Consider the following 72089-nt stretch of genomic DNA (forward strand, 5'->3'; position numbering starts at 1 on the left):
CACACACACACACACACACACACACACACACACACACACACACACACACACACACACACACACACACACACACACACACACAAAACTGTAATTTTTTTTGTGTTTTTGTATTTATCAGTGAGAGTGAGGAAGGCATGGGACATCATATACATTTTCTATCTTTAACCAGAGTTGCTGTGCTTCATCTGGTTTGGAGTCATCCAGTACTGTGAAGATATTAACTTTTAATCCAAAGAGTATGAAAGCACAGTCTGAAAATGCAAAAGTGTGAACATTAAAAACATGAAACTGTTTTTTATTGTTATTGTATACTGTATATGCTCTAAGCAGCTGCAGTCCCTGGTGTTGTGAGCTTCCATTGCCTGCACAATGCGACTACACAGTGAGTCCGGTTTGTTATCCTCACCATGCTTGAGAGCACAGACACTCCAAAAATCAAAACTTAAGAAAACTTTTGGGCAACTAGTTGATCACTTCTACAGCCTCTCTGCTTCTATATAGTACCTGTACATCATGACTACACAGTGGGTCCAGTTTGTTCCCCTCCCCATGCTTGAGAGCCCAGACACTCCAAAAATATAAAGTTAAGAAAACATTTGGGCTACCAGTTGATCCCTTCCACAGCCTCTCTGCTTCAATCCAGGTGTGTATAACAGCTATTTTCAACTCAACTCCCCTGAATGTTGTCTTTTAATCTTTTCAGTAGCACTTGCTACTGCTTTGTTAAGCAAATGGGTATGTGCCGTTTGGCTGAGTTCTGCATCGGTACTGACAGCTGCACTGTACCCCCCCATGACTTCCAAAGTTATTCTTGTCTTTTTTTCTCTCTTCCCCACCATAGTGTTTAAACTAGGGTGTATATAAGCTTATTTTAACTCCCCCTCCCCATATTGTTAGTTAGACTCCTCTTTCCTTGTTAAATTTCTGTCTAGTAGAGTATCTACCCAGTCTAAATTCTCCTAATTTCTGCCTGCTGCTTTTGGCTTTTGCATTTCTCCTAATTTCTGCCTGCTCCTTTTGACTATAGGACTCACTCATACTTTACTTACCTATCCTCCTGATCCCACTCAGCCACTACATCGCATCTGAGATCCCTCTAATTATAACTTCTGTTAAGCTCTTTGAATTATTCTATTGGTTACTTATCCAATAGGGCTCCACTGATTGTTTTTGCAGCAGTTCAGCATAGATTGTCTCTGCCTGCTCCATTCACCCTTCAGGCACACTCCACTCCCCTACCATGCCCCCAATTCCCACCTGCACCCACTACTTCCACATTTATCACTAACTCCTCCCACTCCATCTTTCATCCAATCATGCACCACCTCTCCCACACACTCACAAACCTAACTTAAAGTGATTAACTCCATCAATACAATGTCTGTCACCAACGTTTCCTTAGCCTAATACTGCCCATTGAACTCCTTAGCACCCTTACTTACCTTACACAACTCCCTTACACCTCATACACCCTACTACTGCACTATACCTCTAACTACCAACATACTACATCATCCTTCTTCTCCTCTATAACCCATGAACTCTACCCATCAAACATAACCGTCTTATATAAACATAAAGTACTACCTATCATACCCTCTTCTAACTTACCATATCCTCCACTCCCTAATGAATACTCTACCTATCTCCTCTCAAACTCCCCCTCAGAATTAAACTTTATCACCCTCATACTAGATCATATCTCCCTCTCTCTTTCTGGCAACATTCACCCCAATCCCAGGCCAACCTACCCCCCATCCATCACCCCCTCGCACCCCTAAGAGCATTTGCATTACCACAATTAAGGCCTAAAGTCTCCATAGTAAAATTCCTCACCTACATGCCTGGCTTATCCACAACCAGCCAGACATAGTTGCCATCTTAGAAACTTGGCTGAAATTACACACAAAAAATAATGAAATCCTGCCACCTGGCTATCACATGATTTGTAATGGTAGGCCCAAAAAAAAAGGAGGTGGTGCAGCCATAATCTACTCTTCCACATACTCTGTTACCCCATACAATACTCCCACTCCAAAATTTGCCAACTTTGAATTAACCATAGCTCTTATAAAAGCGAACAAACACAAGTCCGTATGCATGGCTGCTCCTTACATCCGTCCAGGTAATAACATCCCAGTACTAGAAGACATTCTGTCCTGATTCTCCTCTAACATTAAAAATGAAACCTTCATCCTAGGTGACGTAAACATTAACTAGGCCACCATTAGCTCTCAGTCTCCTACCCAGTTAATCGACCTCTTTAACTTCATCTAGCTAATAAACTCCCCCACCAGGCCAAACAAATATGCAACCTCCGGCTCCATCATTGACTGGGTCTTAGTATCTCATCCAAATCTAATCTCAAATTCAGGAATCCTTCCTGAGCCCCTCAGTGACCATCTACCAGCCTTTGCTGGCCAGTACCCCTTCCCCTTTCATAAACAACATCACTACATTCAAACCCGAAACCTGTCCAACTTCAACCCACGAACATTTTCAGACTGCCTAAATCTAACTGACTGGACACCTTTAAGAACTCTGCCCTTTGACAATGCCATCAACTACTTTAATGAAACGTTTCTGTACCTAGTCAGTGACCTTGCTCCTCTCAGGACCAAAAGAGTTAAAGCTATAACTTCTTCCTGGCTATCTAAGGAAACTAAACAGATCATGCTCCTAAGAGACAAAAAGTGGAAACAATACCAAAGAAATAAGCAACCTGATACCCTATTAGAATTTAAACAACTCCGCAACTCCATAAAAAACTAATAACCAGATACTGCAAAACAATTACTCTAAGCTTCAATCTGAACATACTAACAACCCTAGAAAATTCTGGAATACTATCTCCTCCCTCCTTCACCCCTGCAGTAAAGACAACCCATGCCCAAACCCTAATCGCTCTGATCAAGAAACAGCCTCTCTATTTAACACCTTCTTTGTGGAATGTATAACCAAACCTACTGCCAGCTTCCCCAGCTCCCCTCCAATACCCCCCATGCCTTCCCGTTTGATCTCAAAATACATACTTTTTCCTTCAGCCTCAATCCTGTGGCCACACACATAATAAAAACTCCTCCTCCAACTGAAACCATGGTCCAATGCACCAGATAATTTGCCTGCATCCTTCCTCAAACTATCTGCCAAGGGCATAGCCTTCCCAATCTCCATCATAAGAAATAGTTCCATCCAAGAATCTTATGTTCCCTCACTTTAGAGATAAGCATTCATCATCCCACTCCATAAAGCCGGCAAAAATACTGACACAATAAATTTCCATCCTATTTCCATACTTTTCCCACTTTCAAAAGTCCTGGAAAAATGTATTCACTCACAACTGATGCCTTATCTAACACAAAACAACCTGCTAACCCCCACACAACATGGATTCTGTCCTGGACACAGTACCATCACTGCACTCCTCTCCTTCTTCAAGTCCATTAAGCATGCTTGTAACTCCGGCAAAATTGTATCAACCCTATTCCTAGACCTGTCCAAAGCCTTCCACACTGTCTCCCACCCTATACTCCTATCACAACTCTCCTCCCTCAATCTCTCCCCTTCCACCATAGATTGGCTCACCAGCTACCTCTCTAAAAGACAACAAGCTGTTAAAGGGAAACATTCCACCTCTTCCTTTCTATACACCCCTACTGAGGTACTCCAAGGTTTTGTCCTTGGCCCCTTACTTTTCAACATATTCATCAACAACTTTCATCACTCCATCAGCAATCATCAGCTCAGCTGACACCCCTTCCAACCTTCTGCAGATAACCCAGTCAGCTTTCTCAAATACTGAAACCTGGATGCAAAACAACCATCTAGCCCTTAATGCCAATAAAACCAAATTAATGATTTTTTCCCCATATAAACACTCTCCATTGATAAAAAACTTCTTCAAGATCATAAGCTAGAATAACATCTCCATTGAAATTGTCCCTCACACCAAACTGCTCATCGTCATTATTGACGAACATCTAAAATTTGATATCCACATCCAAACTAACATCAAAAAAAAAAAACACCAAAAATGTGGACTCCTATATAGACATAACCGTTATCTCACCCCCTTCATCAGAAAGACCCTTGCTTCCACATACCTTCTCCCCTCCCTAATGTATGGTGGTCCTCTGTTCTCAGATCTTCAGCTTGGCCTTCAATCTATATTAGAAGCCTGCTACAATAAAATCTGCAAATTCGCCATCAACTCTCAGAACTCATCCCATCACTGCATTTCCCTCGACTCACTGCAGTGGCTTGAGCTTCCCAACTATATGAACCTCTATAAACTCACCACTGCCCATAAGCTCATATTTAATCCATCCTCCCATCCCTCTGAGGAGTGTTACGTGCATATGCTGAGCAGTCATTATTAATTAAATCATGTTACTTTTTTGCAGAGGAGTATTCTGTGCAAATACATGAGCAAATCATGAGCAATTACTAAGTATTTTTTAGCTCAGTATAAATCTCAGTATATATTTTTTGTTGGTGTGCATCTTTGGTGGCATTCAACTTTTTTGGCACCAATCAACAATGCACCTTGTACATATACACCAAACAAAGTGAAAGTACCCTTGACATAATTAAGTTGTACACATGCAGTGCTAAGGTTAACATGATAGTTTTGCATGGCGATATGTGGAGAGGGTTGAATTAACATGTGACTTTTCACTGTAAGTATGTTAAACATTCTACAAAGGGGGTCATAGTTGTAGCATTGTGCATAGACTGAAGATCATGGGAGATCTATGCCTGGCATACATGGCATTGTCAGACCCCACTCTGATGGACCTCCTGCATATCCACAAAACAAACAATACCAGAATTACTAATTCTAAAGACTTAAACCTTGCCTGTGATATAAATAGGACCTGCTGGAGAGATAGGCATGTATCCCAGAGCCAAAAACAATAAGCAGTATTCACGATGGATGACTCCAACCAGCAAAATTGAACAAATTAAACAAGTTTATTCCAAACGCACACAGAGACACTTGTATTGCATGTATCCCAGAGACTACCCCATCTATGAAACAGAATCACCATCTATGATCTTCCCTAATCCAATTCAAGTGCAACTTGGACAATTGGATGGGAAACTGAAAATGCATCCCTGGTTTGGCACCTATGTCTCTGATGCAAACAGGTAAGCTGTAAATGGTTCATCTCCCAGGCCCATGCTTACACTTATCTAGGGTATCAGAACTCATCAGAGATTTGGGATGCATGGCTAGGCTTAAAAAGGTCCTTGTGGTCATTAGCCTAGTAAAACACCTGTGAACATATAAGATTGTGCACTCTGCTATAATATTCTTTGTGTAGTATTGCACTGCAAACTGGTGTGATATATACTTCTCAACTGTACAAATTTTTGCAGAATGTCTAGATTTTTGTCTCATATTTTTGGTCTGTTCCTCATAAAAGTTTGTGTTTTTCACTGGGATGATGTAAAGGTTAAAGTTGCTAAATAATGACATGCATTTGAGATTCAGACTTCATATCCTTCAGAAAATACATGCTAACACAAATCCTGTTATTCTACCAACTTTCTAAGATTATAAAAGCATGAGCATTTGTCCATCCAATATGTCAGGCTTTGTCCAGATTTCTTGTGCTAACAGGTTGAGAGGTAAGGTGTGGTAAAAAGGCATACCATGGAGACAGAAATGAAGCATCGTACAGACTTTGTATGCTGTGAGAAATTTCTGCTTTGTATTCTTATCTGCAAATATTTTGTAAATTCTCCATCTGTGATGGTGCTGTGTTTGCAAACCTGGGTTGAGCTTGAAATAGGGCCATATGGATCACCACTCTACACTAGTCAATAAGTACAACTAAATACAAATAAATAAGTAAAATTCAGTGCCACCTTAAAACTCATTACGACCAACTGCGCCTCCAAGCGTTTTTGTAGTCAACTCCTACTGACACCTCTAGGCATCAAATATTGCTTGTTCATATTTGCATTAATAATTCCAAAACCATGCTACAAAGGTATTAGAAGATTTCATCTTAAAGCATACACAATGGCAAACAACATTGACCTCTGTCTAATGCAATAAAAGATATATTGAATATTATTTTTATGCTGTTTATTTGTATTGTAATAATTTTCACATTTCTCTAAATATCTCAACATTCAGATACCACAGAGAGAACTGCATAGCCTCATGTGAAAGCTCAAAGCTGTCAGAAAAAAATCTTCTGGCAGTATGTGTCTTGTGTGAATTGTTAATGAGATGTCATAAGCAGTTTATACATACAAAATTAATATTCACTGCCTTTATTTTGGCTTATAAAATCCATTTTAAAGCATTGAGCTGAACAAATACCACTAATGTAAAGATTCATTTATCCTGAATACTTTGCCATTTATAGTTTTCTAGTAACACTTATAGTTCCAGAGATATGAATATTTGTTTGAACTGTAAGGTGATAACTTCATTTTTTTAAAGGCCCAGACCACACCCACTGTTCATCATCATTTGTTCATCAGTATTTTCCCTTCACCTGCAACATCATAAGATAAACTCTTGTTCTGTATGGGAACAACATAACATATAACTTAACATGTAACATATAACATAAGATAAAGTACAGCACAACATAACATAAAGTAATGCAACATAATATAATATACAGTACATTGTCATTAATACTGACAGTCTGCTTCAGTTTGCTTGAAATTACTAGCTAAAGCAACTTTCTCAAACTTATTTCTTTTCTCTGATTTATACCAGTTTTCCAGCTTTAATTTAAATCCCATCCCATCCTCATATTGATATTATCTCTAATTAATACATTCCATTGTCCCATAATGCTGCTGAGGTAGGTTTTAGCAAGTTCTTTGACAGGTTTTTATAGATCATGACAAAACAAGGGATGTGGGATAATGAGATGATGTTCTTCTTCTTCTTTCGGCTTTTCCCAGTTAGGGGTTGCCACAGCGGATCACCTGTCTGCTCATGATTGGCAGTGGAGTTTTACAGTGTCGAGTTGCCAGCCCGGTGCCCAACCTTCCACAGAAGGCACACACACACTCACACCTAGGGCCAATTTAGAGTGTCCAATCCACCTGCAGCATGTCTTTGGGATGTGGGAGGAAACCGGAGCATCCGGAGGAAACCCACGCGACCAAAGGGAGGACATGCAGACTCCGCACAGAAGGCACCCCAGCCGTGGATAGAACCAGAGAACCTCTTGCTGTGAGGCGGCAACATTAACTGCTGCACCACCGTGGCCGCCAGGATAATGAGATGATAACGACTGATAATGTGAGGACAGTGGTAAAGGCACTAAGGGATAACAAGGTACAGGGCCACCATGATGACAGCCCACTAAGAGTCTTCAACAGAGGTATTGAGAGAGAACTTTTTAACATGTGTTATCCAAGGCATTGTTCTAGGGAAATAAAATCAACCAGTAGGGGTATCCTTCTACAAAGGTGAAGTATGGTGTAGCCAGGTTACCTGACTTTTGTACTGCCAAAACACTGATGATAGTTCTGAAGTAAAGAATCACAAGATTTGTGGAGTGGAGGGAAATGCTTAGCAAATGCCAGCAAGGTTTTAGAACAGTAACATCATATCAGCTAAACAGATCCATGACTGGGCTACTGGGTAGGTGGGCAGGTGCAATCCAGGAAAGATAAAGCATCTGGAATTCTGCAAGGGGTATGACTCATTTCCCTGTTGGAGATTTCTGTAAACTAAACTGGTTAGGAGTGTGGTAAAGTAGTTGAGTGCCTGGACCACACCAGTAGAGATAAGGTGGCTAATGATGATAAATAATGTTCCACAAGGACAAACTTCTATTTAAGTGTGCTCATGAAGGTACAAGATGGATGTGCTTCTAAATTTGACATTGTATTTGTGGCAAATAGAAACATGAGCCTTTATGCATGAGTTGAAGGATTTCAAGCCCTGCATAAGGTATAACACTGCTGGTGATTCCCTGCTGGGTGAGAAAGTAAAGCTATATTTTTTTGTCTTTGACTAATAGAGCTGCTTTGTGTGCTACCTGCTCTGTTTTGTTTTCTGTTTTAAGAAATACTTGCCTGGGTGGTTTTATTCTGTATGAGAGACAAACACTTAAATTATCTAGGTTCATATGTCATGTTTTTTCATTGGGCAATTTGATTTGTATCCTAAGTGATACTTAAATACAAGGTGAAATTCTGGGCCTTTGTCTGAAAGATTTCAAGCCTGCATATGGAATAGCACTGCTGGTGATTCCCTGCTGGGTGAGAAAGTAAACCTATATTTTTTGTCTTTGACTGATAGAGCTGCTTTCTCTGTTACCTGCTCCATTTTGTTTTCTGTTTTAAGAAATCTTTGCCTGGTGGTTTTATTCTGTGTGAGAGGCAAACACTTAAATTATCTAGGTTCATATTTCACATGATTTTTCATTGGTTAATTTGAATTGTCTCTTAAGTGATACTTAAATACAAAGTGAAATTCTGGACCTTTGTCTGAAGGATTTCAAGCCTACATATGGTATAGCACTGCTGGTGATTCCCTGCTGGGTGACAAAGTAAACCTATATTTTTTGTCTTTGACTGATAAAGCTGCTTTCTGTCTTACCTACTCCATTTTGTTTTCTGTTTTAAGAAATCTTTGCCTGGTGGTTTTGTTCTGTGTCAGAGACAGACACACATTATCTAGGCTCATATTTCATGCATTTTTTCATTGGTTAATTTGAATTGTCTTCTGAGTGATACTTAAATACATAGTGAAATTCTGGGCCTTTGTCTTTGTCTGAAGGATTTCAAGCCTGCATAAGGTAAAGCACTACTGGAGATTCCCTGCTAAGGTGCTAGGGTTTCCCACCCATCCTCCTGTTTGTCAGTCTTCTTTTTAAACCTGGTGATTTTAAGCTTCCTACCTCTCCTCCCTTTCTACACTGCTGATATCTTGAATTTTTTTATTTGAATTGTTTGCCTTTGCTTGTGTTTATATCGAAAAAGTTCATTTTGCCTCTTATTCTATGTTGTACTGATTTACTTCATCTGTATCCATTATCTATCTAACTGTTGGATAAAGTAGTGTGTTTTTACACTCTAGCAAGCACTTGTTTTGTCATCAAGGTCAGTGGATTTTCCTTCTAGTTCACTGGGAAATAACCTGTTCTATCCAGGTTGAGGAAACACTTCAGATTTCTGCAAGTAGTTTTATTGGCTGGAGAGTTTACTAATCAGCTTATTTTGTTTTTAGTGCCTTTATAAATTCTGTACAATTGAGTGGCTTTTGGCTCATTTGTACAAAGCAAAGTACTTTTATTAAATAATCACAGTTTTATGAGCTGTTTAAGGTACACTGCTATATCCATATCTTTGTTTGTTTGCGATAGCACTTCATTCTGGTCAATCTCGTATTGTGCTTTTATATTAGGAGGACTGGGATTATTCATCTAGTGGCTATAGGTGTTTACCTGGTCTTTCTGAGCTGGGAAACCACAAAAGGGCTCTAAGTATTTTTTCTTTGCACTTCTGTTATATGCTGTGACTGTACCTCATTAGTTATAAAAAACTGAACTGTACTGTTTGCTGCTGCTTTGCACTGTATTTTACTGCTGCATTTGTTGCGTTTTGGCTATATTTCACACCCATTGCTGCTTTTGCTTAATTTACGAAAAGCTCTGTTTTATTTTCTTGCAACTATGCTGCTTTTTACACTGTTGCTTATTTAATTAAAAAAAGTTCTGTTTTTTTTCTGTTGAACTTTTGTTGGCAATAGTATAGATTGGATTCAGACCGTCTGAATTCAGTTCTGTTTGTAGAAGCCTCCTTGTACCCTCATGGCAGAAGCATACAGTAGGACTATCTCACTGAAGGTTACTGGTTTAGGGCTCAATCTGAGCTACTTCATTGGTGAAGGGCTGTTTGAGCTTTTGCATGGGGTTCTTTGTCCTAGCTGCTTTGCTCTTGCTTGCGCCTAGACCACCGTCACACACTATCACACAGAGGGGGTAACTCTTGGTAGTTATAGACACAAAAGCATCAATAGACAATAGAAGTATTTTCCTTTAGAAGCAGCTGCTATCTAGCATAGCAGGTCTTGAATAGCTCTCAGCTGTTCAGTGAACTACCCAGCAAAGACTTTACCTCTTACCTCTCAACATCAGCTGCTACAGATCCTCTCTTTTATAGACCTCCTACTGAACACCCCATAGGTTATTCCCCCTAAAATAGCTCCCTGCCTGATGCCCCCATCTTTTTCTCCTTATCTGCTGAGACACCAGATTCAAACCTTGCATTATGGACTGTCAGTGCCCTTCTGTTTCTTCTGCCAGCCTGGTGGGCATTTTTTTTTGAGCCAGTGCAGCATCTGCCTCATGTACACTGATAACCCCTTTCTCCTAAATCACTCAAGTACTATTTGCAAGAGATGCTCCTATACTGAGAATCTGGAATCACTGTGCTCTCGCACCCAGAATAGCAACACTATACAGGTTGTCGGCTCACACACCACACTCCTATTTATAATATGCACCCAACACAAAAACCTTCATATATAGAGGTATTCTCCAGAAACCAACCTAAACACTAGAGACCTTCACAACACAAACATGCTACACCTAACACAACACCCAAAGCACCCAATACACATAAAAACACTAGCACTTGTGTCTCACCAAATAAGCCCTTAAAGCAATGCACAACTATTCCAAATGTTTTAGTTATAGGTGACTCTATAGTGAGACATACAGATGTCCCACTCACCAGGTTGAACAAGGAGAAGGTTACGGTCAACTGCCTGTCTGGTGCAAGGATTCACTAGATCACACATGCACTCAAGTCTCTCAACAACAAGTACGGTTATGACTCCATCATAGTTCATGTTGGTGTGAACGATTTGAGACATACCTTTCTGGACTATATGAAGAGAGACATGATTGAGGTATCTGAATATGTGTCCCAGGTGGGTATGTCCCTAGCTTTGAACAGTATTTTACCCTCGCCTAGGATGACCACAATATAAACAAAAAATGATTGACTTCAGTAATTGGCTTAGTTTCTGGTGTCATTCTAAGGGGATCCAGTTCCTGTCAGCCTGGGGCAACATGGAGGATAGACCTTGCTGCTTTGCCAGAGATTTTCTTCACCTGGCACCTCTAGGCTTTCGGTTGCTGTCTAAGGCATTTGCCTCCCCCATAATGGCTTTTTTAGGCAAGGTCACAACAATAAAATTCCTAACATGAAAATATCAAACACAAAGAAACTACGGGTCATGCTGCTAAACGCTAGGAGTTTAAATCAGAAATTGCACTGTCTGGAAGCACTCCTGTCCCCGGAAGATATTGACACCTGTACAGTCACAAAAATCTGTCTCAAGCCTGCGGAAAGTACCCGGCCTTGCAATGCTACAATGCCTTCCACACTTTCAGACCACAAATTGAAGGTGTGAGAACCAAAGAAGGTGGAGTATCTATCTTCATTAAAGATAATTACACCTCTAGAATGGTTAGGCAAGAAAACTCTATGGAGCTATTCCAAGTCCAAATTACTGTGGGTAAGACTCCCATTCAAGTCATCATCAGTTACATATTCCCTTCAATGAACCGAGATGCCCAAGCAGCTTATTTAGACCTACTTCGAACAATTAAGGTACAACCTAACAACTTAGTCATGAGTGACTTCAACTATCCTTCCATTAATTGAGAAGCTTATATGAGCCCAAACTCACTTACACAAAAGTTCTTGGACTTTGTTAACTCAAATGCCCTGGAACAAATAGTGCCCACCCCACTAGGGTCTCCAATATTCTATACCTGGTCTTCACCAATATGAGTGACCAATGCAAGCCCTCAAGTATAGGGCCCACACTGGTTAAATCTTACCATAAATCAGTTATTTTCAAAGTAGCAATAGCTCCTGAACTCCCCAAAAGAGAAGTCAGGCTAAAAAAACTTCACCGATGCTAACTATACCCTTCTAAGGGAAGGTATAATTGACTTCCAAGCTCCAGTTTCCACATATGGCATTGACGGCTATACTAATACAATGATGCCTTGTATAAACATCTACACATACGTATAGACACAACAATGCCAGGTAGGATTAAAGCAAGATCCTCAAGAAAAAAACAAACCATCCTGGCGAATGTCTAACATTAAAAAATTATGCAAAAAAAAAACACTGTAAACTCAGAACTGAAACAAAAGCAGTTGACAGACTCCACTAGCAGCAAACTAGGTTAAGGAACAAACCTAGAAGGTTGAATTGTCACATAAAATCCTTTATTTGCTGAAAATAAAAAATCAGGTTAGCGCTTTTGTTTAAACCATATGTTAAACTTCATCGGACAGTTGGTAATTTTGAAATCACTTCCTATATAGACTTCCTGTAACATTGATTGGTGAATCAACTCATGAATATTAATAACATTTAAATACTTCATCTCATGAATATAAAACACACACTCTAGAATGCACCTGCCTGCCACTCTATTGCTATCAAGCTAATAGTGAACGGTAAATCGAATTCTTAAGTATATATATATATATATATATATATATATATATATATATATATCTACACACACACACACACACACACACACACACACACACACACACACACACACACACACACACACAGAGTAAAAGACCACTACCAGAACATTTTTATATAATAACATACTTCTAAAAAGTATATGTTCTATACTCAATAAAAACAAACTATACATAGTTCTGAATGACTTCACGTCTGATTAAAGAAGTGTTGCTTATGTCACTACACCAATATCAAATGTGCACTCTTTTTTATATGTAAAAATAAATGCATATAAATATATATTAAATAAGTTAAATATTGAATAAATATGTAAAAGTGTAAAAATAAATATATGTATAAAACAATTATACAATAATATTATAATTTTTAATTTTTTATAAGAATTATAAATTATACAGTAAGTAGAAGAAACTTCTGTCTAAAAATAAAAAAGTGAGATCCCAGAACTAGAACAGCACCCTCTTCAGCCTAAACAAGCAAATAAGACTACTCATAAAATCCTCAAAGAGCAACTATGAGAAATATTTAGCAACCATAACCAAGGATAACCATAAGGCTTTCTTCAGCTACATCTGCAACCTGAATGGTAGGACTCAAATGTGTGCTGAACTAATTGTGGATGGCATCACAAACAGAGACCATGCAGAAATTGCAAATCTGCTAGCAGACAGGTTTGGTGAAAATTTCACCCCCAGTCCACCCAAGCATACCACAAACAATGTCTTCATCATCTCCTCCTCCCTGCATCAATGCCCTCTCCAAGGCTAAGAACACAGCCTCTGTGGGACCAGTTGGCATTCTGGGTTGTGTTCTCAATGTTTTAAAACAAGAGCTAGCTACTCCATTAGACACTGTTCAAATACAGCCCGAGTACTGGCTTTGTCCCCACTGTATGTAAAATAGTGACTGTTATCTCCTTTCACAAGGGCAGCTCGGCAGCAAACCTGGTTAACTATAGACCCATAAATTTAACCAGCCTCATCTGCAAGACAATGGAACAAATCATCATGGACCTCATAAATAAGGATATAGGTGACTTCCAAACCCTGGATCCATCTCAGTTCAGTTTTGTCAAGGGCAGATTATGCCTGCTAAACCTGGTGGACTTCTTCTAGTACATGACCAGAGCCATAGACCGGGGCAAAGCCATGCACACAGCCTATTTTGACTTGGCCAAGGCCTTCAACACTTTCCCACATTCGGGCATCATTGACAAACTAAACCAGTTAAATATCAACCCCTATGTTGTCAGGTGGGTTGCAAACTGGCTCACAGATCAACAACACTCAGTCAAAGTGAGAGACATTACCTCTACCAGCAGACCTGTCACCAGCGGTGTCCCACAAGGGTCAGTGCTGGGCCCCCCTCTTGTTTGGCATATACTTCTCAGAAGTCCACACCAAAACAGAGGGGCTGTGGCTAACCTAGATTGTGGATGACTGCAAATTGGGTGCTATCATTGAATCCCCTAATGATGTCAGCGTACTTCAAAAGGGGCTTACACAGACCAATGATTGGTGCCAAAGCCGTGGTCTTAAACTAAATGATAAAAATGCATCATCATTCCCTTCGGTAAAAACAATGTCCCTACTGATTATAAAATAAATAATAATAACTTAAACACCAATTCAGTAGTGAGAGACCTGAGAACACAAGTTGACTGTTACCTCAACTTTGAGCACCATGTATCTTCTGTGGTGAGGAAGGCATTCTACATTGCTCACCTGATTAGCAAAGGCATCACCTCAAGAGCAAAAGAGGTTATAACTCCCCTGTACTCATCCTTCATCAGGCCTATTATTGAATATAATGCTTCCATTGGTATGTACAGTACCAGACACCTGCAGCAACTTGAAAGATCTCAGAGATTTCTAACTAAGGAAATTCAGGGTCTCCAGCACAAGTCTTATACGGACAGACTGAAGTCACTGTCACTGCACTCAGTAGCATACAGACTACTTATAGGCAACTTATGTCTGGTTTACAGGGCTATATCTGACCCAAATCTAATGGAAATGATGCACATTTCTAAGTCAAATGGGAGTAGAGTTACCGATTCCAGGGACTTCGTCTAGCCTGCGACATAAAAAGGACCTGCTGGAGAGACAGATATCTGTCAGAGGTTGACACTCCTCTAGAATAGGCTTTCAATCCATATCAAGCAGAGCACCTCTATGACCCTGTTTAAACACAACCTGGATGACTAGATGGGAAACTATAAATTTCTGCTGGGGATTACCCCGACTTCTCTCCTGGACATGGGTACTCCTTGATAGAAAAACCTTGGGCATAGACAATATCTCTCATCTAGTATTATATTGGGATTTAACAGCTAGACTTGTAAAGGCCCTTAGTTCAATAGCCTAGGAACATCCTGTGAACCCATGAACTTATAGGGTGCATGCAGAAGAAATTGCTGTATGGTCACTGAATAGTGCTGGACTGCTGAATCATCACAAGTCATCAATGAGGACAAAGGAATTAGCCTCGAATAAAACTCTAATGATGACTGAGTTAACATTTGTATGGTGAATAAAACAGGGTGGTCATCTGATTTGATCAGTGAGGAGGATTCAACAATGGATGTGGAACAAAAAGGGTTTGAGTTGGTGAGGACAAGATCAAGTATACCAGTGCCTTCAGCAGGGGAGGCTACTATTTGTTCAAAGGAGTTTGTACTCTTAAAGTCAATGATGCATCAGCCATATTTTCTTGTAGAAGTCTAAGTATGCCAGTTTATGGAGCAGTAAAGTCCCCTAGAAGGATGGTCTGTGGGCCAATGAAAAATTACTCTGATTTACTGAAATATGTTTTGTGATGTGTTAGTGTCATGGATGGGGTACTGCAGTTGGCCAGGATGTGCTATGAGGCATTGTTTACAGGTTCTAAGATACAAATGAGTTTGGGTGTTTGTGCTGGTTGAGTAGTGTATTGGTGCTAGTTTCAGATAATGACAGATATTCTACAACCAGTGTTACTGCTATCTACACTTCTTTTCCTGAAATAGAAGCAGCAGAAAAGCTAGGTAAGAACGGAGTGATGACACTTAAATGGAACCCGTTTTCAGTGATTACATTAATATTCATATTTTTTTAGAGTTAAGATATCCCTGACAGAGGAACTTCTATTTTCCTAATTTTTTATTTAGGTTAGCTGTGTCAAGGAACTAGAGAATGGAACGTAGTGTAAGACACAAATGAGGAAATCCCTACAATTACACTTTTTAAGCTTAAAAAAACAAACCACACAGGTGTACTGTAGCAATGCAAAAATAAAAAAATGCCACCCCTTAGATGTCCTTATCACAACAAGGAGTGGTGTTTTTTTTTTTTTTTTTTTGTTATTTTTACACTTTTTAATCACTGAATCAAAGATTGCCAAATGTCTGATATCATGTGTGCTTCAGGAAGAAAGTGTTTTTTCTCTGGATTCTCTCATAATAAGATTTATTAAATTAGCTATAAGTTGTAGCTTTGATCACAAAATTATAAAAAAAAAAAGTAGTAGCTCCATTGCTATACATGCTGAAAAGAGTTGAGAAAATGAAAAAAAAAATTAAATAATGGGGGCCATTATTATGGAAAACGTGGAAGCATTTACTAACTTAATGTCCAAAGGTGAGCTATATATAAATGTTACCAAAGAAACTCGAGGTATAATTGATTCTGGTAGCTGAAGATGCATTGTCTGAAAGAACGCTGGTTGAAATTCAGACAGTTAACAGTCAATTGGAAGAGTTTATCATTAAAGCTTCAAGGAGAGGTAATGAAGCTGTCAAAAAACTGGACAACCATGCAGACATCAATTTTACTCAGCAGAAATAGAAAGTAGTGATAAAAAAATGAATTAGTGTGGAAGTTAAGCTAGCTATGTTTGAATTTATGTAGGCTAAACGATAGGACAGGGCCAGGAGAAAGAGTCATCTTCATGAGGGTGGGTTGGTGGTCTGGACTGGATTACTTATAGACTGCACCAGTGCATAAAGAGCACATTGAGTTTTTATGGCCAGAGCTAGTGGCAGCATCTAGCAAATGTGGCACCTTTTGGTGCATTTTGGAACTTTGCATTAAAAGACCGAATCATATCTCTGCTCTGGAATTAAGGCAAAGTTGATCAAATAGCAGAAAACAGAATCTTATTTGACAATAAGTTTTCAGTTCGGATGTGTTGAATGTGCCCAGCTCATGGCAGTTTTGCAAGAAGGCTGTGAAAGAAACCAAAATTCAGGATGTTATGCTTAACCCTTATGAAGATATTCTTTCCACAGGGGCAAATATATTTTTAAACACATTAATCTTTGAATTATATATAGCGGTTTAAGTTGATTTACATGTTATTCTATGCTGCAGGGCAATGAAGACAGTGGGAAGGGTGAGCAATGGAGATATAAACAGTAGAGATCAGTGGCGCAAAACCATTTCCAGTCACATAATACAAAATGTAGCAAAGGCAAAATGTAGCTCTAGCAGTGGGTGCTATTAGTGATATGATTCTTCACATTGGGATTAAACATTTTTGTGACATTACTTCATTGGTTTTATTTTATTACTTTTTGTCTTTTATATTTATCTATTCTGATCATTACCGGATGAGTGTTTCATGGCATATGAGAATTGACAAGTTCTGAGTTTCTTAGTAACACTTGTATTCCAAGCAACATGCATGTGATACAAAACAAAATAACTGGTGTTTTTCTTTCTTTAAATTCTAGTGTATATTTTTGCAGTAATGTTGTTATTAGTAGAAAGTTAATTGTTTTTTTAAGGCTACCTTAGTAGACTGAATTTTTTTTCCATTTATTTATCTTCCCATGTCCAAGCTGGGGTTGTTAATTATGCAGAGTTATGTCATCTCCATGAAAACCCAGCAACACAAAACGACAAAAAACACTGAAATAACTGCTAGAATCTAAACAGAAAATGACCAGAACCAGTTCACAACTGTTTTATTACAGGAATTAAGCACTTTCATGTGTATATAACATACACTTCTTCAGAATAAAAAACATTCACAAAAATTCAGTTTAAAATAACCCACCAATAAAATCACATAACCCATCAACATACCTACCAATTCTAATCTTAAAGGCTACTTGCTCATGTTATAAAATACATAAAAGTCTATACAAATATATACTAAGAAAAAACCTAACCTAATGTTTCCCTAATGTGTATAACATAATAACAAATGAAATATAGTGAGATATAACCCGCGGTGGTGGTGCTGCGGTAGCGTTGTCGCCTCACAATAAGACGCTGTCCGGTTCGATTCTCAGCTAAAGCATCTTCTGTGTGGAGACATGCGTGAATGGGCATACCTTCATCAAGCCTGGAAAGCCGGTATGTAGCAATCAACTGCCAATCATTAGCGGACTGGAGTTCTGCTGTGGTGACCGCTAACCAGGAAAAGCCGAAAGACACAAACAAAATATAGTGAGATATAAGTCTTAAAACACAAGCTATGGATAAAGACTCATTCAAACCTGGGGGTGAGTGGCATTTAATTTCAGTTGCCAGCGCAACTCTCTCCATTCTACCATGTCATGTCACGGTCCCCCAAGTAAATTCTGCTGTATGGTGTCAATACCAAAAAAATATATATATATGGTCTGGATGTTTTTCTACATGACAATGCAATGCATTAGTAGTTCTCCTCTGCTTGGTCTCATAAATGTGTTCAGAAATGCGTTCTTCAAAACTACAAATGGTTTTCTCAACATGAAATGGCCCACAAAATATTTTACCAACCCAATAATACCCCTATACTCTCAAAACTCTTAATCCCATATAATAATCTGAACTCCTTACGTTCTTCTAACAAACTCCTTGCTAGCCTAGCAAAGTCTAATAATACAGCTGGTGACTCTCTGTTTACTAATACAGCAGGAAAAAACTGGAACCTGTTACCCAATGAACTAACACTAATTACATCCTTGCCACTCTTTAAACAAAAACTCAAACAATACCTCCAAATGCACTGGCTATGCCCTTGTAGTAACCCTGACTAACAACCATCTTCACCCCTGTTTCTTCCTCTTCTAACCAAAGTTCCAAACATTTAAATACTTAATCTTGTATTATGACTGACACTATTTAAACTCTAATCAACTTATTGCTTATATCCTTGAACCTGTTGTGAACTATTGTACATAACTCTTACTGTATTATAACTGTTTTAGCTTTCTTAAGCAATATTATGTTCACTGTTACTTTTCTTAATGTGTTCTGATCTCTGAAATGTAAAATCTTCCTGTTTTATTTGGTTATTATAACTGTTTTAGCTTTCTTAAGCAATATTATGTTCACTGTTACTTTTCTTAATGTGTTCTGATCTCTGAAATGTAAAAACTTCCTGTTTTATCTGGTTTATTAAGCCTGTATTTACCATGTAACAATATTTTTATACTTTGTATATTTTTGTTTATCTGTGTGGAGCTTTTCTCCCCGGGCCTCTACTGAAAATGGATCTATATCCAACTAGACTAGCCCGGTCAACAAATGTAAAATAAATAAATAAAACTAAATAAAAACATAAAACGGAGCATATAGAGAACCAAGAGGAAGGGGCGGCCTCTTTAAATGCAGAGAGGCGCAGGAACCAGAACAGGAACCATTATGGGAACAACAAACAGAATTTTCACCAACAGAATTGGAACCAGCACACATGGAACAGAGGGCGAGCCAGAGAGAGATACGAGAGGTGGAATTCATATTATCAGCATCCACAGAACTATTAGATAACTTTGGAACAGCAGGTACTGTGCATGAGGCATTGCCTAACATTCTAACTAATGCCAATAGTGACTACAAAGTATATAACTTTACAGATATTACATTCAATGAAAATATAGTGAGTCTGTTGAGTAAAGGGCTCACTTTTGTCCCAACAACACATGCTAGAATTGAAACTTTAATGGTGGATTTAAAACTGTTCTTAAGAAAGCTCAATTTCAAACTGTTGTTAAATGGTGTCGGCAACAATCACATTAGTAATATTCTAAGGAGAAGTAGCATTTTTAACCTTGTGTTATCTACACCCCTTGTTATTTTTGAGAAGCTATGTGAATTTAATTTCAGAAAATTGCTAAGGGGTAAAAATGTTCACGAGTGAAACTAATTTGACTATTTCTGAACAACGCTTACTAGAAGAACTTATGCAAAACAAAATGATTAGAGTCATGAAGCCAGATAAAGGGAGAGAGATAGTGATTATGAATAAAGGGGATTATCTTAACAAAAGTTTGAACATGTACTAGATGAAGATTTTTATGAGAAAATATCTTTGAACTATATTAATTCATGTTATTCTAGAATTAGATTTATTGTGCTAGACATGTTGGAACAAGAAGAAATTTCTAGAGAAGTGTATGAATTCTTAGAAGTTAAATATACTGTGGTCCCCCCCCCCCCTTTTGGGATCCCAAAAATACATAAATGTTTGTGGGACCCTCCTATGAGACCTATTGTGAGTGCTAGAACTTCTATCACTCACCCCATGGCTGTATTCATAGACAAAAAAGTAAAAATGTTGTTATCTGGTTACCCCCATGTAATGAAAGATTATTGTGATTTTTGAGATAAATTGAGAAAAATTAAATACAGTACTAGTTTAGCATTTGTTATTATAGATATAGTAAATTTGTTTAATGTTATCCCACAAGATGTTGGAAAATAAATTTTTCATGATTTTATTCAGGAATCTGGTCATTTTAACACTAACAAAATGAATGTGCTTGATGCATTGTTAGACATGGTTTTGAAATATAATTTTATTCATCTGGATGGGCAATTTTTTCAACAAAAGAAGAGGGGTTGCTATGGGGCCAAGCTGCGCCCCAGTGTTTGCGAACATAGTATTACTTCAATGGGAAAAGCAGTTTATATTTAACAACAAAAATGTTCCACCTTATTATTTATATGTGAGGTTTTTGGATGATATTTTTATTGCTTGGGATGCTAGTAAAGTAGACACTGATAACCAAAAATAAGGCACTGGAAGGTTCACCAGAATAAAATCCACTGTTTTATTGATCGCACACGATATTACAAAACGTAAAGCACATCCAGAACGCATTAACTGTATCACCATGCTTTCATCACAAAAACCTCTTCAGATGAGCATACCAACCTCTGAAACCCCTTTATATACAAGAAACATCCCCAATTAATCAATTAACAAACTGTTATACTTTTAAAAACACAGTGCAAAAAAACTATATACACAAACAATGAAACACAATAAGTACAGAAGTGCATAGAAAATCATTTGTTGGTCAAGCAGGAATCTTGTAAAAAACATACATTATTTACAGTTTGTAAAAACTTGTAAACAAAAAATAAATATTTAAAAATATAAAATCCTTGTAAAACCATAAAACACTGCTGTGTAGGTTATACAAAATGTTAAACAGCACCATCTGCTGGACAGTCACATAATAAGGATTTACGACTGGAAACAGACTGCCTTGCTTGGATTACTTTTGAATACTTAGTAATGCTGTACAATTATATATTTTCGATTATTACTTTTTGTTTTGTTTTGACTTAAGACGAGTTTACATTCGCTACTTCTACTACTATTGTCTGATCTGATTAATATACAGTGATAAACTAGAAATATATGGACTGAAAATCTTCCACACAGAGAAGTTTCTTACACTGTTTTATAATTAAAGTTTAGCTGACCTAAGCTTTAAGACTGGCTTCAACGAAACCATCTCATTCAAACCAGGATACCTAGTAGCTTCAAGAACTAGTTGCCAGTACAGTTCCCTGTATTCTAGGCATGTTTCCCAAGGGCCACCCCTAGGATCAATGGGCAATATTTCTATTACATAAAAATAAAAATTAGCTCCTGCACAGTTCAAAGTATGTTTATACAGATAATTGTTACTGTTCCTACATTCTTGACTTTAATTTTCTCTCAGTTTTGCCTATATAGAATGCTTCACATTTGTCACACAAGGCTAAATAAATAATACCATTACTATTGCAATTAGCAAAACCATTTGTCTTAATAAGTCTGTCTCTACATTTCAGATGAACCATCTCTCCAACTTTGACATAAGGGAGAGATGGTACTGTACTGTATTGGCAACTAGTTTGTGAAGCTACTAAGTATCCTGGTTTGAATGAGATGGTTTTGTTGAAGCCAGTCTTAAAGCTTAGGTCAGTTAAACTTTAATTATGTGACTGTCCAGCAGTGGTGCTGTTTAACATTTTGTATGACCTACGCATCTGTCTCACAGCAAGAGGTTCTCCTGTTCGATTCTCGGCTGGAGCACCTTCTATGTGGAGTCTGCATGTCCTCCCCGCGGTTGAGCAGCGTTCGATAGACATGCGTGAATGGGCGTGCCTTCGTTGAAGGTTGGGCATTAGGCTGGCACCTCGACACCGTAAAAATCGACTGCCAATCATTAGTGGATTGGGGTTTCGCTGTGGCGACCCCTAACCGGGAAAAGCCAAAAGAAAAACAATGACCTACACAACAGTGTTTTATATGCGATTTTACAAGGGTTTTATATTTTTAAATATTTATTTTGTTTTTACAAACTGTAAATAATGTATGTTTTTTACAAGATTCTTGCTTGACCAACAAATGATTTTCTATGCACTTCTGTACTTATTGTGTTTCATTGTTTGTGTATATAGTTTTTTTGCACTGTGTTTTTAAAAGTATACCAGTTTGTTAATTGATTAATTGGGGATGTTTCTTGTATATAAAGGGGTTTCAGAAGTTGGTATGCTCATCTGAAGAAGTTTTTGTGATGAAAACGCGGTGATACAGTTAATGCATTCTGGATGTGGTTTACGTTTTTTAATATCGTGTGCGATCAATAAAACAGTGGATTTTATTCTGTTGAACCTTCCAGTGTCTTATTTTTGGTTATCAGTTTAGTTTTGGCACTTTTTTTGTTTATTTAAAGTAGACACTGATAGATTTTTTTGGAATATTTACATTCCACTACCTCTTACTTAACGTTAACATACCATTATAGTACAGTAAGTATTAACTATTTGGATGTGTTTATTTACAAGGATTACATGAATAAAAGTGTACAGAGCACAGTGTTTAGGAAAGCAACATACTCTAACAGCCTTTTGCACTACAGTAGTTGTCACCCAACGCACCAAAAGAGGGGAATCATTAAGGGGCAGCCTGTATGATTTCTAGTGAAGAAATATTTTTCAAGGAATGTGTAAATGTGAAAGGGATGTTTACAACTAGAGGTTATCCCCCAGATTTTGTTGATTTAATATGGAGGGAAGTCCTTCAGAAGAGACAGCAGAAGGAGGTGATTCCCATTTTGTTAGATAACAAAACTTTGGTTTATCAGAGAGAAACAAATGGTAAGTATAACTGTTCATTCATTTCCACTTTCCCTGAAGAATATGGTTACATTCAGAATATTATTAACCAAAATTGGCTTATTTTTCAAGCATTTGAAGGGATATTTGACATTTTGGGAACCAAACCAATATTTGTCGCTAGAAAAGCCAAATGCATCAAGAACATGTTAGAATCAGATGACAGGATGTATACTACCATTAGTGAAAGGACTTGGGGTGCTTATAAATGTGGTGCGTGCAATTTGTGCCAGTACATTTTAGGGAAACATGAGGTGCTTATTAATGGTATGAAAGTAAAGACACACTTTTTTTGTAATTGTAAATCAGTGTGAGTGATTTATGTGGCTTTATGTAAAATGTGCCCAAGTTTTTATGTTGGGAAAACCATTTATAGTTTTAAAGAATGCATTTATGAACACATTTATGGCATCAAGCAGAGGAGAACTACTAATGCATTGCATTGTCATCTAGAAAAACATCCAGACCATGTTTTTTTTATTTTTTGGTATCAGCACTATACAGTGGAATTTACTGGGGGGACCGTGGCGTGACATGGTAGAATGGAAGGAGTTGCATTGTCAACTGAAATTAAACGCCACCTCACCCCCAGGTTTGAATGAGTGTTTATCCATAGCTTGTGTTTTAAGACTTATGTCTCACTATATTTAATTTGTTATTATGTTGTACACATTAGGGAAGTATTAGGTTAGGTTTTTTCTTAGTATATATTTGTATAGACTTTTATGTATTTTATAACATGAGCAAGTAGCCTTTAAGATTAGAATTGGTAGGTGTATTGATGGGTCATGTGATTTTATTGGTGGGCTATTTAAACTGAATTTTTGTGAATGTTTTTTATTCTGAAGAAGTGTTTGTTATATACACACGAAAGTGCTTAATTCCTGTAATAAAACAGTTGTGAACTGGTTCTGGTCATTTTCTGTTTGGATTCCAGCAGTTACATCTCTCCATGAGCTCATACACAGCCCAGTGTATGTATAGCTGTGTATCCTTAATCAGCTGTGGTTACCAGGTCACCTCCCAAAGCTGATGAATGAAGTTATTTGAGAAGTGGGGGGCCAGACAGCCCCCAGAGCTGTACACAGAGGTATTACCTTGTAAGTTGCAAATACCCTACTCCCCCTATTCTCAAACTGTCTGTGAAAGACTGTGCAATGTAATGTGGAACTAAGGAGTGTCTCTGCCCTCTTCTTTTCTGGCAATGCTTGCTATTCCTGGCCTCAAGCCCACCACAGCAGTCATTCTCTACTCTAATCCTCATAGGATACTGAGAGAGGCCCATTGACTCCAGCAAGCTGCCAATCCTTCTCATGGAAGAGAAATGAACAGGCAACTCTGCATCATTCCTGTCCTCCACATGACAGCTTTACTGGATGCCAAAAGATCTCACTATGCTGGATTTACCTGGATCATAGGCAGGGATATATTCCTCAATGCCAGTGTGATAATGTAAATGCAATATGAGTGGATATAACTGTACATCTCTTCTATGTAATGTAGTATCTCTAAGGTTATACATTACTTTGATTTAGGAGAGACCATGTAGGACTACTGGTGTGTGACTGGAGGTGAGAATATAAGTAGAAACTAAAGGCAGGCAGCTCAGAGACATGGAAGCTGGCATATTCAAAAGTGATTTAGATGCTGACCCACACAAGAAGAAAGGCTTGGCAATGAAAAGTGCGAGAGAAAGTGTGAAGCACCCTGATGGTTTTTAGTAAGGGAACCTAAGATACGAGGAGTAAGGATATGTAAAAACCTGTTCTGAAATTGTCTGGCAGCCATGGTTGGCTATCTCAGATCATGAGCAACCTCTCTTTCTATAATAGTTATGGGGTATCCAAATCTGAGCTGTAGGAAAAGCAACTGGTTGCCTTGGCTGTATAATTAATTTAGCTTAGGCATGCAAGATTTTTCACTTCTGCTACAATGAATCTCCTTGATTTAAAGTAACATGAAATGATACTTAATGTCATAGTGTAACATAACTGGCCCTGTGTAAGGCAACTGATTAGTTTGCCCATGGAAGTGGGCTTCTTTTGGCAAAAGGGGTTAGATAATGATGAAGGGGATCCCCTTTATTGTATAGTGTATAAATAAATGAGCCTAGACCCTTGTGGATTTTAAATATAACTGTAGAGAAGATGGCTTCCTGCAAGGGCTGAATGTTAAGAAGTAAAGCACTGTGTAAGAGATGAGAAGTCACAACAAGCCTGGTAAATTGTAAATACAGATAATGGAAAGTTTTCCACTCAAGGTACTAGAATAAACAGTAAATTGTAAATACAGATAATGGAAAGTTTTCCACTCAAGGTACTAGAATAAACAGTAAATTGTAAATACAGATAATGGAAAGTTTTCCACTCAAGGTACTAGAATAAACAGTAAATTGTAAATACAGATAATGGAAAGTTTTCCACTCAAGGTACTAGAATAAACAGTAAATTGTAAATAAAGATAATGGAAAGTTTTCCACTCAAAGTACTAGAATAAACAGTAAATTGTAAATACAGATAATGGAAAGTTTTCCACTCAAGGTACTAGAATAAACAGTAAATTGTAAATACAGATAATGGAAAGTTTTCCACTCAAGGTACTAGAATAAACAGTAAATTGTAAATAAAGATAATGGAAAGTTTTCCACTCAAGGTACTAGAATAAACAGTAAATTGTAAATACAGATAATGGAAAGTTTTCCACTCAAGGTACTAGAATAAACAGTAAATTGTAAATAAAGATAATGGAAAGTTTTCCACTCAAGGTACTAGAATAAACAGTAAATTGTAAATAAAGATAATGGAAAGTTTTCCACTCAAGGTACTAGAATAAACATAGATAATGACAGCAAGAAGTTTAGAACATTTTTAAATTTTCTCTTATTCAGTCATGTGTTAAAACTGTAAAAAGTGCAGCATGTAAATTCTATACAACAGGTGATAATGTAAAAAATGTAACTGGCTAACTATGTAAAGTGAGAACAATTTATTGCGCTAGTACTTCTGGGCCAACACAGAAAGGCATTTAGTACAGAGACTGTATGCAATGACAGAGAATATATTATATGTAGGGACTGTTGACTGGGATGTGGTGATTGTTATGTTTGATACGTTTTTGCTAGCCTGAGTCCTAAAATGATCTTAGCAGGGCAGTGCACATCTATATGCCTCACAGGTCTGGTCATCTTGAATAAATCTTGATGGGTAATTGTTTCCATGACAAATATTGTAGAACTAACAAAAAATATAATTATTATACTACTATTATGGAGTTCAGAGGCCAGCATCTGGCAGGTTAAAGGGCTTTCTCAAGTGTACATGCGGGTCAAGGGTGTAGTGTCAGGTAAAAGTGGTGGAGCTTAGGTTTCTTATGGGGGTCTATATCACTTTGTCAAATGGCAGATCATCAGATCAGCATTTGTCAAACTCCTAATTATTGAAGCCTTTAATCGCCAAATGGCAACATTTTTCATAGGGTAAACCAATGTTAGGACACCCTAACAACAATGAAAAAATAATAAAACCCTGGAGGGGGGCTTCGTCCACACACACTCCCCCTACCCCCATACCAGCTCCAAGATCACACTACAGTGGGGAAAAGGGCAAATTCTAGATGATGGCCAACCACTGGTTTGCTCTAGGAAACTTTTCATTAAATACTCCATTTGACGATTAGCAGCTTCGATAATTAGGGGTTCGACAAATGGCAGTTCGATGATCTGTCATTCGACAAATTGATATAGAACCTTCTTAGGGTCATGGGCGATGTCAATGTTCTTCAAGGTAATGTGGTTTTAGAGGCAGTGGAGGTACATGTAATGCATAATAATAAACAATAAGGATTTAAATATGCATCTGGCATAGGATATGGTAGGTGAGTTAAGTTCTTTGAAAATTATGGGATGTTTACCAAAAGACTTTTTCAGAAGATGACATTGGGAATGAATTTATTCTGTTATTATTATTGTACCGGTATGATATTTATTTTGTTTGATTGAATTAACTAAATTTCTCGATCATTTAGTAACCCGTGACCTGGAGATCATAACCTTCTTGTGTCTACAAGGAGTTAATGGATTTTACTGCAGTCGATACCGCTGCATCACTAATAAGGGGAAGGGGATTACCAAGGGCAACAGAAAGACTACTAGGAATGACCGTTATAACAGGATAACAGTACAGGCACACTTATTTCCGTACTAAGTACTGGGAAGAAGTAGGGGGTTGGGGTGTAAGTCATGTATTGATGGCATGGAACTCGATTTGATGTAATGCACTACATACATTAGTTAAATCCGATTTAGTTTCATAGGTAAGTACTAGGCTAGCTGCCCTTGTGAGCCATTTAAGCCTAGGTAATTTCCCTTTAAAAGGTGAGAATCAAATCCTGTACCTTGTGTCTCTGAGGTAAATACCTTAACCATTATGTCAACTATCACCATAATAATTTAATCTTTAAATAAACTATATGGGTTTGTTCTTACATCTGGTTGAAACAGTGTCAGATCTAGACTAGACAGTGCCCACTGAAGAGGTTGAGAATTATGCCACCTACTGAGCATGAATGAAAGTCTGTTTATCTAGCTGTGGGTCAAAGGTATAGAACCTCTATGATTTATGTGATGCCATATTTTTGAAATAGAATTTCTTGTTAGCTGTTCGTTTTTACTAACCCCCCCCCCATATGTGTGTGTTATAGGTGTATGTTAGTCCGCAGCTACAAGCTGGTTATTATCCTGATCTCTCTCTCTCTTTCTCTCTCACACACACACATGCACACACACACACACACACACACACACACACACACACACACACACACACACACACACACACACACACACACACACACACACACACACACACACACACACACACACACACACACACAATAACAAACACTGCTACTGATAAGCTAGGTTAGATCCTGGGCAGAGTGCTGGTTTATCATAATATGCACAAACGCTCCCTCATTCACTGTCATACATCATACACACAACTACAGGCAAATTGGAGAAACACCATTTTACCTACAGCATATCACTGGGATGTTGGAAGAAATCAGAGCATCAAGAGTAAACCGCAAGGACACAGGGATGCAGAGCCATTGCTAGAGTGGGGTAGAGGGGCTGTCACGCTGGGCATAAGGTGTTAAGCGGCGTGATCGGCAGATGCCGATTGGTCAGTAGCACAGTACTGGTATTCAGGAATGACTACTACTGATACTGCATTTGTGTTTAGGGCTGGAGTGTGTCAGTGCTTTGTGTGTGGCATTTAGCTGTTGCAAGCTGCTTGTTACATTAAGCAGTTTGTTACAGAAGCATTTGTTTCTTGGTCCTCAAGTGTGAGATGACTAAGCTGCTCTCATACTAACTCCAAGATCGCACAATCCCTAGGGAAAGGGAATATTCCCCTACCCAGGAATTATCAGTCTCATACACCTGTCGGCCATCTGTCTTCATTGACCAAATGGTGTCGACCATACAGATGTCAGTGCAGGTATGAATTTGACCAAGTGCCCTGCACCCATATTTGTATGTTGTAGATGACTAACTATTTAGTTCATCAAATGGACTGAATAGCAACACAAATGATCAGTCATATGATTTAAAAACTATTAGTATGTGGGAGGCTGCAGTAAAGTGGGGAGTGGGAAGTTGTCTTTTCCTGGCTGTCGTGAAATCTCCTAGTTGGTACAGACATGTAGCAAAACACACTTGGCAGCTTATGTGTGGACTGCTGTTGTTTTTTGGTAGGCTGTGTTTCAGTCACTTTGTATCTGAACACTTTTTTATTATGTGTCATATGCATTTGTACATATAAGTGTGTAAGAAATGGTCAAAAACAAATCTTTGAGTACAAAGTACTCAAAAAAAACCCACTTTAAAAATCAACATTTCAAAAAGAAAAAAAGACAAATTCAAAAGAATTTTTTGTTCCCCCCTGCTACTTAAGTATACCAACTCCAAAAAGAGCAAATTCCCATTCCTCACTGCACCATGATCTCACACATGAAAAGATTATCAATTTGTGATTTTTTTCTCATTCAGTCATTTTTGCCAGCCCTTTCAAAGTTCAAACAATCAGAAAATGAACATATATTTCACAGAGGATACTGCTGCTATGGAACAGACTCCCTTTCCACATAGAACAAAAATCATCCCTGCCCATTTTCAAGCTCAACTTACATCTGTGGAGGAGAAACAGCAAATTTACCCTAGGACTGCCCCCTGTACTACTAATGGACAGATGCAGCTCCTAAATGCTTTATCCCATGCATGGGTTCCCTCAGATTACCTATGGTATGATCCCAGTTAGTCTCATTAGGGGTACTATAAAAGTATTGACTATGGGATGGGTAAGGTCAGTCTATATCCAAATGAGATGGGTTATTTCTAGCACAAAAAGGGAAACTGGCTAGGCTTAAAATGGCCTGCAAGGGCAGCTAGCCGAGTACCTACGTATTAATCTGTTAGAATACATGAATTACATGCACACACACTTGCACACACACATACATAGACAGGTAGCTTTAGTTATAACAACGAATAGTTACTGAAGCTAACTATCCATTTTGAAACTCATGTTTATTTACAACAAATAAAGTTAAATAAAAGGAACATGCAGCTCATACCAAACAATTCAGTCTGCAGTCAAAATTAATTTTCTTTTCATGTTCCTACTATGCAAGCTTTTTATATTTCAAATGAAAAACAATATTTCTTTGTATTTAGATACTCAGATGCAATATTTTGTTATAAACACTAGACACTGTTCTTGTACACTCACTGGCAAAATAAATGAACAACTCTTACAGAGACCTCACAACAATAGAAGAGCTGTCATTATAGTTTCACAGAGATTGACATATTTTCTTCTTTCTCACAGGCATAGAAACTCATGGTGACTTCTCCTCTAAAAGTTTTAAGCTCCCTTACCTCAGTGGGATACCCTCTGGACTGACTTCCTTATTTATACACAGTTCCTTGTAGTGTCACTCCAGGACCCTCTTCAGATCCAAAAGTCAGGAATCTCCTTTGCATTAGGAGGCTGGGCTTTAAATTTCCCTGTATGCAGTTGTCCATCATTAGCTTTAACCTCCTTGCTTGTTTCTGGGTTAGTATCCTTTAACGGGTCATCTACCTATATTCTACATGACAACCTCTGGCATGAAATGATTAGAGTAAGCTAGCACACAGGGGCTGTATGATGCAGACAGTCCATCTGCATTTAGGTGACTGCCACTCTACCAGTGTATGATCTCGAAACTGAAAGGAGCATGATTTTGTGTTCAGGACAAACTTCCTCCCCAAGAGATTATATTTCAGGGTAGTCATAGTCCACTTAATGCCTAAACTCTCTTTCTATAGCTAAGTAAAATTTCTTGACATCACTAGACTGCCTGCTAATATAGAGGATGGAGTATTCTTCCCCCAGACAGAGATAACACTGCACCTATACCTATCTTCAACGCATCCATGTTTACGACAGATTGTTTTGAAAATCAGAGACTATAAGTACAGTTTCTGAATATAACCTGCCTAAAGGCTTGTTTCACTCCATTTGTCCACATCACCTTCAATTGAGTCTTACTTTTAGTCAGGTCAGTCAGTGGGCAAGCAATACTGGAAAAATCCGATGCAAACATCCGTTACTAGTTGGCTGGGTCCAATAAAGCTTTCAATTGCTTTTTAGTGGTCGGGATGGATCAATTTTGCACTGCTTTCACTTTTTCAGCCTGTGGTTTCCCAAGTTGTTAGCATATTACATAGCCCAGACAATGGACTTCTGTCAAACTGAACTTGCACTTATCTGGATTATTTGTCAATAACAAATATTCCTACAAAACAATGATCTGTCCAGAAGATTTAGGGTCATTTTGCAATACTCACTTCCTTAAGTTATTAAAGAATACCCTCTTAAATGTATCTAAAAAAAATTTCCAAAAATTTCAGCATATTTTACGTGATATTGTAGCCACAGTTTCAAAATATGTGATGTCTGCCATTTGTGAGCTTAATAGTTTATCCATATAAAATATCCAGTTATGAAACTTATAAGATTACAGATGAAACCCCAGGTGTCATTAAATCTCGTTTAAGTTTTTGACAGTCATGTGCATCAGAGTCTTTCAGATCCATGTACATTTTCAATGCTTCTCTAGTTAGATGTGATGACCAAATAATGGTCCATTCTGTCTGGGGGCAGTTTTCCATAACTGCATACTTTTCAGAAGCAACCAGTACCATCCACTGGTCCAAACTTTCCCACAGTTGCACAAATCTTGTGATGTTCTCCTGAGGTGGGCAGCTGGTTATGCATTGTGGAAATCTGTTGCTGGAAGTTGATCACATGTTTTTTCATGGCAGCACACCTCACATAAAGTCTTACCAAGCATTGGTCCAGAGGTACACTTCTTTCCTGAAGAAGAACCATGAGTTAATCAGTTCATTAGTCAGAACATGTACACTTTTCCTCCAATGGAGAACCGGGATTTAAAGCCTCAAATATTCTCTCAATTTTCTACCGATATTCACAGTCACCAGGCATACAATTTGTCTCATTAATGAGCCGGCTACAAACAAAGTAATTGCGAAGATCCGTAATGCAGCACAGCTTTTGACCAGTAATTAGATTCTCTGCAGATTGTCTTTAATGGGAGAATATAACTCAAGCAAGCAGACATTTTTGGGAAAGTCACAGTAACAAAAAAAAAAAAAAAAAAAAGTTCAATTTGTCCTCACTGAAAACACCTGTGCAGTGTAATAGAGGCACATATCCAGTATGAGACTCATGAAAGTTAGAGAAGAAAAAAAAACAGAATAAGCCTTTCACCACTGATGTCATAAATAGTATTTTCTTATAGAAAGAGTTCTGAATGAGTTTCTGGCAAGATAAATGTACAGTGTTTACAGAGATCTCACGACAGAGCAGCAGTTTACAGTTTCACAGACATGGATAGGCCTAAATATTTCCTTCTTCCACGCAGACAGGGATAAAGCCAGCTAGTTTCTAATCAAAAGGTCTTCAGTTCCCCTCCTTCACATTGATACTCTCTGGAAAGCCTTTCTGCTGGCATATGCACCTCCTTCTAGACTCCCACCAGGACTCTATTCAGACCCAAAGATCATGAATATCCTCTACAACAGGGCACATAGCTTTAAATCAAAGTCAAAGTCAAAATAAACTGTATTGTTATTTAGATCTCCACATAGTGAAGATTAACAAAATTATGTTGCTTCGTTCCCAGTGCAAGAAACATACATACATACAGGTACTATTTAATAGTACTAGGAGAGACACTTACGGACATTACATGTATAAAAATGTGCCATTTAGGGTATTCCATAAGTAAGTATTGCACAAACTTGAATTTTCACATTAACAGGTACATGTGAATGAAAACAATCACATAGAGTATTGCACATTCAAGTTTCAGGACAGATGAAGATCTGGATATAGCACTAAGGAAGGCTATTAGTAGTGATCTTGGAATAAATGGACATGAAAGTATGTCATTTACTGGATTAGTCAAGAGAAAATTCAGTTAATTGATTGAAAGAGTAGAATGGCTTCTGACATGCCTGTTATTAGAGTTCAGCAATCTGTTGGATAAGGGGAAAAGCTTCTACTAAGCCTGAAAGTCTTACAGGTCATGCTGTAGTAACATCTACCTGAGGAAAGGCAGGAGAACATACCACAAGCAAGGTGAGCATGGTCTTTATTATCTTTCTAGCTCTTCTAATACATCAAGATTCATGTAAGTCATCTAAGGATGCCACTGGATAGCCAGTGATTTTTTGTGCTGCTGTTACCACTCTCCGGAGAGCCTTGCAATCTGAGGCATTACAGTTCCCGTACCATACAATGATGTTGTTTGCCAGTATGCTCTCGATGATTCCCCTATAGAAGGCTTGGAGGATCGACTATGGCAGGTTTGCTTTCCTCAGTATTCATAGGAAGTGCAAACTTTGCTGCACTTTTTTGAAAGTTCGGTTGGTGTGCACAGGTCCTCAGATATATCTATACCCAGGAACTTAGTGTTCTTGACTCTTTTTACTTCTATTCTCTTGATTTCCAGAGGTTGATGTGCTCCCTGAGACCTCCTAAAACCCACAATCAGTTTTTTTGGTCTTGCTGATGTTCAATGCCAGATTGTTGCTGCCACACCAGCCTAGCAGATGTTCCACTTCACTCCTATATGCTGTTTCCATGCCATTCCTGACAGTTGCAGAATTATTAATTTTGCAGACGTAATGTCATCTGCAAAATTAATAATTCTTTTGGATTTAAAAACTGTGTATAGCTGTCCATCCTTAATTCTAACCTACTTGCCAGTTTCTGCATTAGTATCCTTAAAGGGACCATCTACCACAATGACATCTAACCTTTCTGAGCTAGCACATATAAAAGGAGTAGACATCATAATGCTAATATCTATATATCTAATATATATATATATATATATATATATATATATATATATATATATATATATATATATATATGTGTGTGTGTGTGTGTGTGTATCTGTATTTATATTTATGTCTATATCTATATCTATATATCTATATCTCTATCATTATCTATATTTCTCTATCTATATATCTCTATCCATCTATATGTACACACAGTACATACACACACAGAAATATATGAGACTAACTTTATTAAGAAAAAAGCAAGACATTGGAAAATGCATTACCACACTGCTGGTGTGAACCTGGAGAAAATTTATTAGAGTAATGCTATGTCCCCATGCCTGGTTTGCCCTGGTGCTCTTTACATAATTATAATTACCCATAGTGTTTCACCACATATTTCATTCAGTCCAGATTTTTGTTAAGATAATCAAAATGGTTCATATTAAAAGAGTATGATTCCTGTGTATTGTGTAACATGAGAGTGCAGTAACATGTATTGTGACTTTAAGAATGGGTCAAAATGGCTTGTTTGTAGGAACATTCCAACAGAAAGTTAGTCAGAAGCCTGGATGTATTAGCTAGCTGACAAGACAACAAATTGTCAACTACTGTTGTACAGGAAGTAACTTCCTCAAGTGGAGTATCAGCAAGGAGGCATAGAGAAGCTTGCCAAAAGACCTTGAAGGCTTGGAGTACAATAGTTCAATTGGGACTTGATGTGGAGTGGTACGTGATGGGAGTACCTATTCTACAAAACTGGAATCTGGATCTGGGATATATCTGCAGATTTGGACTTTGATTTTAAGTGCACCCCATTGCTAGAAGGTTTAATCAGACTGTGCTTATACGTGTGCGTGTGTGTGTGTGTGTGTGTGTGTGTGTGTGTGTGTGTGTGTGTGTGTGTGTGTGTGTGTGTGTGTGTGTGTGTGTGCGTGCATGTGTCTGTCTGTGTGTGACTATATATATGTGTGTGTGTGTGTGTGTGTGGGGGGGGGGGATGCATATGATGTTGAAATATTTAAAGTCATCCTTTTGTTTATTTTAAAAGCCAAGTGGGCTTGTGTTTTCATTCTCTTGGGGATGTGCAGAATAAAAATCTGTTTTTCATAAATAATTGCTACCTGCAGTTCGGTTTGGGCTTTGCAATATCTGTATACATATATATTTACCCATGGAGCACAGACTAGTACAGACCACCAATATTAATAGCAAATGGGCACAGACATACCTTGGGTGCAGCTCCAATGTACCTGGATAACAAAGCTGCATAGATGTTCTGCTAGATAACTCCTTCTCATATATAGGGCAGTTTACAACATGTAATGTACATGCTGTTACTAATTTGGTGCACCCCTTGCAAATACTTGGGTAGTCTTCACCAACCCAGCTCACACATTTAAACCACCATCAGGTATGAGGGTTCATGCTTTTACCTCTGTGGGACATATTTGTGTGGATAGCCTGCCTCCTGTGAAGAACCTGTCTCTTGTGATGTTTTATGACTTGTTATATAGTGCAATATTAGTGACTCAGTGATGCACCTGTGCTATTGAGATATTATGATTGCCCACAGGATTGATGTTCTGCAGAATTAACTGCACATTCAGTCCTGGAAAGCATTGAAAGTTGAGCTTTTTTTTTTCCAGAATGCACCTTCTACATGTGTATAGGTCTTATAGTAACACCTCTATTTTCTGGCAAGTGAACATTTCCACTAATTGCCATTTTCATAATTTCATAGTTTTATAGATTGTCAGTAGGTGAATTTCCCTTGTGGACCATTTTACACCTAGCCAATTATCCCGTGTGAGAATCAAACCATACACTTTGCACTTGTAAAGTAAGCACCTTAACCGTTATGCCAACTTCACACCCATTGGACCAATGACAAGATATATGCATCTGTGGGTTATACATGCTGGTGTGTGTGTGTGTGTGTGTGTGTGTGTGTGTGTGTGTGTGTGTGTGTGTGTGTGTGTGTGTGTCTGTGTGTGTGTGTGTGTGTGTGTGTGTGTGTGTGTGTGTGTGTGTGTGTGTGTGTGTGTGTGTGTGTGTGTGTGTGTGTGTGTGAGCACATGCAGGTATGTTTATGCATAGCTACTCTGTGCAGTCCCCTATATCTTGGCTCTGGGCCTTCATTCCATTTGGTGACCACATGCCTATCTGCTTTTGCATTGTGTCTATTTGCATCTTGTCTCAGACTAGCAGTAACAATAGACATGTCATTGCATAACTTCTTGTAGCACTGAGATGATGGCCAGTAGTGCTGTGCACATCCTGAGCCACTCCCCTCCCTCTGGATTCATGGCAGTGACATAACCTATGTAAAAGGGACATAGGTTCCCAGTAGCATGCTTTCTAGTTTTTGTGCATAAGCCTCAATGTATATCTCCACACAGGACATTCAGCTATTATGCCTATATAATATGCTTTCTGTCATGGTGAGCTCCTCCCAAGAGGGCATTAACTTGCCATAGTCCTATGCTATGTGATTAATTCTTTTTCATGGTGGGCCTTCCAGCTTGACATTAACTTCATTGGGGCAGCACACTGGTGCAGTGTTTAACATTATCACTTCAGAGCAAGAGGTTCTCTGGGCTCGATTCTTGGCTGGGGCGCCTTCTGTGTGGAGTCTGCATGCCCTCCCTGTATTCGCTTGGTTTCCTTTGGGTGCTCCAGTTTCCTCCCACATTCCAAAGACATGCATCTGGAGTGTTTCTCCCCAGGCCTCCACTGAAAATGGCCCCTGTCCCACTCAGACTTTCCCAGTAAACAAATGTTAAATAAATAAATAAACTTGTTATGCCCTTGTGCTATGCACTTTTTCATAGTGGGCCCCCTTCTGCTGGGCATTAGCTTGTCGTGCACTTGTTCTACATTGCCTCATCCAGTCTACTGTATCCTTTTTGTGCTTGTTGCTGCTATGCATCATAGGTGTTGTGTGCAATACTCAGGTACACTAGCGGGTGTTTTGTCTTGTTTCACTATGCCTGTATTGCAGTACAAAGTCTCCTAGACTGAATGCCTACTCCCTGACTCACTCATGTTAACATAGTATGCCATAATATGGCAACCATAATTTTTATGGTGCTACAGTGGGCCTCATAGAACAATAATAATGCTAATGAGGTAAATTAGCATGATTGTTCCTGTATCACTGTCATAATACATTACAATGTCACACCCTGGTAGTGCTACCATGCTGTTCCTTGCTTATCCCCGGGTTATTGGAACATGTGCACATTCTGATTATGCATGCAGACTACCCCATATTATTGTGGTGTTGCACTAGCATCACTTTCAATAGTATTCCAGTATTGTCTGACAATGAACATCAGATTATGTCCATAACATGCAGTCATGTGCATGCGGCTACCATTTTGCTCCTATAGCGAGAACTTGGACTACTTAGGTGAGGGGCTCAGCATGATTGATTCCTGCCTGGTACAGCCAAGAAACTATGATGGTTTTGAATCTTCTGTACAGGGTCTGTCAGAAGAACCTCCTGTCCCACTAAGATTCTTTCCTTGGGAAGGAAGCCCCCCTGCAACTCCCATCTGGAACACAACCCCCTTGCACCCCCATGTTGGGGTTTTGGGCCTCCAAACCTCCCTATATTTATATATATATAAATATATATATATATATATATATATATATATATATATATATATATATATATATATATATATAGACATATAAGCTCTACGTTCACATTAAGTTGGAAAAAAGTGGAAAAACTCAGAGAAAGTGGACTACTGGCTTCACAATTCAAGTAATAGTGGTTAAATAAACCACAATCTAAAATCCTTGACAAAAGAACTGCAGAGCATCTCTTAACAAAGTGGAGATATGTCTGTTATAGGTTCATAGGTTCATAGGTTTATACTAGGCTATCTGCCCTAAGGCATTTATAAGCCTAGCCCAAATTTTTGTGGCTTACGCCACCCCTTATATGAAAAAATACTGTGCCCATTAGTTTGTTTTGCCTCTGTCCAGCAGTGACACAGAGATGATTCCCAGGATAAACCTACGATCTCCCATCCACAGGTCAAGATTTCTCTTGAACAGAGCCAGCAAGGTGCTCTGCCTCACATGGATCGGGATTTTATTCCACAGCATAGGGAGTCTCTGAGTGATAAATCTATCTCTCCAGCACGTCCTATTTATATCCGTGCTAAGGTTTAAGTCACTTGCTCTAGTGGTTTTGGTGGATTTGGATTTTTTGAGGTGGAGCATGTCCATTAATTCCGGGTTGGACATGGCCTTGTATGTCAGGCACATGTTACCTCTGAGCAGACGGTATGCAACTAAATAGAGCTGGAGTTTCTTCAATCTGGCAGCATATGACAGATTTTGGAGTCCCTTTATCCTTTTGGTGAGGAACTTTTGGGGTCTCTCCAATTGCTGCAGATGGGTGAGATACATCCCGAATGGGGCATTGCACTCGATCATTGGTCTGATAAGTGAAGAGTACAGGGGAACAATGACCTCACTAGATCTGGATGTGAATCCCTTCATGATCAGGTGGGCAATGTAGAAGGTCTTTCTAACCACTTTAGCAACATGAGTGTCAAAAGAAAGGCCACTGTCAACCTGGGTCCCCAGGTCCCTGATAACCTCTCCTGTGCTTAGTGGATTGCCACCTATATGGTAGCTTGGGGTTACCTTGTTTTTCCCGAAGGGTATGACTATTCATTTTTTGGCGTTTAACTTCAGGCCATGGCTCTGGCACCAGCTATCTGTTTCCGTGAGTCCCTTCTGAAGGATATCCGTGTCCGATGCACTTTCCACTATGGCGCCCAGTTTGCAGTCGTCTGCAAACTTTGTCAGCCAAAGTCCTCCCATGTTGGCCTGTACTTCTGTGAAGTAGATGCCGAACAATAGGGGCCAAGGACCGAGCCCTGTGGGACACCACTTGTGACCGGCTTGGAGTCTGACATAGCGCCAGCAACTCTAACCCTGTGGGTTCTGTCCTTAAACCAGTTTGCAACCCATCTTGTGACATGTGGGTTTACATTTAAGCTGGTAAGTTTTTCTACAATACCCGAGTGGGGTATTGTGTCGAAGGCCTTTGCAAGGTCAAGGTAGGCTGTATGGACTGCCTTTCCCTCATCAATGGCCTTGGTGACTGTTTCAAGAAGTCAACCAAGTTCAAAAGGCATGATCTGCCCTTGACGGCCAAACTGGGTCGGGTCCAATGTCTGCAAGTCCCCTATATCTTTGTTTATGAGCTCCATTATGATCCTCTCCATAGCTTTGCAGACTAGACTTGTTAAGCTTATGGGGCGGTAATTACCAGGGTCTGTAGAGGCACCGCCTTTGTGGAGTGGGACCACAGTTGCCGTATGCCACTCCTTGGGCACGTATCCTGTGGTAAGGCTGAGATTAAACAGCTGCCTTATGTGCGGGTTTAATTCCTCATTTAGCTCGTGTAGCACACAGCCGGGGACACCATCCGGTCCCATTGATGCTGTGTTTTTAGCTTTAGAAAGAGCAGCTTTCACCTGCGCATTTGAGATGTCTGGGAGGCTACACTCTGCTGGGATAGTTATCTCTCCTTTAGGGGAGGAGAGGGGTAAGTTTGCACTGAACCTGTCTGCCAGTATGTTGGCAATGTCTGTGGGTTCAGTGATTTTTGTATCATTTTGGACTAATTCTGAGCATATCTGGGAGTTTCCACCCAGGTTCCTAACATAGCTGAAAAAGGCCTTATGATTGTCCTTTGAATCCATGGCAATTTTTCTCTCAAAATTGGCCTTAGTTGATTTTATGAGTGCTCGTATTTTTTTACTAATAATGATCAGGGGTGACTTCCCTTTTATGGATTTTGTTCTATCATGTAATAGCTTTCTCCTCTTATTGTAAAGCTTGTTAATGGCTGGGGTCCACCAGACTGGACGTTTGCCCTTTGTGGAAAGAGTCTTGGTTTTATAGATAGTATATTGTGCATGATGTGATATAAACTCACTCATCCTATGCTGTGGTTCAGCTTACCACACCATTATTGCTCTAAACCCACCTTATGTGTCTCTAATAACTTTCCTAACTTAGCTACTACTGCCCATATCTACATCAATTCTAATTTTCCTAGTTTAATTCTGTTCTTCCTTTTCTATTTCACTTACTTAAATGTGCTTATATTTGGGTTGTTAGATCTTTTATGCATATATTGTTTGTCAGATTTTCTGTACCTACTCATAAATATAAACTACTGTTATTTGGATACTGTACATTGTTTTTTTTACATTGTGATGTAACCCAGGTTGAGCATATAATTGAACATTGTTTGATCAGTGTTCTACTCCAGCAAACAATTTCAAATAACTATATAAGGTTGATGTCTAGCACCAGCTTATCAGCATAGTGAATGATGTCACTGACATTACCTGTTTTGCTGAGTAGTCCATGTGTCTCCATACTAACCTGCTGAAGTGCCTGTCTGACCTGCTCTGACACTGTGAGGCAGAGGTTGAGGACAGTGTGCCAACATTTAACAAAACTTGCTTGATTATAAGTTTTGCATTTTTCTGGATATTGTCTGGTGTTTCCTTGCTATCTATTGACAGGGTCACATTATATTATATAGTTTCTACATTTGACTCTATAGTGTCTATTTTTTTCAGCAGCTGAGGAGCGAGACTTTAGTAGAGAGGCCTGTCCAAGGAGGGGTGAAAGACTGAGCAGATTTTGAAGTATGAACATTATGTTTATGTCTACAGTGCTGACTTGAAATTCTGTTTTAAATGGACATGTGTACTGATGTGTTGTAGTCATTCTCCTTCTCATTGTGTCTTTTTCTTATATGGGTTCAGATTTGGTGCAAGATGTGATGTGGCAATGGCCACCTGGGACTACTCCAGCCAACAGAATGGCGTGGGGTCACAACTGGTCATCAAGCCTGCCTCTCACCAGAAGAAGGAAGGTCACCATGCTGAAGGTGACTTAGAAGACTCACTGTTATTCTCTGTGGCTGTGTCTAATAAGGGGAGGGCGGTGACTTTTCTCTTTTAAGAATGGCCTAGAGGGGTCTTTCTTAGTCATTCGGCATCAGGAGCAGCAGCTACTCATGTCCAAGGTGTGCCAGTAGCCAGATTCCCAGAATGGGACCTTGCAGCATCTCCTGGTATAGCTGATTGAGTGTGCAACTAGCTGGCACAGACTACTGGGTCACAGGAAGCAGAGTATGCCAGTGATGTCAGCCATGGAAGTGAGTGACATCTGGTTAAGGTCTGCTCTAGTTCAGTCAGACAGGCCGCTGTATCCCCACCCTCTCTCCATCATAGTATTCTCTACTTTATGTGTCACTCTCCATGCCCTTTCTCTAGTCCAAACCTCACCATCACTAGCTGTTCTCCCTGTGTATGTCCGCATTCCTTCATTTTTTGTGTCCATACTGCCCCTATATATTTCTTCCTGCATTCTATTCTTGCCCAGCTACCTTCAATGCTACTCTTTCCCTTCCCAAACAAGCTCCTTCTTACCATCCTCATCTTCACTTCTACATAGAAAGCAAATTGGGCATCAGTACCATAAAAAAATGCCATCCGCCCTAACACATATCTATCCTCTATGTTATGCTTGTGTGTGTGTGTATGTGTGTGTGTGTGTGTGTGTGTGTGTGTGTGTGTCTGTCTGTGTGTGTGTTTGTGTGTGTGTGTGTGTGTGTGTGTGTGTGTGTGTGTGTGTGTGTGTGTGTGTGTGTGTGTGTGTGTGTGTGTGTGTGTGTGTGTGTGTGTGTGTGTGTGTGTGTGTGTGTGTGTGTGTGTGTGCCAACTAGGCGGGGGGCTGCACCTCCCACACCACCCTTAATATATATACTATCACCAGGATCGCACTACAGTAGGGAAAAGGACATATACCATTGACTTGCTTTAGAGTATTACTTGTCAGTGAAATGAGTTTTAGGTGAAATGAATTTTAGGTGAAATGAACTTTACGTGATTTGGTCTTGGTGAAATGAGCTTAGGTGAAGTGATACGTACCCATATATATATATATATATATATATATATATATATATATATATATATATATATATTTGGTCTTGCTTTTTTTCTGCCTTTCCTTTCTCCCTCTTTCCTCCCCATTTATTCGATGACCTGAGTTGGCACTTTGCTGCAAGGGCCCCCTATGGCCTGTTCACAGTACTTGTGCTTCCGCTGTGAGGAGTTTTGTTACATTTGTGAGTGCACAGAGCATTGGGAATGCCACTTTACTGTTCATGTCCTGTTGGTCACTTGACTGCATGTAACACAGTTAATTTACTACAAGTCAGAGCATGACTGCTGCCTCTAACACACTTTCTCCCAGAACAGTAGCACTGTAGTAGTCCTATCACATACCTTAACAGCATTGTGCCACGTCATATTATGAAATCTGTGCTATTTAGCACTGAGCTGTGGAGTTGTGAATGCTTCTGAATACCCTCGTTCTATGAAAATACACATAGAATTCAGGTTTGAAGAACCAAACTAATAAATCCTGAAGATCATGTTTGCTGTCATATGACTAAACTATGATGATTTCTAAATGCAAGTATAATATTGTGATAAGAATATAAATATTGCCAAACATCTAGACATCTAGCAATATGGCCCTGTGGGCTATACATATAACTGGGAGGCTTTAATATGTTGATAAAATTCTCATAAATTCTTTATTTTGAATGCTAGTAGTACAAGATACGACAGTTAATTAAGAAACATTAAAAAGCACCATTATTGATGATGTTATTTAGAATTTTTAAACATCTCCTGCTTTTTTTTTACTGCAGTAGCTGTAACAATATCAGAGATATTGCTGAATACTCCTCTCCAAATTATTGACATTACAGAAGGCTGTCCACAAGGTGTCAGGATTTAACTATACTTTCTTCAATGGAATACTGCTTGATAAAAACTGTCTTCAGTATATTATGTTTGAGATAGGATCTCTTTTGTTATTAAAATATGCACCACTGTTTCAGAGCATTGTTTCAGACAATAAATTATTGAGTTTATTAAATTTTAGTAGTTGTGTAGTAATATTTGTTGTAATGGTGCTATTATCTAGTGGTCCTGAATACCCCACAATAAACAGCAGCAGTTGGAAATACAGCACTGACAAATCCATGACTGCATGTAGTCATATTGAAGTGTTAGCATGGTAAATAGTATAAAGTACACAGGCAACCTGCAGTGAGCTGGTTAATCAGATATGCTTTCAAATGCCTTTAAAGAAAGTTGCATATAATCAGGAAAGATCAAATGAAGGGCTAACCAGAGCAGTGTGGTAAGCATACTAAATCAGGAATAAATGAATGAGAGTACAGAGTATACAAATTCTGCTCGTCTTCTGGACCTTTAGAATTCTTTTACATGTTAAAGGTTAACTGCTTCACATTTTACTGCAATGCTCAAAGTATATAGCATCTCACTATAGCTGTCCTTGACCAGCAGATATCACCAAAGTAATATATTTTTGTGATTAAATACCAGCAGTATAGTTGCTTTGCTATGGCATGCCTTCTAACTACAGATGCTTATTTAGCCCCGAGCAATAAGCACAGTGTACTTGCCTTTCAAATGTCACTAAAATCCATACAGGTGACAGGCGTGTGTTCATCCAGTGTTAAGTAGACATATCCATGAATGTACAGTAATTTGGATTTGGGGGAGGAAGAAGCAGGCAGTTCTGGAAGAACAGAAATGCTTCTGAGTTGGAATAAAACCACTCTGACTTCTCAGATGGCATTTTACTTGCCTGGAGTGGACTGGACAGCAGAGATAAAGCAATCCTAGTGCCATAAAGCCAGACAGGACTACTTAATTAGCCCATCCTGTTTGGAATGGGGTAGGTCTAATGTCTCAAAATGTTTTTCTTTTGAACTTAAATTATGTAAAAGCATTAGCTTATGAGTGAGAGCACATAGTTTGTGCACACAGTTCTAGCACACAGATTTCTTTGCTTATCATGAGCAGTCATAGGTGCATACACTGAATCTGTTTGCCAATTATAATTCAATGCTTAATGTTCATTGGTGGAGAACAAGCCATTGACTGATGATTATAAGTCAGTGCTTAATGTTTATTGGTGGAGAACATGCCACTGACTGATGATTATAATTCAATGCTTAATGTTCACTGGTGGAGAACATTCCACTGACTGCTGATTATAATTCAGTGCATAATGTTCATTGGTAGACAGCATGCCACTGATTGCTGATTATAATTCAATGCTTAACAGTAACTAGAGCTATAAATAAAATCATGCTCTGAGGCATGAATTTTAAAATCTATTTCAATATAAAATAATGTGTTTAGAAATACTTATTCTGTCATATTATACATATTGGTTTTAACCACACCTCACTTGGGATGAAAGCTTTTACATTTACAGGTCTCTGTGTAAAACTCTGTATCACTTACATCATGGCACTTCAGGTCAGAAACCACTGCTACCCTTATTTCAGTTTAAAATGTTAAGCCTCTTGTGGCAGTCACATCTAGCAATGAGTGTTACAGCATCAAATATTCATAATGAACTATAACATGATTTTATAAGAGGTATCTTGTAGGAGGCAATGAATATTTTAAGAGACATCATTCAACTAAATGAAGTGAAGAGGCGTCACTCATCAGACATCACTGTATGCACTGCATTAGCATTAAAAGCTATATCAGAGGTTAAGGATGTAGAGATTAGTAATAATAGCATTTCTGAATCTGACGTACAACTTAACTTTTACCGGAAGTCATTTTATAGGTATTGTACAACATATTTTTTGTATGACAGATAAGGACCACAAATCCTACCTTGGCTGCTCATCATAGATATGCTCTGGGTCATATCAGTCAAACAGCATATTTTACCCTGCCCCTACCATACAGAAAGAGAATCAGGAAAAACTTTAAAAAACAGGCATGCCTCTCACTTCTTAGTGCAAGAAATCTGGACAAAGACTGTCATAATGGAAGGACAAAGGCCCAAAATTTGTTATAGATTTTAAATATTGCTCTTTTAAACTTAGAGAGTTGCTAGGATAGCAGGATTTGTGTTAGCGTGCATTTTCTGAAGGATATGAAGTCTAAAACTCAAATGTATGTTTTTATTCAGTGACTGCAATCCTCAGATCATCCCAGTGATTTGTGAGAAAACCACAAATTTTATGAGGAACAGTCCAAAAATATGAGGCCGAAATTTGGGCATTCTGTGAAAATCTGGACAGTTTAGAGGTATGAAGGAGGTACATACAAGATGAAAAGCTGTTACCCAAGAAACATGGCTGTGCGGTGAAGACCTGCATTACAAATGATCAAAGTTGTAACTTCACCAAGACGTTTACATTTATCATAATTACTGGAACACTCCTTTACCTGCTTAGTGAATGATTGCTTAGTTGGTAGTTTGCTTATGGAAGTAAGGAAATAATTCCAGATATGTGTATCCCTAATACAAAAAGCTTAGGATGGACAAACAATGAGATTATGTTGCACTACTAAGGATATTGTTCTTTGAGATTATCAGAGAGTAGAAATATTTTGCTTTATTTATTTGTATTTACTTGTGTTTGTTGACATGGTAGGTGGACTGGTTCTTGGAACCTTTTCAGCTACAAACTGGGTTGCATACCACACAAAATAACATAGATGCCTCATTTTAAAGCACAGAATTACAAAATAAATGCAGGTTGTATTTTCATTTTATGGCAGAGACTGTACAATAGTACATAGAAGTGAAATTGCTCAAGTTCTGACAAAGAATGCACAAAATTATTCACAAATTACCTACCTACCTGCAAAAGAGTTGCTTGAGTGTAATAATGCCACATATGGATTTACAGTAACAAAGATCAAACAATTAGTAGGTTATGGTGCCTGGGAAAAAAGGCTCCGAGGCAATGGATAGCCATCCTCCCATTAAAAGAATACTGAAGTGTTGATGTATTATTTTTCCACCAATCACGGATATGCATATTTGAATTTGAGAGTTCTATGCCTTTTGCAAGTTAGCTCTATAAGCTATATATATTTAATCCTTTGCAATATCCACCCTCATACTGAACCTCCACTCTTGAGAAGACCCTTCCTATTGTCCAGGTCCTGCTTGAAGGACGATAATGATTCACACTGCTTAATTTGCAGTGGGAACCTATTCCAGAGGTGAGAGAAGCACTGGGTAATGAACCTCTCGGAAAAGTAAATGCCAAACAAAAGAAGTCCCAGTATGGAGCCCTGCAGAATTCCACTGGTTACCTTCATACTCTTTGATGAGGCACATGTTACCCACACAACATGGGTTCTGTCCTTAAGACACTTTGCTATCTATCTTACCACATAAGGATCTATTTGTAATGCATTTAATTTGCTAACTATGCCAACATGGGATATGGTGGAAAAAACTGGCCGTGTTGAAGAAAGCTGTGAAAGTGCTAAAGCTCTTACTGTAGCCAGGCTGGCGGTCATTGTCAACAGCATAACCAGATTCATCAGACAGGACCTATCCTTAACAAAGCCAAACTATGTGGGACTAGCTTGATGAGATTTTTTAGACCCCCAGCAGTTTATTTAGTTGTAGGAAGCAGCATATCTTTATCAAAATCTTCTTTGCTTCACTTGCTGGGGTTTGCTGGCTTCATTGTAAATACTAGCTATTATGAAGATTTTTTTTTGTAAATGTCTGTATGTAAGGGGGGGGGAGTCATTAATGGGTCAGATCAGAGTCCCAAGTCTTGTAGGGTCATACATTGCAAAATGGTTGCTGTAAATCTCTGTAATGATAAACTTATCTTTAAGCAAAACGAGCTGCTTCTGGCTCCCAAAGAGCTCTGACTTGGTTTTACTCAAGTTGAATATGAGGCAGCTGTTTCAAGCCTAGATAAAGCTATGCTAGGTCTAATGAAATGTTATACAAAAGTGCTTCCTGTAATTAAATTAGTTTAACTATAACTTTGGTGGTCATATTTATTTTTCAATTATTGGGACTGTAATATTGTTATTTTGAGAGAAGACTGACAGACTTTTTGGTGGTGCATATCTGATTTAGCTAGGAAAAATAACCAGCCATTCAACAATTTGCTAATCAAGAGCATTCAGACACCTAGATAACCATGTCATCAGTGTACAAGATGAGTATTAGTTTTCCAGAGCTGCAATGCCAGAAAAGTGTTGAATAAGCTATACAACAGAGTATTGAGGTACCCTTCTCCAGAATGGAACAGAGATCTTATTTGCCCAATACTGACAAAAAGTATTTTTGGAATAAATAACTGCAGAGTAAGTGGACGGATATGGGATCCAAAATGTAAGACGATTATCCACTGTGAAGCATTTTATGACTGCCTGGGAGAGATTTACAAAAAGAGTACCAGTAAGCTTAGTTTTGAAAATGCATCAGGCAGGCTGTTGGTCACTGAGTAGATTGTAGGTTTCTCCCTAGGCAGTAACAGTGAGGCTACTACCTTTTAATCTGTGTTAGCCAATGGAGACAGCAGTACAACTGGTTTAAATGCAACAATTTGAGACTTAAGCTTTTGCTTTGATAAAGGTATAACACTGGATATCTTCATGTTAGTGTAGAATTTTTTCAAGCAGAGAATGTAATTCTTTTTTTGCATCTGGAGTAATCATGAATTTAATGTCCATGAAAAGACTGCATCTTTGTAACCTTTTTCTTATTCCAATCAAGGATTAACAAAATTCTAGAATGATATGAGAAGTATCAAAACTCCATAACAAAAATCTGATATAGCATATGTTAATTTGTCTGATAAAAGAAAGAAGTCAATTCTTGACCAAGATTTGTGATATTCAGAATAGTAGGTATAATCATGGTTGTAAAGATTTGGATTATATATTCTAAGTGGGTATGTATGTTCAAGATTTAGTAAATCGAATATGGCCATAGAAGCAGACTTGTTTGTAGATTCTTTTTGTAGGTCAAGAACTAAGTTCCAGTCTGTGGCAATTAAGAAGTTGTATTTATTTATAAACGTATCAAGGTGATTGTGAATTTCAGATATATATTCAGCTTGGCTATAGCAGGGGGCATAATGGTTTAACAGGAGAATAGTTCTGTCTAATGCAGCATGTTTAAATACTATATAATACAACCTACTTTCTTCATCTATTATAGACTGCATAATTTGTTAGTGAAATAAAGTTTTAATTAAGATAGTAACCTTGAGTTTGTTACTTGATTTGCCTAAAGCCACACTGCATTTTAACAATTTTTGGTCATTACTACATCCCACTGTTCAAATTTCAGATGGGTTTCCTGCAAAAATGTAACATTGGCTTTTGATTTATAAAAAGGTGCAAAAAGAGTTTCCTTTTTAGAGGATTTTAAATGTCTTACAGTCCAGGATTCTATTTTACAATTAGAGGTCATGAGATGTTTTTATCTGAAGTATTTATAATTCTAAAATTATATATATATTTAAGTGATATAAATAGTTCTGTCATAAATAGTATATGAATTTTGCATGAAAGGTTTGGCGTATTATATATAATCATTGTTTTGTCACTTATAGTAGTAGTATATAATAAGCAGGATGAACGACAACCATCTCCTGAACAATTAACCAACTAAACAGGGATGTAAAATGGTAACAATAAACATTTCAGAAAGTTATATATTTATTCTCATCCCTCTAGGCCTAATCTCAATTTTCTTATTATTAGAAAAGGGAAATTTGTTTAGATTAAGAATTATTTCATATCAGAATTTTAGATAAATTGAATATAATATACTCATTGTTTTAATAAACAATAAAGATAACCAAATGAAAAGTCTAAATGCAAACATCAAGATAATTCTACCAGAATACAAGTAATATCTGTCCTAACTAGTTAAGAAAAAAACATCAAGATCTTTCTGACCTACACAACTACATCAGCTCCTTACACACACACGCATACACACACACACACACACACACACACACACACACACACACACACACACACACACACAGTGTGTCGAAGTAAACAATATGGCAGAACAAAATAATTCATGTCATCATGCTTATTCACAGTTTATAGACATGTCTGTTGTTGTGTCTTTCGGCTTTTCCCGGTTAGGGGTCGCCACAGCGCAACTCCGGTCCGCTAATGATTGGCAGTTGATTTTTACATACTGAGTTGCCAGCCCTGACCACCAACCTTCAACGAAGGAACGCCCATTCACACATGTCTCCATGCAGAAGACGCTCTAGCTGAGAGTCGAAACGGACAGCGTCTTACTGTGAGGCGACAACGCTACCGCAGCACCACCACCACAGATAGTGTATCGACATGTCCGTTGCTGTTCCCAAAATCCTTTTAGGATTGAATAAAAGAAACAAACAAGTATATTTTGTTTGTTTAAGGAATATAATCATTGTTTTGTTTTAAGTACATGTAGTTTTAAAAGAAAAGTTTTTTTATGAATGAAAGTTGTCCTGTGTAATTCTTTCACATTGAAGCAAAAGGGGAAGTTACCCTGATATATGTTTGTTTGAACAGACGGCAACTAATAGGAGAAACACAAAGGGAAAAAACAACCTACATTAGGTATTATGCAGAATAAACTGATTCATGAGGCAAGAAACAAAGCAATTTTAAGAATGTAAGGGATCATATTATTAATACTCTAATCATAGACCTTCATAATTATGACTAGCTAACTGTATGTAACTTTAAAATTTAGCTCAATATCATAAGAGCTTGGATGTCTAGATACAGACATCTCAATAGCTTGACATTGATTTTGAGGCTGTTAAAAACTACAATGTAACCTTGCAGTAATGGTATTATTATAAATTAGACAATGGTCCTGGAGTTTGAGAACTTTGAACCATTACGGCTGACAAACTCAGGTTACCTTACAGAATAAAAATCCCTCATCATCATTATTTCAAAAATCACTGTGACAAGGAAAATATGTATAAAGAAATGGCCACCATCTTATTCCTCTTCCTAAGAAGAGCTGACAGAATAATGTTAGCTGATGTAATAAAAGATACAAACCGTTTTAATAAACTAACAAATGAATACTTCAGTAAGCCGTAGTATAATGTAAAATGACATTTTACAGAAGACTTTTACAAATGGAGCAGATCTATAGGGTCTTTGTCAATTCAGTGAAAACCCTTTTCCAGATGCAGTTTTAACTGTCTAACACATTACCAAAATTGCATTCAAAGAATGTGATTGTTGAGGGATGGGGGCAAAAACCATCATCTAGTGAAGGGTGTACTCCCTGCATAACTGTTATTATTATAATCCATTGCAGGTTCACAGTACAGAGGAGAAATCCATTTCGCAATGATCCTTTTGTAGGAGTCAATATTTTCATCAAGGACACACATTTCAGTTCATCATAATTAGCTGTCTAAGAATTGCCTGGTTCACCATGTCAGTAATTTGCATATCATTCTTAACAGGTTACAGATTATGTACAATCACAGATGTGCTGACCATTATCATAGTGCAATGGGTCTTATTTTCACATTGCAGCGACTTGAATGCAGACAACACAAGTAGCTAATCCACAGCTCAAAATGCATACCTGACTTGAAATGTTACTGTTGTATAACTCTTGGATGCTTGGTTCCAAAACATAAAGGTGTAGAACCCTGACTATAAACCTTGTTCAATTAGCAGCCTGAGCACTGAAGGGGGGTGTTTGGTAGCGAGGAAAAATAAACAAAAAGATGAAATAGGTGTTCCAGTAGATGCAAATAAGAACACAACACAAGTCTGGAAAACGAGAGGCATCTGTGTAAAAAATATTTGAAAGCCTCCCTGATCAATGTGTTATGGGACATATGAAAATTACACCTGAGGTTATAAAACTGTTCAAGCACACGTCTTTAATAATGTACTTAGGTCAATCAGTCAGACTGCAAGAACTGTATATATGTTTCACCTAATGTTGACTCATCAGTACAATATAAAAGGGAAGTCTTAACCTTTCTCTAAAACAATCAGCTTATTAATGACTCATGTCTATTATCTGAGGGATTCGTATCAAATAATGTTAAAAAGAGAGAAAAGCACATGAACAAAATCCTCTGCAAGTACGACTGGTGCAAGGCAAAAAACATACGTTACAAGAAAAAAGTAGCCAGCACCAAACATCAGCTTAAAAAAACAGCACAAATAAGCCATAAAGTTACCACATAAGATTTATTAAATAAATAAATCCCAGACCGGTTTCAGCCCAAAGGCTTTCATCAGTGGGAAAAAATATTTGTAATATAAGCAGTTCAACACACATATTTATTGGGTTAGCCCTCCAATAGGAGTTCTTCGCTTGGTTCAGATGGTTTCCTGTGTGAAAAAAATATAAAACATATGAAATAAGCAATATAAATTAAACATTGTAAATACATAAACATAATAATATAGCATAAATTTATAAATGATCATTCAAACCAGGCGGAAACAGAGCACCCAGTTTGATGATCCAATATGTCTCTTTCTTGTTTATAATAGAATGCCATCTCTGTTTGTTGGAATTGTCATCATGGACCTTGTCAATTATCGTGAACTGAAATCTGGCAGAATTGTGGTGTAGACAATGTCTGTATAGAGCATTGGTATCCCTTTTGATCCGCATGTTACTTCGGTGTTTGGACGTTCGTACTCTGAGTGGTCGTGATGTCTGTCCGACATAGAAAGCTGCACATGTACATATCACAAGATACACAACCCAATCACTATTACAGTTCCCAAAAATTCTTGTCATATACACAGTTTGTGTTTCTACTAGAAAACTGTTTAGATGTAAAAATGTATGGACAAGAGGAACAATGTCCACAAGTGTATGTTCCCCAAAGCCTATCCCCCGTCAGTCAATTGGTGGCATCCAATACCCCCAGAACTGACTCTTTTGAAATGGGAGAAGAAGGAACCTAATGTTTTGCCTCTTCTGTATCCATACTGACAAGTATGTCCCAAAAGAGATATCAATTCATCATTGGCACCAAGAATATTCCAATGTTTGGAAATTATATTTTTAATCATATTAATATTACGTCCATATGTAGTAATAAATCTGATGGTATCCACCTGTTCAGCTTGGGTTTTCTCTCTATATGTCAAGAGTGATGTTCTATCCATGTTGGATGCCACCTGCCTAGCACCCTGGATGTCAAATTCTCTAGCTCTAAATCTGTCTACCAAGTCATGCTGAGATTCTATATAATCCGTTTCTGAGGAACAAATCCTTCTTATTTGGAGGAACTGGGATTTGGGGATATTCTGGATGATGTGGCTGGGATGCATGCTGGGGGCATGTAACAAGTTGTTATATTGGGGGTATTTCTGGAACGTTTTAGTTTTCAATGTATCATCTGGATTCCGAGTGATGGTAACATCCAGAAAATTGATCTCACATAAATCACAAGTCAGTGTGAATTCAATACCCCATTTGTTCTGATATAAATATTGCATAAACTCTAATAGGTATTGTTGATCAGAACGCCAAACCAGCCAACAGTCATTCAGATATCTGCGCCAAACATCCAGTTCCTCAATATATATATTGTGTGTAGAATCATAAATCAACTGTTCCTCAATGTATCCCATGAAGAGGTCTGCATAAATGGGAGCAAAAGATGCTCCCATAGCAGTACCCCTAATTTGCCAAAAGCATTGAAAGTGGAATACATTTTTGTCCAGAACATGCTCAGCCATGCAGACCAAAAGTGTGTTAAATCCAACCGGGTATAACTGTGCTCTATCTAGCCAATATTTGAGGGCTTCAAGTCCCACCCAGTGTGGTATGTTGGTGTACAGGGCCTTGACATCCAGAGTGCACAGCAACCATCCTGGTTCAAGTTGGGTGTCTGAAACCAATTGTAAGAACTGAGTGGTATCTTGTATCCTTGCACAAATCATGACGAGTAATGGTTTAAGATATACTGTCAAGAATTCGGATAAAGGTACAGTTATGGAACCAATACCCAAAACAATTGATCTTCCAGGAGGTTTGCTGAGGGATTTGTGTATCTTGGGTAGGAGATAGAGTATTTGTTTCTGTGGATCCTTCACCATGAGATGTGTCTTGACAGATTCAGATATGATACCTTCTGAAGCTGCCAAATTCAAAAAATTGTCAATTTCCTTCATAAAAATAGGCGTTGGGTCAATAGGCATCTTCATGTAATGGGAAGGGTTGGACAACTGTTCATTTCCCTCCCCGAGATAATAATCTGCATCCATGATGACAGTAGCCCCACCCTTATCAGCATGTATGATGACAATGTTTTTGTTGCTATTAATTCTTGTAGTGCCGTTTGCTCATCATTGGATAAATTATGTTTCAAAGGGAAGAACTGACCCAAATTAAAATGAATATCTTTAAGAATAACCTGTTGAAAAATGCCAACATGTTTATTCATGGGTGGAACAAAATCCTATTTTAAGAATCTGAATTCACTAGATCTTTTAGACCGTTCAATAGACCCAAAGAATAATTTGAGATTAATTCTGCGACAAAAGCTGTTAACATCAGTAACAATATCAGACCCATCCACAAAAAACCCTGGCACATAGTTCAAACCTTTATTCAAAAGTTTCTTTTGGTCATCAGTTATAACAGTCCTAGAAATATTCAAAATATTATAGTCTATTGAGTCGTAAACACTTGGAGCAAGCCCTCTATAGTGTCTATCTAAAAAGAGAGAAACGGTCAAACAACAGGTACATGTATGACCCAGGCAGATAAATACTGGCAAAAAATAGGGACATCTATGTAAATCATTGGCAAATACCCCTAAGTTAGGCATTTTGTGAAATATGCCAGTTAGCAAATCATTTATTGAGGACATAAAAATGTTCTGGTACACTGTTTCTTGAATACATAATGAAAAGAGAATCTTTGTTAATGCTGTCAGGCCAAAGAAACAGAGTCCAGAAGCTATAAATATGTTTCTTCTTTGTTTGGATTGATTAGCACATCATAATTACAAAGCCTGTGGTCTGAAAACACTAATCTTACAAAGACTCTGATGTCCATTACATCAGGTGGATGTACCCAATAAAGATTAAAAGAGCAAAAAGGTCCCAGAGTAGATGCACGTAATACTAAACCAGAAAGACTCTGATAAAAGCCCTGGGAGTGAGAGAGGAATGATGAAGTCCTTGGCTTCTCTTGTGGGGGGGCTAATAAAGGCATTTTGGCTATAATAGTAAAACAACACACAATAGCATTCCAGGAGATTATTAAAAAGCTATAAAATTAATCCAATATGTCAGAAAACTCTTCCAAGGAGTTACAGTATTTAAAAATGCAAAATAACAAACCAGCTAGCATTGAAGGAAGGCTTGACAACAACACTCAAGTTGAAAGCAGGCTTTATTAAGCAAATTCAGCAACATCTCCAGTGCTAGCTGGTTTGTAATTTAAAATGCAGCCACTTAAGACTGCATTTAAACTGATATTTCCAGCTTTCATTATGGCAATGGTCCTATAACTTGATGGGTCAGTAGGCGCTTTATTTGTCTTGAGTATCAAAATCCTACAGGATTTAAAGTACCAAATGTCAGCATCATCAGAATCTCTTTGTGTAATAACATATATTTAATACTTATACCGCCTCTATTATCAATATAAACATGAGAAGGAATTATTGCCATTAGTTAATCTGCAGAAGAACCCTGTACAACACCAATGTAATTCACAACTACAGTTTCTGTTATTTTGTTCTATATGAATCTAATGTGCTCTGCAGAAGTTGCTAGACCACATCAGGGCAAAAATTCCACCAGGAAAATTATAAGTAAAGTGACCTGTAAAAGTAAAATTTACAATTTTAATTCTGTCAAAGATACAAGAAAAAAAACCAAAACAAAACTAAACATGGCACTCCAAATGCTTCGCCTCATTTGGAGCCATCACTGATAACCTGGCTAAGTTGCAAAAAAAAAAAAAAAAAACAGGATCAAACCAGAAAGACCCTTGCTAGCATATATATATATATATATATGTATGGCTACATTTGTTTATATTGCCGATGAACTTTCATTGACATAAAATAGATTGTGAAACTCCATTGGCGATATCTTTCTTTGAAACACAAAAACAACTAAATAAGGTGATCAGAAATGAAACAAATACATTTCATTTCAATTCCAATCACCTAAAAGTAAGAAAAAAACGTTGCTCCAGCTCCACATCCACAGAAATGAAATATACTAACTCCACAGTTGCAAATTGCTAAGACAGAAGATACTTCAGAAATTGAATTACAGTCAAATGAATGTAGTTCGACTGCAACATAATTTGACCACTGTAACCAGCAATGAAATTTACAGAAATTGCAGCACATGATGAATGTGATCTGTGATGAAATCAACTGCAGCCATAGATAGATAGATATACATACAGATATAAATGTATAGGTACGTACGTATGTAAGTAAGTAAATAAATAAATGATAATCAGAGGAAAGTATATACATATTCTGAGGACATGAGGAGGGTTTAGGGCACTGAGGTGTATCTGAAGCTGTGGTCTGAAGCTGTGGTCTGCAGTGGGGACCAAGGCCATTCAGAGATACATTGGCAAGCCAATTAAGTGTGCAAGGCCATTAAGAAGTATATCAGCATGGATGAAGGGACATCTATCTTGTAATGTTCATTTGCACACTTATCCAGAAACACTGTTCAATGTGTGATGATGGAGTTAGGGTGTAGCTCACAAAATTCCAGTGAGCAGTATCAATGCTGCTGTTTTGGCTCTCATCAAATGTCTGTTTTGTAGTACAGTGTTCATAAAAGTAACTCACCTACTAATTTGGTGGTGGGACACTGGCAACTCTTAATTTGTGGGTTAACCTGAATGTGTGAGACACACTGATCAAGCAAGGTGATCAGTACTTAAAACTAATACCATCCAAATTGTAAATTCTGACATGTATAACAGCTATAATACATGTATGGTGGCAGTTATGGAAGATTTGCTTCATGGGGTACATGTATTCGACCCCACTGAATTCAGCCTTAGGATCCTGTTTGAACATTTGATAGTAAATTCCTGCATAACTCCCTCCCCTTGCATGTGTTACAGCTGTAATAATCCAAGGTGTGGTTTTTGGATTTGCTGGGATTTATTCAGGGTCCTGCACCTTTACTTTCAAGATTAAATACTTTATCTTTAGTAAATCAGTGCATAATATCCTTCATTACTAATCTAACTTAAGCTCTCTTTTCTTCTTTTGGCCATCTCCACTTCTCTTTGGCAGTACTTTATAAAGTTTGTGTACATGAGTTTGTGTCATTTTGGTATATTACTTTTGCCCAGCTAGTCTTAAAAAATTCCTTTCCTTTTTTATTAACCTTCCTTATAGATCAGTGTGTCTTCCAAATAACCAAGTGCATCTTTGCATTGTTTAATATAATTTATAAATACATTATCTATCTCTCTGTCTGTCTGGCTGTCTGACTGTCTATCTATCTATCTGGATATCTAGCCAGCTAGATAGCTATCTAGATAACTATGAGTTTTATCTCTTGTGCACAAGTGAAGCTTATTGTCAAAAAAGTAATTCTAGTGATGTTTCATGGTATACACTAAATTCAAATAAATCTAACGATGTAACTGTTAATTTATATATTGTGTGCTGAGCATAATCCCAAAGGCAGTCGCACAGTTATAAAAGAAATGCTAACGTCACTGAATATGCTTGTTGAGTCATACTAAGGTAATGAAACGTCATTCTGAAATAACAAAAGTCATTACACTTTGCTGTTTATTCTAGAATCTTGGGTGCATTATTAATTATTAATGTTTTAATTGCTGATGTATGGTTGTTGAAGTTTGTAACTGACAGATTCTAACTCACAGTACTTGCTTAACAATGGGCAAATCACTTTCCCTGGTAAAATGCTTAATATTGAATCTTTTAGAGCGGACAATTTGCAATATCAAATAACATCTAAATGAAAAAGACTCCATTGACATAAACTGCTTAAGTAACATATCACAAGAGAATTGTGGAATTTTAAAATTAATTTAATTCCACCAGTAAAAAATTGCTTTAATATTGTGTAATTATTATCAAGAGATGGGAATTCCAAGATAAAAATGTATGTAAGGCTTTATTTAAACTAAATTGTAACCCTTTAATTTGTGTACTTTAAAAAATCCTTTTTTAAGTTTATTTTTGTAGACATATCATTATTAGTCAAACACCAAGTTGATAACTGCCTGAGATGCATTTACAAATTGCAGTCCGAGAGGTGTATAGTGCATGCCTTTCTCAACAGCTATAATATTCTATTTTATTTATTTATTTACTTACTTGGGTTTTTTTTTTTGGTACTTTGAACAAATAGTTCTTTTGAAGTAGAGCTTCTTACCTGATGGAGAAGCACATAAACCACTTGTATTTGCAGAGTGCACACCAGTTTTATAATGATTCTGTGCTTTTGGTTTCCTTGTCAGTTTATTACTCAGGCTGCAAAGCTGGTGCGCCTGCCCTTGGCTTGTTAAGTGTCATCTACCATGATTTAAGCACTGCAATATGATTTTTCCTATCCAGTTTATCCTTGCTCCATCTAAATTTTCCGATGTACTAAAAAGTAAAATATTTAACTTTATTTAGCCCAGTTTGTTGGAAACTTCTTCATTTCTATATTTTGTTAACGTTTCTGTTTTTGTTCCTTTTGGCAGATGCACCATTACTCATATATCGAAGCTAATCACTGCTTAATATACATTTAAGCATTTCTACATATGCATTGAAGCTACCGTTAGTATTTGCGATAATATCTTGGCATTTCTTTTTAATTCACCAAGTCATTGATCACACTTGAATCTTGTTACACAAGCAAGCAAAAACATAAATCACTGACAGTCATGAAGGAATTAAATACTTTAACAGTAACTTGAACTCTGACATTATATCCACTTTTCCTTCTTTTGAAGGAAAATATTCTCTGAATACACTGATTGCTTTTGTCTCAAGTAACCTAACATTCTTTGGAATGTGCATGTGACTCAGCTGATGCCTCTTCCAGAGCAGCTACTATTGTAACTTTTTTGAGGATATTTGCATGGTTGAATCCCCAAAATTTATCTGAGGATGTCAAAGCTAAAATTTTGAATTCTGCCTTGATAGGGAGGTTGTTTTTAGAAGATCTGGTGCTGACGTCCAGAAAAAATGTGATGAGAGAGGAAAGCTTATTCAAGGAATGACTCAGCTGTTCAACCTTCCCTCTTTAAGTTTGTTAAAGGTTTCATACATAACTCAGGATCTTCTTATGAAAAGCAAAGCAAGCACACTCAGTAGACATCTGGCAAACAGATATTTAAAAAGGAGTAGAAGGGAGGCTCCAAAAAGAAGGGCTCCCAGAAACCAAGACAGCCCAACATGTTTGAAAGATGAATTACAAATTATATCTCCCCCTTCCCACCCTTGTGAGCCTTTAAATTTCCCTACAGTCTGGTTCTCATTTCTCTCTTTGACAACATCACATAAATAATTCAGAAGGTGGTCCATCTGGAGTACAGCTGACAATGGGAGTCTCTACCCCCTTTTCAGGGGACTCATCCACCAAATCAAACTCCCTTTTCCCCTCCTGTCATTCAATATCTGCTGAATCAGGGAATCATACAGTTTGTTCCCTTTTCTCTATCAGGGAAGGGTTTCCACTCAAGAATGCTTTGGATACCAAAGAAAGAAACCTCATGGGGACCAGTCCTAGATATTTCTTTTCTCAACCAGTTTGTGAAAAGACCCAATGTTCAAAATGCTATCCTCTCATAACCAGTCATCACTTATTCCCCCTTTCATTTTTTGTAACACTAGATTTAAAAGATGCTTATCATCATATTTCTATTGGCTCAGATTTCAATTTTTTTTAGGTTTTCTGTGTCTGGATTATGCTATCAATTATCTACATTATCCTTTTGGTTATCCACTGCTCCAAGAGTGTTCACAAAGTATTAAGCTCCAGTGATGGCCTTTTGCAGACTATAAAGTTTTCATGTTTTTTCTAATCTTTCTAGAGTCTTTTTAAAAGTGCCAGGAATCTCTCACTTGGAAGAGAGATCTCATTCACAGACTAGAATTCGAGGAGAACATTCAAATGTCATGTTTGGCTTCTTCCCAAAGGATTACTTTCCTGGGCTGTCTCCTAGATACCTCAGTTCCAAGAGCTTTTCTTCCACAGGAAAAAGATCTATACCTAAATCTGTTCCAGAGTTTTTCCCCTTCAGTCCAGGACTTCAGTGAGGGAATTTCTCAGGTTACTAGGATTCATGGCATCTATGATTCTCATGATTCTAGCCAGACCCACATAAGAAAGATGCAGTGGTACCTAAAATTTGAATGGTCCCAACATAAGCACCCCTGACATTTCAGATTTCAGTTCTAGGATTTGTAAGAAGGGAACTACTTTGGTGGAGAGGCTATTTTTATCTGAATCCCTATATATATCCCATACTATGTTTCAGCTCCAATACAGCCTATAACAAGAGATGACTTCAACTTTATTTGGGGAACTGTGTCTGAGGGGTAAAAGTATAGAGTCTTTGGAACAAAAAAGGCAGACCAAAACAAATAAATATGAAAGAGATGTAAGCAGTTGTAGACGCTCAACTCTTTCAATCATCTGTGGTCCCTAGGGATGTTACACGTGATTAAAGATAACACCACAATGATATGATAATTACACAAACAGGGGGCTGGAGATCATAACCTCTGTGCAGATTAGCCATGGTAGCCTGGTATATAACAGTTCAGCACAGTTTCTCCATACAGGTACATTACATTCCATCAGAGCAAAACATTATGGCAGACAAGCTGAGAATGACCAAGGCAGACCCTCAAGAAGAATGGAAGTTGAATCAGATGGTCTTCCAGGATTTGATGCATCTCAGGTAGATCTTATTGCCTCCATTACAACAGACTACTGGCAAAATTCTGTTCCAGGGCTTCATGCAAATAGCTCTGGAAAACAGATGTTTTCTCATTACCTCAAAACAGAATGTTCCTACATACCTTTCTACCTTTCCCACTAATATTCAAGATTATTTTGAAGATTCAGAAGGACACAACAAGGATAATTTTTTGTGATTCCTTTCTGGCCTAGACAACATTAGTTCTCTCTTCTTTTGGAAAAGACCAAAGGTAATTACCATAAACTTCTTTACAGACTGGACCCACTCACACATGACATAGGTTGTTTGATACATCCCAACTTAAAACAACTTCAAAATAACTGCCTGGATGACATCTTAATACCTTCTAGGCACCTATTTTCTGAGCTTGTGCAGCAGCTGTTGATGGAGACAAAGAAACATGCTACTAGAAAATGGTATATTAGAAAAAAATTCTAGTTGGTGCCAGAATAAGAGCCAAGACACTTTTAAGGCTAGTATTTCTCTGGTTCTCTAATACATATGTGTGTTATTATCCTCTGGCCTTTCTTATTCCTCTTTCAATGTTCATTTGTTGATCATTTCAGCATGTCTGCCCATGGATACCCCCTTTTCAAAGCATTCCTACAAGAAAAGGGTTTTGTTTTTTTAAGCAAGAAACATCTTCATTGAATTATCACTTGTGACATAGGCAATCAAACATTTATACAAGTGAAAACAAATAATATTGACCTATTTTCAGTTGGAAACATTATGCATCACTTATAATCTATCCAGTCATTGCCAAACATTGCATAGCTCATTCAGTTCCTAACTTTCCTTAAACCTCATTCCTTCTCCAAAACATTATTCTGCATGTATTGTTCCCACAATTCCCTTTTTTTTCTATCTAAGTTGTTCCTACCCTTTTCTAGAGATCCCAGTTCCAGTTGTTTTATTTTTGTTACTATATTCATTACTTCTAGTAAAGTTGGTCTAGACTTTGATTTCCATTTTCTAGTAATTGCTTTTTTGGCAGCCACCATAATTAGACACAGCAAGGCCTTACAATATCTAGACAATTATGACTCTTTATTACTGCTTAAAAAAGCGTTTCCTTAATTACATCAATTTGCTCACCCAGTATATCTGATAGAGTAGTCTGCAGGGAATTTTTAAAGTCTGCCAACTTATTGTACTCCCAAAAAATAAATATGTTTTCAGTTATCTCTTTCTTCCCCATCTCACCTCTACCTGAGGAAAAATTCTTTGGAGTCTGCGTGGGGTATTAAAATACCTAAGCAAACACTTCCAGACAAAGATCCTGAATCTTACAGACTTTGTTGCATTTATCACCCCATTGCTTCTTTGTGAATTGCTTTTCCAAATACTCTTCCCAATCCTTCCTAACGTCCTCTGATTGATTCTTATAGTAATCATACAATATTTTAAATGCAGTACTAATTATCCCTTTTTTAACAGCACTTCTGTTCTAGATTCTACTAAAAAACTCTACCAGTGCTGATCTTTCCCTTAGGATCCCCCTATTTCTTTCACATTGCCTACACTCTGATATCAGTCCTTGATAGGGAAGGCAGTCTCTAACCTGCAGTCGAAATTAATTCTTGGCCTCTTCCCATTCTATTACCTTTCCCTCAATATTTCTTTCTTTCTTTAATTAATTATTTTTTGACATTTGATTACTGGGAAAGTCCGATTGGGTAGAAGCCCATTTTCAGGGGAGGCCTGGGGAGAAAAGCTCCAAATTAATACAAAACATTTTAAGAAAAATAATTATATACTCTTCAAAAATAAAAGAAAAACATCTGCAGTTTAAATAATTAAACAAATTAGACATAATATAAAAAAAATGGTTAAGAATAGATGCAAGGTGTATGATAAGCATTTAATATTTAGAGACATTTTAGACAGTTTCTAGAGAAACTAAAGGTAAGTTAGTCTAATGCAAACAGGAACTAATATGAAGTGAGGGAAAAAACAGGCTAATGGTATATTTAGAGACAAAGTCAGGGAAGAGAATTAGATAGCAGTAAGGAAGTAAGTAAAAAAGAGAGAGTAAGGAGGTATGAGGAATGCAAAGGTAATTGTTCTTATATTTATCATGCAATATATATATATATATATATATATATATATATATATATATATACATATATATATATATATATATATATACACACATATATATATATATATATATATATATATATATATATATAGAGATATATATATACACACACACACACACACACACACACACACATATATATAGAGAGAGAGAGAGACAGATACACACACACACACCTATATTTATATATATATATATATATATATATATATATATATATATATATATATATATATATATATATATGCTCACAATACCTTGGTTCCTTTGCCAGTTTTCTCCAGTAAATGCCAGCTCCTTCTTGACTATTCTCTTTACCTGAAATATCAGTCATCTCTATTATCAGAATCTCCTTGCTACATCCCCATGTTGGCTTAGTTCTTAGAATACTTTCTGGTATTTTATGAATATAATATTCTGTATGGTTATTGTTATTCTCCTTAAGGATCTATACCCCAAATCCCAGTTTCTCCTTGTTTATTAAGCTTCCCCCTATTTCATTATCAAACCTTTCTACTTTGAATTATAATATTCTTCTTGTGCTATGTACAGGAGCCTTAACTGTGTAGCTCTGAAATACCGCTTCAAATCAGGTAATCCCAAATCACCTTGTTCTATTGGAAGGATCAAATTATCACGCTTGCCTCTTGCCTCTTCCCCTCCCAGATAAAATCCTTCAACTCTTTATTAATTGCTATTCACAAATTCTGCTCGGGTTGATAAAAATATCCCTGACCTGTGTATAAAACTAAAGGGACTAAAAACGTTGTCACTGAGTTTTTGTATTACCTTTTCTTTAGTCTCTTCCCCACATATCCTTAGCTGCTATAACAGAATCCTTTTCAAGCCATACTCCTAAGTATTTCATTTTATAATGTCCTCATAAATATGGGTATTACTGGACCAGTTCTTGTGTGGGTACATAGTTTTCGGCTGTTGCCTTTGTATTATCTTCATTAGTTTTGTTTCCAAAAAAGATTTGAAACTGTCTCAGAATGTTCGACAACACTGAAATGTCATTTTCTGTTTTTTATCGGGTATCAAGTGATATCATCTTCAAATAAAACTAACTTTTTTTGACTACCATACCAATTATATCCTTGAATTTCTGAGTACCTTATTTTCTTCTGCACTCCAGCCGAGAATCGAACAGAAGAACCTCTTGTTGTGAGGCAACAACGCTAACGCTGCACCACTGCGGATTCCCTTATTTTCTTTGCCAATAGTTCTAAATATAATGCAAATAACAAAGGGAAAGAGGACACCCCTACTTGTTTTTTTTTTTTTTTGCTCAAATAAAAGTTGTCAGAGAGGATCCCTCCCACTTTAATTTTTGCTTCTGATCCCTCATATATCTCATATAGCCTCCTAATTAACATTATAATATTATTAGGGAATGCAGATGCTTCCATTGCCCTGCTCATAAAATCCCAGCTTACTCTATTGAATGCTTTCTCTGCATCAATTCCAACCAAGAGCAGTGGTATTTTCTTATATTCTGCTTCCCTCTGGATCATCATTGTTCTATCAATGTTGTCAAATGTTTACCTCCCCTCTGTAAAACCATATTCAATCACATATATTAATTTTGCCATTCTTTTAGCCACTATAGACATAAACACTTTGTAATCATGGTTTAGAATAAAAATGGGCCTGTATGAAACTGGATCTGATGGGTCTTTACCATCTTTAGGTATTACAGCTACCACCGCTTTCTTCCAGGATGTTGGTGCTTCTCCTCCTTTTAAAGCACTGTTAAAAAAAACCTTCCAAATCTTTGTCACTTTTTTCCCTCCTAGCTTTCAAACTTTCACAGGAATACTATCCGTTCCTGGAGAATTTCCTAAAGATTGGTCATAAATCACCATTTTTATCTAATCTTTTCCTATCCTGTTAGTAAATGAGCCTCTTCTACCTCTAACCTTGGCATATTTCATTCTTCCATAAACATTTCCATTTGTACTTTTTCTTGATTTCCACATTTCTTTTTTTATACAGATTATCATAGAATTTCCAAAATATATCAAATACCTCCACAGGATCTCTGGTTATTTTTCTTGTTATAGGCTGTGTAACCTTGAAAACAACCCTTTCTACCTTCTGTTGCCTGAGCCGTTGTGATAAAAGTTTTCGTGCTCTGGAGTTATTATTGAAAAATAGTTGCTTAACAGTAATATTTCTAAACTCATGCATATTATCGAGGTAATCCCTTATTTTCTGTTTAGCATTACAGTTGATCCTCTTCTTGTTCTGTCAGATTTGCCCTATTCAGCAGTACATTAACTTTTGTCAGCCCCTCTAAGTAATTCTTGTTACATCTTAAAAATACCCCTTTTTCTTTTATATCCACCCTATTTTTAAACTCTTGTCTTAATTTTAACCCACATCCTAGGTATATTTTCAGAAGAAATTTCTATCTTCCCTAATATCTCCCAAATCATTTCCACTACACATTCCTTAAAGTCCTCTCTTTTTAACACATAGGTGGAGAAATGCCAGTGTCTCATTTTTATTTCATTACCGTGCATTTTTATTTTAGTTATTATTGGCGTACAATTTGACATAGATATGGATGTATATTAAAACATTCAATTAAATGCACATGTTCCCACAAAATATAATTTTTGTCTAACCTAGCCCAGTTTTTGTATCTTGGGGAATATTATATACATTTTCTCTGAACTCCTACTCCTGAATTCACATCTTCCGTACCAAATATTTTAATATATTTTTTTTCAAACATCTACCTTGTTTTGATATATTTTCCTCTTCTAGACACCCCAGATACATCCTTACTGCTGCAAATCAAATTCTATTCCCCACCTATAAATAATATTCCCTGTAAAAAGCTGATTAATTATCCCAGACTTTTCTTAATCTCCATTGTAGCAGTTTTAGGTGGAATATAAATACATGCCAGTGTAAGTCTCTTCCCTTGCCAGTAGACCCTTAGTTCTACAACTCTACAATTTTTATCTCTTTTTCCTCTTCTATAATTATTGGAGCTCCTCTCACAATTAATAGAAGTACTCTCATTTACCTCTGTCTCTGATATTCTGTTGAATAACTATCCTGAAATCTTTACTTTATCTACAAGAACATTTTTTAAAATGGGTTTTGCATACTTATCCATCCAAAAATAGATGGATCCTCCTTGGGATCCTAATTTTGTTGGAAAAATTAATTTTGGCTCCATTTGATTCAGTTCACTAGATTGATTTGATGTTCTTAACATGGAAAACAGTTTTGTTGATTGCTCTGACTTTTGTTCATAGGTTCATAGGTAAGTACTAGGCTATCTGCCCATGAGCATTTATAAGCCTAGCCACAGAGTGATAGCTTTCACCTCCCCATTAGATTAGTAACCTGGACCTCTGTCAACAGGGTTCCTGAAGTGATCCCAGGGTAGAACTTATGATTAGCCATCCACTCATCAAGATTTCTCTTGAAGAGGGTCAGAATGGAGCTCTGTCAAATATGGATTGGGATTCTATTCCAGAGTGAGGGGAGTCGCTGGTACAGGAATCTATCCCTCCAGCATGTCCTGTTTATTGTTGTACATAGGTTCATGTCGCTAGAACAAATGGTTCTGAGGGATCTTGTCTTTTTGAGGTGAAGCATGTCCATTAGTTCAGGGTTTGACATGACCCTATAGGTCAGGCATAGGTCACCTCTGAGCAGACGGTAAGCGACTGAGAAGAGCTGGAGCATTTTTAGTCGTGCTTCATAGGGTAATTGTTTAAGGTCCTTAATCCTCTTAGTGAGGTACTTCTGTGGTCTTTCTAGTTGTTGTAGGTGTCTGGTGAGGTACATCCCAAATGGGGCATTGTATGGGCCTAATGAGTGAGGAGTAAAGGGGCACAATCTCCTCCTTGGATCTGGATGAGAAACCCTTTGTGATCACGTGTGCCATATAGAAGGATTTCCTGACCGTTTTGGCTATGTGGTTATCAAAGGACAGCATGCTATCTACTTGGGTACCCAGGTCCCTAATTACTTTTTCTGTACTTAGTGGATTCCCATCTATGTGGTAGTTTGTAGGTACTTTGTTTTTCCCAAATGGGATTACTATGCATTTTTTGGCATTTAGCTTGAGGCCATGACTTTGACACCAGGTGTTTGTCTCTGTGAGACCCTTTTGCAGGATGTCTGTGTCAGCTGGAGAGTCAATTATTGCACCCAATTTACAGTCATCTGCGAACTTGGTTAGCCACAGTCCCTCCGCCTTTGCCTGTACTTCAGAGAAATATATACCAAACAGGAGGGGTCCCAGGACTGAGCCCTGTGAGACTTCGCTTGTGACTGGTTTAGAGTCAGACATGACTCCTGCCACTCTTACTGTGTGGGTTCTGTCTGAAAGCCATTTGGCAACCCATCTTGTGACATGGGGGTTGATATTTAAGCTGGTGAGTTTGTCTATGATTCCTGAGTGTGGGATGGTGTCGAATGCCTTAGCGAGGTCCAGATATGCTGTGTGGACCACCTTCCCTTCATCTATGGCCTCAGTGGCTGTTTTGAAGAAGTCGACCAAGTTCAGGAGGCAAGATCTGCCTTTAACAAAGCCGAACTGGGTGGGGTCCAGTGTCTGGAGGTTCCCAATGTCCCTGCTAATGAGCTCCATGATAATGCGTTCCATGGCTTTGCAGACCAAGCTAGTCAAGCTTATAGGGCGATAGTTCCCACGGTCAGTTGTGGCACCACCTTTGTGGAGTGGTACGACTGTTGCTGTACGCCATTCTTTGGGTACATAGCCTGTAGAGAGGCTGAGTTTGAATAGTGATTTGAGATGGGGGGTTAGTTCATTTTGAAGCTCGTGTAAGACACAACCTGGGATGGCATCTGGTCCCATTGATGCTGTGTTTTTGGCCCTTGCAAGGGCTGTCTTTACTTGTGTGTCTGAGATATCTGGAACGCCACATTCTTCTGGGATGGGTGCTAGCCCCTTTGGTGGAGGGGGGGCGAAGTTTGCACTGAACTTGTCAGCCAGGATGTTGGCAATATCGGTTGGTTCAGTGTATTTATGGCCATTATGCACTAGCTCAGTGCATATCTGAGAGTTTGCCCCTAGACTCTTGACATAGTTAAAGAAGGCCTTGTGGTTATCCTTAGAGTCATTGGCTATTTTTCTTTCGAAGTTGGCTATGGATGATTTAATGAGGGGGTGCAGTTTTTTACTGATGTGAATCAGATATTGGGATTTTGTTCTATCTTGCAGGAGTTTCCTCCTTCTGTTGTAAAGTTTATTTATAGCCGGGGTCCACCAGACTGGCTTCCTCCTTTTTGAGGAGTTGGTCTTGGTTTTACTTGGGATGGCTCGGTCCATGCATTCTTGAAGGTGTTCATAGAATGCACTTGTAAAGGATTCTGCCGATGGGTCATCATTTTCCATTTGATTGGGAGCTTTGAAAGTTTCCACCTCGGTCTTGAGGAGTGTGAAGTTGGCTTTAGAGAAGTTTTTTACTTTGATTTCCTTGACTGGGGGGGGGGGGTCGGGATGTGGATGTCCAGTGTGATTAGTTTGTGATCTGATCTTACCAATGACAAGTTTACCTCAGGTGTGGAACATAGGTTCCCCATATTGGTGATGACCATGTCCAGTATGTTGTCACCTCTTGTGGGAGTGGTGACCAGCTGTTCAAGTGCGTTTGAGTTTATAAACTCAAGGAAGCATTGGGCTAGGGCATTTGAGCTTGAGTAGTTTTCCCAGTCAATGTTTGGATAGTTGAAGTCACCCAGTAGCATAGTGTTGGGTAGAATCTTCATACTTTCTAATGTTCTCAGGAATGCTGCATGAGGGTCCTGAGACAAGGTGGGAGATCTGTAGCAAGCTATAAATTGAACAGTCAATTTACCCGCTGTCAATTGCACTTGAATGGTCTCAGATTCCGCGTGCTGTGCTACTAACCTGGAGGTGTGGGTGTTCTTGATGAATATGGACACACACCCTCCTTTTGTGTTCTGGTCCTGGTTTTGGGACCTAAAGGTATGGTAGGAGTTATAGCCTGGTAGTGCTGGGGTGCTCTCTGGAGCCTTGATCCAGGTTTCTGTCACTGCACATATGTCAATTTCTTCCATACTAAGGAGAGCCTTGAGTGCGTGCATTTTGAGGTTTAGACGTCTGGCGTTGAGCAGCATTGCCCTCAGTTTTTTGTTTATTATTGTTGTTTATGGAGGCGGGTTTGTCTTTTGAGCCTTGCCTAAAAAAGGCAGTATTGGGGCGGCAAGATTCTTGGCCAGTATTCGAAAGCCCAGGGACGACAGGTGCAAGCCATCTCTGGCGAAGCAACGTGGCTTTTCAAGCATGTTGTCGCAGGCTGACAAGTACTGGAGCCCCTTTGAATGACACCAGTAGTTTAACCAATTGTTGAAATTGATAATTTTTTCTTCGTTTGCTGGCATCATTTTGGGTGAGGGCAGGATGCCACTCAGAGTCAGAGTCATACCAGCCTGGGCTACATGGTCAGAGAGCTCCTCCATGTCTCTTTTCATGTAGTCCAGGGAGGTACGTCTCAGGTCATTTATGCCAACATGTACAATGACAGTCATATTTGTACTTGTTGTGGAGTGACCTGAGTGCATGTGTTATGTGGCGGATTCTGGCAGCCGACAGGCAGCTTACGGTAACCTTCTCCTTGTTCAGTCTAGTGAGTGGGACGTCTGTGTGACTGATGATAGTATCACCAATTACTAGTGTGTTAGGTGTGTTCTTTAGCCTTAGGGGCTGTTGTGACATATGTGTTATCTGGAAGAATGTCTGAGTTGCACGCTCTCATGTCAGGTCAACTGATCCCATTTTCCAAAGATAGGTTTCCTTTGAAAAGTAATCCCTCATTTATGCCTAAAAAGCCACCCATCTCCCTTTCATTTTTTTCAGAACCAAAAAATGAGAGAGAGAGGATTCTTCATACTCTGGATGTTCACAGGCAAATCCGATGCTATCTTGGCGGAATTAAAACCTTTCTTATGAAGGTATGAAAAAAAGGACAACCTGTGCCAAAGCAAACTATTTCCAAATGGCTGTACTTCTTTTAGTTGTTCCCACCATAATAAGTCAGTTATAGGCAGGGTCAAGGCACATTCTGCAAGAGAGATGGCTTCATCATCGACTTGATGGAAATGGGTGGACTCTAGAAATATTCTATAGGCAGCAACTTGGTCCTCTGTACACACATTTAGAAAGCATTGCAAACTAGACTGCTTTTCCAGGTTTAGAGTAGGCTCTTCTAGGACCATCTCCAGGGTCTCCTGGATCCTCATTCTTTATTCTGCCAGGTCTCTTAAGCTCTAGTCTTCTGCCCATATAGCTAAGGCTTCTGCAGCAGAGCAATTACAGTTGTGCAAGTAAACTTACCATAACAGTAGATGTTTGAATGATCACTGCTGCAATAGCCGCTCCCTCTGACTCTCTGTCTCTCCATTCCCCTTATTTTTTTTGGTATGATTCTGTTGCCAGGGTGCAGACATTACATTTTATCTACATAGCATTGTTTTCTACTGGGGCTTCAGCCTCTGTCTTACAGTTGGCATGAACGTTCTGAAGGGCTTGCCTGATTTTCTCCACTGCCAGCTTGAGATATCAATGGTTTGGATGCATGGAAATTTCACAGAAATTTTGGAATCAGGCCAGCTGTTATGTTCTCTGTGAGATATAACCCAAATGGCTAAGGCTACTACAGCAGTGATCATTTAAACACCTGGTGTTATGTTATGGTACACTTACTTAACCAGTTGTTCTTTGCATAATATATACAGTACATACATACTATAATATATACAAACCATCTTTTGTGTATGTGTGCAGCTACTGAGCTAAGCACTGAGATAGCATATGTGTTGAATAATATATTCATAAAACATTTCTGTGTGCTTGTAATGAATAATGCTTGTAATGATTAATCACCTATGCATGTGTTCACTGAAAATTGTTAAGATACTGAAAGGACACACAAGCTCTCCATATGCTTTAGTGAAGTGACTAGCAGCACACAGGAAACTACTAGGAATGATCTAGGTTTAAGTGTCAACAGAAGCACTTAATTCTTTCTCAGTCATGACTATTTGAAGTTTAGATAACTATGATAACCAAAGGAATATATTAGATTTTTGGAAAATTAAATTCTTAATGTAAATTCATGTTGCTGTAAATTCTGTGTTCCACACCTCTTTGTATTTCTCTGAGAAATGTTTTATTATTTTCTTTACATCTAGAACATCTGAATTTCCATCTGACTTGCTCTTGCCTTTACAATGAAATCAGCTTTTCTGGAAGTGCAACTCGGTTTTGGTATTTGCTATAAAATTACTCAAAAATGCTTGTATCTGTCCATATGTGTTTTTTTTTTTAAATGTTGATAGTTATTGCAGTAATAGTAGGATCTAATACAGTTTATCATGTAGTAGTAAATGTAGTATAACATAATTCACAAGGCAGAAGGTTAAAAACACATGACAAATAACATAGTGCCAATTTTGTTCTAAACCCAGTACTCCATACTTCACAAATTAGAAGGTTGAAGACTGAAGAGAATAACCATAGTGGGATCCAAATGTAATGAATTCTGTAGAACTAATTCTCAACACAGAAGGCTAAAGCTCTCATGGTAAATAACATAATATAATCCAGCACAATGAATTCTGAAGTACTAAAGCCAGTACTTGTGGTGACACAGTGCTGCAACTGCTTCACAAGGTACTTAACTGAGATTCCTTCTGTGTAGACTCTGTACATCCTCTCTACATCCACATGGGCTTTCTTGGGGTGCGCTATTTTCCACTTTATTTCCAAAGATATGCTAGGGATATACATTCATGCTGAGTGTGTATATGTGTGTGTGTGTGTGTGTGTGTGTGTGTGTGTGTGTGTGTGTGTGTGTGTGTGTGTGTGTGTGCATGCACTCATGCAGTGGGGTGGCATCCCTTTCAGAATTAGTTTCTCTGCCTTGTTCAGCATTCTGGCTTCCCCATGACCTTGAAATGGATTAGCCGAGTCACTGGAGAATGAAAGAATAAACTCAGTGCTCCTAGTGATTTCATTTCCCTTACAAACCTCCAAAAGCTGTATGGCCCTAGTTAACAGTGAAATCATCTCAGCAGCAGCAGTATTTGCAGTGTCTGTGTTTGTGTGTGTGCGTGTGTGCGTGTGTGCGTGTGTGTGTGTGTGTGTGTGTGTGTGTGTGCGTGTGTGCGTGTGTGCGTGTGTGCGTGTGTGTGTGTGTGTGTGGCATGTGACCAGTCACCTCACATCAGGACATTGCACTGGTCATGCACTGCACAGTCTGCAGTGACTTATTGGGAGACAGTTACATTGTGTCTCACTGAAGCACCCACGGAGGTCACATTTGTCACTAGACATATCAACAGCAACAACAACCCCCTGTTTCTGTACTCCATGTTTCTCCACAGGTGTTGTGTATGATTACACTCACAATCATCGCCGTGCTATCGGTAGCACCTGCGTATGCTTGGATTATTGACTTACACCACTGCTGATCTATGCTGAATGTTGTACGCAGATCAGTCATAGTAGCACTGAAACCCTCCCTGCATCTCCCCTAGAGGAGATATGCACATATTAGAAGCATCTGAATATTAGAGGTTATGTGGGCAGAGGACTTATGAGAAGCTCATGTAGGTCTCACAGTTATAAGAGGACTACACTGTACTGGTGATATTGTGGCTTTAGCCTGTACCTCTGCAGCAGAGGCTAACCTGATGTAGCCCCTACTGACACTTGGGTGGTTGTTGCTATCCCATCTCACACTCCTCAGCATGAGGGTCCAATCCTTCTGCCCAAAGAAGGACAGCAGGATCTCCTCCATCTGTACTGGTAGACCCATCATGTCTGGTGGGCATGTCCTTGGCATTATCCTGTGCGTTGTCCTTTGCACAGAGTCGCACCTGATGCAGAAACATATTATGGCTGTCCACAGCTTTCATGTCCTATACTATTCCTTGCCACACCTGGTTTTTATACATTTTGTCTATGGCACTTTTCCCAAGATAATGATTCATAGGTTCATAAAAGGTTGTTGATCAGACAAAGTATCTGTGGCATTGCCTCAAGACCCCTTTTAGTCAGTACCCTATGACATAAAGTAATTGCTATATAATGTCTTCCCCTTTGAATGAGGGTTTGATGGGCAAGACCAGTGGGAAATTTATGGTTTTCAATCTATTCACCCAGAATGCATTTGAAGATAATCAAGAAGCTACTTTTTTCTACATTTAAGGGAAATCTGTTTCACAGGAAATGAATTCTTTGAGAGAGGTATCTATCTCACCAGTAGGTCTTGTTTATGTTGGAGTGGAAGTTTAGTTCTTTCAATTTGGTGTTTAAGGTGGTGTTTGTTTTGCAGATGTGTAGGAGGTCAGACAGGACTACATTCTTGCAGACTTTGTAGGCAAGACTAATTCCCCTTCAAAAGTATACAAGAAATAGAAAAGAGAGAGTGTTTCGGGGGGATATACATAACATTAAAGATATGCCACTGATTTATTTTGTGAAGAAATGTTGTTATTTTGTGAAGAAATGTTGTGGTCTTCCAAGATGAGATATGTTTAGACAAGTACATACCAAATGGGGCATTATATTCTATTATGGCCCTGATAAAGGAAGAGCAGAGAAAGATAATAACTTTCACTGACCTAGATGATGCACTCCTGTTAATCAGTCTGGGTGGATAAACATATTTCCCATATTCACCAAATGGATACTGTACTACATTTCTTCCATTTATTGTAAGACCATGGTACTAGCACCATTTAGTCGTATGCATTTGGTCATCTTAAAGAATCAGGG

This window comes from Protopterus annectens, chromosome 6.part0 (genome assembly GCF_019279795.1).
Source record: "Protopterus annectens isolate FY-2018-M chromosome 6.part0, PAN1.0, whole genome shotgun sequence".
In the NCBI taxonomy this organism is placed as follows: domain Eukaryota; kingdom Metazoa; phylum Chordata; order Ceratodontiformes; family Protopteridae; genus Protopterus; species Protopterus annectens.